General features: G+C 45.2%; 2 protein-coding genes across 2 annotated transcripts; both read left to right on the top strand.

The window, feature by feature from the left end:
- Positions 1-308: 308 nt before the first annotated feature.
- Positions 309-6621, top strand: LOC146356636 (uncharacterized). Its single transcript, XM_084830230.1, has 3 exons — positions 309-1835; positions 2139-4970; positions 6526-6621. The coding sequence occupies exons 1-3, from the start codon at positions 309-311 to the stop codon at positions 6619-6621; spliced, it is 4455 nt and encodes a 1484-aa protein (XP_084686356.1).
- A 31415-nt stretch (positions 6622-38036) lies between these two features.
- Positions 38037-61704, top strand: LOC146356635 (vomeronasal type-2 receptor 26-like). Its single transcript, XM_084830229.1, has 7 exons — positions 38037-38121; positions 39614-39873; positions 43498-43788; positions 46525-47340; positions 55408-55638; positions 56964-57090; positions 59296-61704. Exons 1-7 carry the CDS (start codon positions 38037-38039, stop codon positions 60204-60206), a joined length of 2721 nt encoding a protein of 906 aa, XP_084686355.1. The 3' UTR covers positions 60207-61704.
- Positions 61705-72089: the final 10385 nt, after the last annotated feature.

Here is a 72089-nt window from a genome sequence, read left to right as displayed (position 1 = left end):
GTGGGTGGCAGGGACATATGGATGTAGTGGAGAGAATGATGACTGTGTGAGTGGCTACTGCGGTTTCTGAAGCATACCGTTGACCGTCCGGGTGCCCAGGCCAGTAGCAAAGTGCGTGGTGTATAAAATCCTCTTGTGTCGGCCAGTGAGACCCCTTACTCACTGACCAATCCCTATTCCCTAATTGTGTCTGTTTTCAATTTAAGAGGGAAGATATGGGTGGAGGGGGAAGCAAACCTTGCACCCCCTTGGGATGTATGTTAAAGAATTTTAAGAAGGGTTTCAGTGGAGATTATGGTGACCCCCCCATGACTCCACAACGGTTGCGAACCTTGTGTGAAGTAGAGTGGCCGTCTTTTGGTGTGGGATGGCCCACTGAAGGCTCTTTAGATCTTAGCTCAATTAGTCGTGTATATGCCATTGTGGTAGGGGAGCCTGGGCATCCAGACCAATTTCCCTACATTGACTCATGGGATTCTGTGGTCCGCACCTCTCCCCCCTGGCTTAAGAAATGCTTAGAAACCCAGGCCAAAATTTTAGTGCTTAGAAAGGAAAAGATAGCCAATAAAATGCAACCAGTGTTAGACGCCCCAAATGAAGACTTAACAGAGCTAACGGCGTTGCCACCCGCCTATGCCCCACTCCCACCGCGGGCCCATGTCACCGTGAGGCCGCCGCGTCAAAACACAGGAGTTCCTGAGCCTATGTCGTCTCCCCGGCCTCCCCGCAGAAACCGTACCATAGCCCCACGTTTCGATTTGGAACTGTCACCATCGGCTTCAAGCCTAGCAGGCAATAATTCGCCGCTTTCAACTACTGCCCCCAACTCCCCCATGATGCCTGCAGAGACGTCTATTTCTGTAGGGTCTGGAGGTTCTCTTTTATCGCCTCAAACAGCGTTAAGTAAGGAAACTGAAGAACTGGAAAGTTTAAGGAATTGGGCTGCAGATTTAGTAAAATCAGCAAATGCCCTTAAGAAAAGATGTTTGTTCCAACAAAGTGACGAAGAGAGCTCACCTACTGTTCGTCAGTCGGAAAACGAAGCTCAACTTTTATTTCCCCTGAGGCAAGTAACCCAGATGGTGCATAACCCGGACCCAGAGGCAGAGGCGCATTATATTCCAGTTCAAGCTTATACCTATGCGCCTTTTACAACCTCAGACTTATTAAATTGGAAAACCCATTATGCCTCCTATACTACAAAACCTCATGAGTTAGTAGAGCTATGCTCTAGTATTATGGCCTCGCATATGCCCAATTGGCAAGATTGCCAACAGCTTCTATTGACATTATTCACCACAGAAGAAAGGCGACGAATCCATCAACAGGTAGAGCGTATCGCCTTAGAAAGGGCTCCTGAAAACCATGTAAACCCCCAAGGATGGATGAGAGAAAGAGTGCCCTTAGAGAATCCCCATTGGGATCCAAATACCCCTGCGGGATTAGAGCGTCTTACCCAGTATCAAACCCTGCTGTTGCAGGCTATGAGGGCGGGTATGAAGAAGTCTATAAATATGACCAAAGTCTCCGAAGTGCTGCAAGGCGCAACCGAAGCCCCTGGAGAGTATTTAGAACGCCTCTTAGATGCATATCGCCAGTATACCCCCCTCGACCCCGAAGCCCCAGAAAACCTGAAGGTAGTCAACATGGCTTTCGTAGCCCAAAGTTACAAGGACATCCGGAAAAAGCTTCAAAAGTTGACTGGGTTTGCAGGAAAAAAATTGACAGAACTCTTAGAAGTTGCTCAGAAAGTGTATGTGAATCGAGACCAAGAAGAAAAGAAAGAGAAAGAGAAGAGAATGGTTAAAAAGGCAGAACTACTAGCTGCAGCACTAGTAGGGCCACAAACTGGAGAAAGAGGCAGGGGAAGAGGCAGAGGGCAAAGAGGACGTGGAAGAGGAAGAAGAGAACTTTTGAGGAGAAATCAGTGTGCACAGTGTGGAAAAGATGGACATTGGTGGCGTGAGTGTCAAGGTGGACCATCAATGTACCAAGAAGGGAATCAAGGAGAATACCAAGGGCGAGCAGGGGGGCAGCCAAGCTGGCAGCCTAATAACTGGCAGAGGCAAGGAGAGTCCACAGAGAGATATGAGATGAATCCTTTCACGGGGATGGCCGTGACAGAAAGTCTCGAATAGGACAGACCGGGCCCCCTTCATCTTGGCCCCGGGGAGCCCTTGGTCACCGCCACTGTTGGGGGCCGAAATATTAATTTTATGATAGACACCGGAGCGGCCTCCTCTGTAATAACCTACCCAGTGGCACCCCTCACCCATCAAAAGGTACGAGTAGTAGGGGCGACTGGAGTAGTAGAGGAAAGGCATTTGTTACAACAAAGGACTTGTCAGCTTGGGAGCCATATAGTAAAGCATCAGTTTTTATATCTGCCCGAGTGTCCAATGCCATTATTAGGACGAGATTTGTTATCAAAATTAAGGGCCCAAATATCCTTTGAAGAAGACGGAACAGCGACTGTAGCCTTTCGGCAGCCTCAGAAGGGCAAGCTTTTGACACTCACTTATCCGCAAGAGGAAGAGTGGAGACTACATTGGACCATGCCAGTTCTTGATGAAGAGCCATGGCAAGCCTTTCAGGTGCCTGGAGTATGGGCGGAAGATAACCCTCCAGGAATGGCCAGATGTGTGCCTCCAGTTGTAGTTGAGTTAAAACCAGGAGCAATACCAGTACATGTGCGACAGTATCCACTGCCACGCCAGGCGATACTAGGAATACAGAAGCACCTAGATCGTCTACTAAAATATGGGATACTCCGAGAATGTCAGTCACCGTGGAATACACCCCTTCTGCCAGTGAAGAAGCCCGGCACTGAAGAATACCGTCCAGTGCAAGACCTGAGGATGGTCAACCAAGCAACCGTGACAATACATCCAGTCGTCCCAAATCCCTATGTCTTGCTAGGATTAATTCCATCCGAAGCTACTCATTTTACTATTTTAGACCTGAAAGATGCTTTCTTCTGCATCCGACTGGCCCCCACAAGTCAAGCTATCTTTGCATTTCAGTGGGAAGATCAACTGACAGGGAGAAAAACCCAATTAACTTGGTGTCGTTTACCACAAGGTTTTAAAAACTCCCCTACGTTGTTTGGGACTGCCCTAAGTCAAGACCTTCAAAATTTCCATTCGGAACCGGGAAAAAGAGTTCTGTTGCAGTACGTAGATGATTTGCTTCTTGCAGCATCATCGGAACTTGAGTGTTGGCAAGGGACACGAGAATTGTTACACCTTTTGTGGGAACGGGGATACAAAGTGTCCCGGAAAAAGGCGCAGCTATGTAAAACCCAGGTGCGATATCTAGGGTTTATAGTGTCTCAACATCAGCGAGAATTGGGCCCCGAACGAAAAGAGACTGTGTGTGCCTTGCCTGAGCCGGCCACTAGAAAACAAGTGCGAGAGTTTCTGGGGGCCGCTGGATTCTGTAGAATTTGGATTCCTAACTTCGCTGTCATGTGCAAGCCCTTGTATGAAGCTACTAAAGGCCCCGAGACGGCACCGTTTCAGTGGGAAGAGTCCCAGAAAAAAGCTTTCAAAAATATTAAAACAGCACTACTCCAAGCGCCAGCTCTAGGACTGCCTGATGTGACTAAGCCTTTTCTACTGTATGTGCACGAGCGAGACAATGTAGCTGTAGGAGTACTAACACAGCAGCTAGGCTCCTGGCAGCGACCTGTTGCATATTTATCTAAGCAATTAGACCCGGTCGCAAAAGGCTGGCCAGCATGTTTAAAGGCCATTGCAGCAACAGCCCTCTTAGTCCAAGAAGCAGATAAATTATCAATGGGACAAAAATTAACTGTTCGAGTTCCACATGCAGTACTCACTCTGATGGAATACAAGGGGAATTATTGGTTCACCAATGAGCGCATGACCAAATACCAAGCCATGCTCTGTGAGAACCCGCGTATCAAGTTAGAAGTGTCATCCAACTTAAATCCAGCTACGTTACTACCAATAGCGCCAGGAAGTCAGCCCGAACACGACTGCATCAAAACTATGGATGAAGTTTACTCCAGCCATCCAGACTTGCGTGATAGTCCTTGGCCACACCCAGATGTCACTTATTTTACCGATGGAAGCAGTTTTGTCCAAAATGGAAAAAGGTATGCCGGCTATGCAATAGTAACAAACGACAAAGTCATTGAGGCCAATCCCTTGCCTGTAGGAACCTCAGCCCAAAGAGCAGAATTAATTGCTCTTATTCGAGCTCTCACATTAGCCGCTAGACTTACCGTCAATATTTACACGGACTCCAAGTATGCCTTCACTACCCTCCACGCCCATGGAGCATTGTATCGTGAAAAAGGATTAATAAATTCAGTTGGCCAAGGTCTCAAAAACGTTGCAGAAATATCTGCTTTATTAGATGCTGTATGGCACCCTAAACAAGTAGCGGTAATGCATTGCCGCGGACATCAAAAAGGGACCAGCGATGTAGCAAAAGGAAATAGATGGGCAGATCAAGTAGCGAAACAGGCTGCCCTCCAAAAGGGACAAAATATAGAAAGAGAAGAAGTAACAGTCATAGCAACTCCGCTGTTCCAAGTCAACTTGGCGGATATGTGTCCAGCATATACTCCAGAAGAAGATCAGATGGCTGTTAATTCCCTCCAAGCTAAAAAAACAGCCAAAAAGTGGTGGGAGTTGCCAGATGGACGAATCTATGTACCTCATCGGCTCGCTTGGAGTATTGTACAAATGGCACACAAAGCTACTCATCTAGGAAAAACTGCCCTGGCAGCCTTGCTACAGAAGCAAGTTTACATCAATGGCATGCACGGCCTTGCCAATTCAGCGTCTGCGCGATGTGTAGAATGTTCCAAAAATAATCCAAGACAAGGAAAAGGGCCTCCACCAGGAATTCAGCAATATGGTTCTCTCCCTTTTGAAGCCCTAGTGGTCGATTTCACCGACATGCCCAAAGCAGGACATTATCGCCACTTATTAGTTTTTGTATGTACTTATACCAAATGGGTAGAAGCCTATCCCACCCGGACTGAAAAAGCTAGAGAAGTTATAAGGGCCTTAATGAGGGACATTATCCCTAGACATGGCCTACCTCTATTCATTGGATCTGATAATGGTCCTGCTTTTATTGACAAAATATTACAAGAAATTAACTCGTTACTTGGCATTCAATGGAAACTCCATTGTGCTTACCGTCCGCAAAGTTCTGGACAAGTAGAGAGGATGAATCGAACCCTTAAGACCCACTTAGCCAAGTTATGTCAAGAAACTAAGAGAAAATGGACAGAAATGTTGCCCTTAGCTCTGTTTAGAATTCGCTGTACCCCTCACAAAATTACTGGTTTGTCCCCTTTTGAGTTAATGTACGGCAGGCCTCCTCAAATATTAGTTGGGTTAAGAGGAGACCTACAAGAACTAGCGAATGTCAGTCTAAGGCAAGAAATTCAAGCACTGGGCAAAGTTCTCCAGGATCAACGCCGGTTTGTCTTGGAGAACCGACCCCCAATTCCCATTACAGAAATTCATCCCTTCCAACCAGGGGACGAGGTGTGGATCAAAGAATGGAGAGATGACCCTCTGATTCCCAAATGGAAAGGACCAAATACTGTTATACTTTCCACCCCTACAGCTGTAAAAGTAGCTGGAATTAAGCCCTGGATACACTGGACGCGAGTCAAGAGGGCAAGGGAGGGGGAATGGACTATAAACAGGAATCCTGAAAATCCTTTAAAGATCACTTTGAAAAAACAGTAAGAAGATTCAGACTAGACCCTACTGTGGACACACCGGGAGACTGTCCACCCAGCGTACGGTCAGATCTGCAACTGGAGAATTGAAAAAGGGGACTAGGCCTTACTGCAGCTAACCAGGGAATTAGCTGTCCAGCGTACGGTCAGATCCCAAGAAGATCAAGTATGGGTGCTGCTAAGCTAGTAATATTAGTAGTAGTAAATTATGTTTCTCTAACAGCATGTAAAAAAGGGGGACCTGGTGTAGATAAAAAAGAGGTTCTAGAAAGTGATGTCCCAAATTTCTTGCCTGATATAAAAGAGAAAAAGAAATTCCCACAAGGCGGTGTCTTTAAAGAAGAAGGTCTGCCCCAAAAATTAGCTGAAAACTATTGGCTACACTTAGCTAACATCACTGGAATCACCCACTTCTGCCTCCCAAAGAACCTACCCACCAGTAAGCTCATTAGCACATGTCTAATACCTGTCTGTAGACAACCTGATAAAATAGAAATTAGGGGTTATACTACAGATTTGTCTTATTCTCATAATCCTTCATGGGGTACTGTCTCAAAAACTCTACCCCCTGCAGAGTTCTATTTAAACACCCCTATTGTCGCCGCTACAAATGCTACGTGTGCACGAATGATTAATTGTAAAAAAAGATGTAAAATTGTCCCTGGTCCATCCATAAATTGCAAAACAGTTCAGGATATTCCCTTTAATTTTGCACATGTACTTTTACCTGATGGATGGTTTTGGACCTGTGGTTCCCGTACGTGGTCATTTATTCCAGCCAACTTGTCCGACAGCCAACCATGTTGCCTCAGTCGCCTAGCCCCTTTTCTTCCCCCGTGGCCGATAAAGAAAGCCCATCACCGACAACGTCGAGCTTTAAAGCTGACTGAAGATTGTAATAGCCATTTGCGACTTTACTCCGATTCAGAAAAGCTGGCATTAGCAGTATCATTAGTTGGGATTGGGGGGCTAGCCTTAGAAAATGGTCTAGAGGTTAACCGGTTAGCCTGTGCCATGGCAAAAAGTATAAACGCCACCTCACAAGCTCTGTCCTTGCTCAATAAAGAATTCCATGACCTAAGAGGTGCCGTGCTAGAAAACAGGGCTGGTATAGATTACCTCTACCTCCTTCATCATTTGTGAAACCCATCAGAACCTCTGTTGTTTCAATTTATCTGACAATAGCAATGCTATAGATAAACAAATCAACAGACTGCACCAAATTGTGGCCGATATCACAATAGGGAAAAATGATTGGCTTGATTGGCTGACCTCTTGGATTCCAAATCTTAATTGGCTCAAGGCGGCATTTGTTCTAATTCTGCCTGTAGTGTTAATGGGAATACTGTTATGTCTCTGTACCCCCTGGTTTATACGTTGCCTAAAAAATATGCTGAATGCCTTAACCTCAAAGACTGCTGCCCGCTATACGCTGTTAGCACTGCAAGATATAAAATAACCTAGGTTGCTGAGAAATGTTATAATTGTAAGGAAAATTATGCATTTAAGGGGGGAATGTAGTAGCCATATTTAAGGCCAGACTGAGGGGTCTTATATTTCTGCAACGTTAGTATAGTTTAGCAACAGATCAGCAATGAAGAAACTGCCCTTTGTCAGCAAGCTTGATTGCACAACCTAGTCATGCCTGTAACATTTTGCTTACTGCAGGCTGTAACCATGTCTTAAGATAGAACATCCTGTGGCCCACTTCCTGTACTGTAAACAACTGTGCTAACTGCAAAACCACGAAAGAGGGGACGGGAGAAAGGGTCGCATGTATGTCATCATTACTATAAAAGAAATGTGTAACCATAGTTCAGGGCTTCTGGCTCTTTGGAAACGATTCCAGCCTTAAGCCCGCGTGTTAAATAAAGAAACTCTCATTTTCCTTCACTCCGTGGTCTCTCTGACTTTGATTTCTGCTACACCAACAGCACAAGAGGCGACTCTACACATGGACGTCACCAGATGGTCAATATCGAAATCAGATTGATTATGTCCTTTGCAGCCAAAGATGGAGAAGCTCCATACAGTCAGTAAAAACAAGACCTGGAGCTGACTGTGGCTCAGATCATGAGCTGCTTCTTGCAAAATTTCAACTTAAATTGAAGAACGTTGGGAAAACCACTAAACCGTTCAGGTATGACCTCAGTCATATCCCTTCTGAATATACAGTGGAGGTGAGGAATAGATTTCAGGGATTAGACCTGATAGACAGAGTGCCTGAGGAACTATGGACGGAGGTCCGTCACATTGTTCAGGAGGCAGCAACGAAATCCGTCCCAAAGAAAAAGAAATGCAAGAAAGCCAAGTGGCTATCTGATGAGGCTTTACAAGTAGCTCACAAAAGAAGGGAAGTGAAAAGCAAGGGAGAAAGGGGAAGATATACCCAACTGAATGCAGAGTTCCAGAGAATAGCAAGGAGAGACAAGAAGGCCTTCTTAAATGAACAATGCAAAGAAATCGAGGAAAACAACAGAATGGGGAAGACTAGAGATCTCTTCAAGAAAATTGGAGATCTCAAGGGAACGTTTTGTGCAAAGACGGGCATGATAAAGGACAAAGAAGGCAGGGACCTAACAGAAGCAGATGAGATTAAGAAGAGGTGGCAAGAATACACAGAAGAACTCTACAGGAAAGATCTGAATGTCCCTGATAGCCATGATAGTGCGGTCACTGAACTTGAGCCGGACATCCTAGAGAGTGAAGTCAAGTGGGCCTTAGAAAGCATTAGTAACAACAAAGCTAGCGGAGATTACAGTATTCCAGCCGAGCTATTTAAAATCCTAAAAGATGATGCTGTTAAAGTGCTGCATTCAATATGCCAACAAATCTGGAACACTCAACAGTGGCCACAAGACTGGAAAAGGTCAGTTTACATTCCAGTTCCAAAGAAGGGCAACGCCAAAGAGTGTTCAAACTACCGCACAATTGCGCTGATTTCACATGCCAGCAAGGTGATGCTCAAAATCCTACAAGCTAGGCTTCAGCAGTATGCGAACCGAGAACTACCGGAAGTACAAGCTGGGTTTAGAAGAGGCAGAGGAACTAGAGATCAAATCGCCAACATTCTCTGCATCATGGAGAAAGCAAGAGAATTCCAGAAAAACGTCTATTTCTGCTTCATTGACTACGCTAAAGCCTTTGATTGTGTGGATCACAACAAACTCTGGCAAATTCTGAAAGTGATGGGAATACCAGACCACCTTACCCGTCTCCTGAGAAACCTGTACGAGGGTCAAGAAGCAACAGTAAGAACCAGACATGCAACAACCGATTGGTTCAAAATTGGGAAAGGAGTACGACAAGGCTGCATATTGTCACCCTGCTTATTTAACTTATATGCAGAGTACATCATGAGAAATGCCGGGTTGGATGAATCACAGGTCGGAATTAAGATTGCCGGGAGAATTATCAACAACCTCCGATATGCAGACGATACCACCCTAAGGGCAGAAAGCGAAGAGGATCTCAAGAGCCTCTTGTTGAGGGTGAAAGAGGAGAGTGCAAAAGCTGGTTTGAAACTCAACATTAAAAAAACTAAGATCATGTCATCTGGCCCTATCACTTCCTGGCATATAGAAGGGGAAGAAATGGCAGCAGTGACAGATTTTACTTTCTTGGGCTCCAAGATCACTGCAGACGGTGACTGTAGCCATGAAATTAAAAGACGCTTGCTCCTTGGGAGGAAAGCTATGGCAAACCTAGACAGCATAGTAAGAAGCAGAGACATCACCTTGCCGACAAAGGTCCGTGTAATCAAAGCTATGGTTTTCCCAGTAGTAATGTATGGCTGTGAGAGCTGGACTATAAGGAAGGCTGAGCGCCGAAGAATTGATGCTTTCGAACTGTGGTGCTGGAGAAGACTCTTACGAGTCCCCTGGCCTGCAAGGAGGTCAAATCAGTCCATCCTAAAGGAAATCAACCCTGAGTGCTCATTGGAAGGACAGATAATGAAGCTGAAGCTCCAATATTTTGGCCACCTAATGCGAAGAGAAAACTCCCTGGAAAAGACCCTGATGCTGGGAAAGACTGAAGGCAAAAGGAGAAGGGGACGGCAGAGTTTGAGATGGCTAGATAGCATCACGGATGCAATGAATATGAACTTGAGCACGCTCCGGGAGAGAGCGCAGGACAGGAAGGCCTGGCGTGCTATGGTCCATGGGGTCACGAAGAGTCGGACACGACTGAACGACTGAACAACAACAACAACAACAAAGCCATAAATGGCTGCATTTAGGTCAGTATAGCAGCTTTAGGGCCGCAAATGACACCCACTAAGCCATCTGCATCCCTGTTTTTTCACGTGATAGGCTACGCAATTATCTACATAAATATAAATGTGTAGCCTATGGCATGAAAAAACAGGGACACAAATGGCGTAACTGATACCATTTGCGTCCAGATCCCTTCCTGCAGTGAGTGCTCAGCAATACGGCAAGGCAATGGCGGCCATATCACTTGCTGTACCGAGCCAGCCAGTGGCTCTGTGGGGTCGCTGCGGAGCGGACCCGGCCGGCGAGTATTCTAGGGGGTGGAATGGATTGCAGACCCCCCCTCCACAGACCACCCCCCACAGACTGGCATGTAGGGGATTCGTACATCCCTAACGTAGATGGAGATATCGGGACAGATGTGCTGGAAGATACGGGGAATAGGGATGGCAGAGAATTCCACCACGGATCACGGTGAGGCCGAATGCCAGTGCATTCGGCCCCCCAAACTCTGTGGCGGAACGGCCTGCCACCCCCCCGCCCACTCGCGGATCCCCCTCAGGACGAGACTCACCTGGGGCGGATCTTCTGGGTGGTGGTGGCTCCAACGGCAGCTTCGGGGGCAGCGGCTGTGGTAGCTGGTCTTCCGACCGGCTGCTGCTGCCGCCACTTCCACTTTTGTAAAAAAGAAAAGAAAGACGTGATAGGCTACGTAAAGGTTTATGTAGCCTATCATGGCTGGGTGGGTTAAAAAAAAAACGTGTATGCAAATGGTGGCGGCTATGGCCGCCGCCATTTGCTTTCCTTATTTTTGCCCTCTTAATCTACATAAAGATTTACGTAGACTATGATGGTGAAAATAAAGGGGAACGCAAATAGCGTAGCAGGCGCTATTTGCGTCCCTTTTTGATTTGCCATTTTAGCCTACGTAAAAATTTACGTAGGCTAAAACAGGGAATCATAAAGGGACACAAATAGCGCCCGCTATGCTATTTGTGTTCCCCTTTATTTTCGCTGTCATAGTCTATGTAAATATTTACGTAGATTAAGAGGGCAAAAATAAGGAATGCAAATGATGGCGGCCGTAGATGCTACCATTTGCGTATGCAGTTGTTGTTTTTTTTACCCAGAGCCCTCCGTGGCCGGAAATCCAGCTGCGGACAGCTCTGGTCTGGCTGGGCCTGGCCGGCTGCTCCGTGGAGCTGTCACGGAGCACAGCCGGCCATGGAGGATTCCAGGGGGGAGGAACGGAGTGCCTCCCCCTGGCGAGGATTCCAGGGGGAGGGACGGAACACCTCCCCCCCACCATCAACATAATCTGCAAACAGGTAAGTGACTTTCGTACATCCCTAAAAGTGACAGCAGATCGGATTCCAGAACCACCTTTCAGCCGCTCATCACAACCCAAGAAAGGCATGCCAGGTCAATGCCTGTCCTACCGCACAAGGTCAGTACCACCTGATGAACCGTCAACGTGGGACGAAACTGAACAAACGTTGAAGACTGAGGCCAGCCGATGGGGAGAGGCAGCCCAAGAGGAAATAGAAGCCCTGCACAAGAAGAAGACATGGATCCTAACCAAACTTGCACCAGGCAAGAAAGCCGTAAAATGCAAATGTGCCTTCAAGATAAAGCAAGGGGCAGAAGGCAAAGTAGAACACTACAAGTCAAGATGAGGGGCCAAAGTTTTTCTGTAGAAGTATGGAAATGACGTCGATGAAACCTTTGCCGATGTTGTGAAATACAGCACCATCAGAATATGCCTGAGTCTAGGAGTGTCCAGAAAGATGCATGTAAGGCACCTACTGTTTCTCTACATGGAGAGATAACAGTAGGGATGTTAGAGAAATCCACCGCGGATTCAAATGAGGCTGGATTCTTTGGAATCCAACCTCATGAATCTGCTGAGGATTGGCCTCATTTACCTCCTCTCCTGGAGGATTCCATGCAGGACGGCACAGCTGCTTGTTGCACAGGGAGCCGTTCACCTCCGCGCCGACCGCAATTAAAAAAAAAAAAAAGTGATCGGCAGGATGTCCCCATAGACTTATACACAAAATAGAGCCATGAGTCTTGCACATCAGTCTATGTAGACTTATACGCAAGATTCATGGATCTATTTTGCATAAAATAGAGACTTGAATCTTGCGTATAAGTCTACGTAGACTTATACACAAGATTCACGGCTCTATTTTGCATATAAGTCTATAGGGACATCCTGCCGATCACCATTTTTAAAAAAAAAAATAGAGCCGTGAATCATTTTTGTAAAAAATAGAGCTGTGAATCTTGTGTATAAGTCTACATAGACTTATACACAAGATTCATGGTTCTATTTTACGTAAAATAGAGCCATGAATCTTGCGTATAAGTCTACGTAGACTTATACACAAGATTCATGGCTCTATTTTCCATATAAGTCTATGGGGACATCCTGCCAATCGCCATTAAAAAAAAAAAAAATAGAGCCATGAATCATTTTTGTAAAAAATAGCATCTTGCGTATAAGTCTACACAGACTTATAGACAAGATTCATGGTTCTATTTAACATAAAATAGAGCCATGAATCTTGCATATAAGTCTACATAGACTTATATGCAACATTGACAGCTCTGTTTTGTGTAGGGATGTACGAAAGGGACATACCTTGTCCCGCAGCTTTTTTCACGGTGGGGGGGAGGCGCTTCGCTTCTCCCTCCGAAGTTCAGGCGAGGGGGGGGGAGACGCCCTGCCTCGCCTGGCCGAAATTCAGGCCGGGGAGAAGCGCCCCATCTCCCTGGCCACGAAAGAAAAAGTAAAACAAACAAACAAACAAAAACAACCCGTGATAGGCTACGTAACGATTAACGTAGCCTATCACGGCTAGATTTCCAAAGTCAGCCGTGATAGGCTACGTTAATCGTGACGTAGCCTATCACGGGTGACTTTGGAAAAAAAAAAGAAAAAAGCGCGTACGCAAATGGCGGCGGCCCATGGGCGCCACCATTTGTGTTCCTTATTTTGGCACATCTAGTCTACGTAAAGATTTATGTAGACTACAGTGAAAATAAGGGAATGCTATTTGCGTTGCCCTTATTTTCGCCGTAGTCTACGTAAATCTTTACGTAGACTAGACGTGCCAAACTAAGGAACGCAAATGGCGGCGCCCATGGGCCACCGACATTTGCGTACGCGCTTTTTTTTTCCCCCAAAGTCACCCATGATAGGCTATGTGACGATTAACATAGCCTATCATGGCTGACTTTGGAAATCTAGCGATGATAGGCTACGTAAATCATCACGTAGCCTATCACGGGTGTGTGTTTTTTGTTTTTGTTTTACTTTTTTATTTTGTAATGGGGGCAGCGGCAGCCAGTCGGGAGACTGGCCGCCGTCCCCACCCCCGACGAAATGCCACCGAAACGCTGCCTGGACCCGCCGCCGAGAGGGACATTCGCTGAAGGTAAGTCCCATCCGGGGGGGGGGGGCGGGGGGCCAGCGGAGAATTTCCCCAACACTTTCGGGGGGCCGAATGCCTCGGCGCTCGGCCTCCCGAAGATCCGTGGAGAAATTCTCCGCCATCCCTAGTTTTGTGTATAAGTCTATGGGGACATCCTGCTGATCACTTTTTTTTTTTAATGGTGATCGGTGTGGAGGTGAAGGGCTCTGGTTAATTCAGGAAAGTGAACCCTTGGCTCTGCAGAACCCTCACGGAGCGGAGCTGCTCTGCGAGGGTTCAGGGGAGGAGGAATGGATTGCTTCCCCCCCCACAGATTCCCCACTGGAACGGATGGTGGGGGAGCTGTGCATCCTGAGATAACAGAAGAACTGTATATGGAACAACTTCCAGGTTTCACCATCTGCAAGCAAGCAAATCTTGTGTGCAAATTCTAGGGATGTACGAATTGTGTACCTTCCGTGCCGCTTGACTTCCGCAGTTTGCGGCCAGTACTCCATACCATTGTTCACAAGCCCCTGGAATTCTCTTCTTTTTTCCGCGCTCCAAGGATTATGAAGATAAATCTGCATCGACAGCCATAATTCCAGTGCCCAGCCATCTCCATGAGTCTGCATAACTTCCATAAGAAAGGCTATTTTTTGTAGATATTTACGTATTTTTTCCCCTGCCCTGAGATGTGCAGTAATTACTTTCAGCCAAAACACTTCCTCCTCCTCGGGGCTTCCCAAAACAAGGCTGCCCTAGGTGTGGCTAGGTGATGCACTCTTGATTTAAAGCAACACTGTTTGAAAGAAAGGAAAAACCTTTTAAAATGACCGTGCCGGTCTGGAGCCCTGCACGAGAATTATTCCCCCTGCTAGGCTAGTCACACTTGTACAAATGCAGCATGAAGGGAAAGATCAGCAACCTTCTCTTTGTTTGAATAAAAAGCACACTCTGCACATGCTCAGGGAATGGACAAAATGAGGAATAAACATACCAGGGAATATGAAGAACTATATTCTTCCATTATGTGTGTGTGTGTGTGGGGGGGGGGGGAAATCTCCCTCCATCCAGCTGTTCCCTGGGGAAAAAAAAAACATTCACTCAAGGGTCTTCTGAGATAAGTAACAGGAGGTTTGCTAATGAGCTGGATGTGGAAATACAAAGCTGAGCTGGGGGCAAGTGGGGTGCTGACATGTGTAGGAGTAAGTTGCATTGAACTCAATAAGACTTACTTCTGAGTAGACATGCACAGAGTTGGTTCTCCTCTCCATTTTAGCCTCACAACATCACCGACAAGGCTGGATGTGAAAATAGAAAGCCTAGCAGGGGGGGAAATACTCGTGCAGGGCTCCAGACCGGCATGGTCATTTTAAAAGTTTTTTTCTTTCTTTCAAACAGCGTTGCTTTCAACACAGAGTGCATCACTCAGGCACACCTAGGGCAGCCTTGTTTTGGGAAGCCCCTAGGAACAGGAAGTGTTTTGGCTGAAAGTAATTACTGCACGTCTCAGGGCAGGGGAAAAAAATACGTAAATATCTACAAATATAGCGTTTCTTACGGAAGTTATGCAGACTAACGGAGATGGCTGGGCACCAGAATTATGGCCGTCAGTATGGATTTATCTTCGTAATTCTTGGAGCGTTGCTTTAAACCAAGAGTGCATCGCTTAGGCACACCTAGGGCACCTTGTTTTGGGAAGCCCAGAGGAGGAGGAAGTGTTTTGGCTGAAAGTAAATGGAGATGGAGGATTTCAATTGAGAAGAACACTCACAAACAAGGCGGTGAGCACAATTCATTTAAAAAAAAACCTCACAAATTTATCATCGGAATATACTACCTTGCGTTTTTATTCACGAAAATTTCGCGACTCTGTGCGGATGACAAAAAAAGCGCCGCATGACAGTTGGCTCCGCAGGACTTCGTGGTGCCGTTCCACAGAGGATTCCATGGCATGGACTGAAGGGAATTCGATCCCATTTCAGTCCGTGGCAGAATTCTCTGACATCCCTAGCAAATTCAAGAAAGGAATTCAAGAGATGGCAAGAGCCTGGAATGATAAACCAAATAAATTGCTCACAGAGCAAGGCTTCAAACAAGGTGAAGCAAATCCATGTCTGTATACCAGAAACAGATATAGACATTTAACTTTGACTATCACTTCTGTGGATGATCTCATTGTGATTACACAAAGAGATGAGGACTACACAGGAATTGTACGAAACCTCTACAAGGAAGTAGAAATAAAAGAATTGGGAAATTCAACTTCCCCCCACCTTGTTGAGCCATTTGGACCACACAAGAGCATCCTGGTCAATGGTCAACTTGTGGCCTGTGGATCCCCACCTTGCTAGACGCCCAAATTTCACTTTAATGACAGATGTATTGGGAAATACCACCCAGTTCACAATGTCCAAGTCAGATGCCAGGTCTCCATTCTCATTCAAATGCATTCCTTCCATGATGGAAATGTTATAAAACTGGGGGTTTCTCAGGAAATGGTCAAGCTAGAATGACAGAAGGAACACCAGCACTTAACAAATAGGAAACCACATTCAATATCTCCATTGTGCCTATTTGTACTTGAATCTCCATTGACTCAGGGCTCTGTTTCCTAAGTGAACAGTTTCAGACAGCAACCTTGACACAACGGATGGGTGACAATTGGAATTCCCTTCTGTTCAAGCCCGACAAAACTCTGCAGCATTTCCATTCCAGTATGCAGTGGTGGACTGTGGCAGTGGATGGTATCAGATCCCCCCCCCCACTGTTAACGATTTGCACATTTTGGGGAGCGGGGGCATCCCGTGAATTGTGCAAATGCTAGTTAGTGCAAATTGGATCTTTTTTAAATCTTTAAATTTGCACAAATGGGTCCATTTTTTGTATATTGTTTTTATTGGTGTTCTTATGCAAGTGCAAATGATCACAAGTCTGGCTGTTCGCTACATAACCCCGCAGAGGGATATGCCACTCTTGTAAATATTCTTGTCGACTTCATCCTCTCAACACACTACTTCATTTATTTATTTATTATTTATTTATCCATTTATCCATCCATCCATCCATCCATCCATCCATCCATCCATTCATTTATTTATTTACAGTTTTTATATACTGCTCCACATCAAAGATTTCAGAGTGGTGAATAACAAGATAAAATAATATAACCCCATAATTAAAACAATTAAAACTTTTTAAAAGAACAGATTCTGAACCTAATAAACCACAGCTGGTCACTTGAGGAGTGACCTGAACAATGTCTTCAGGAGGCACCGAAAGCAACACAACGTTGGTGCCTCCCTGAATTCCAAAGGTAGGGAATTCCACAGGAAGGGGGCTACCACACTGAAGGCTCTTTTCCTGGTGGACTCCAACCGGGCCATGGGTCCATGTAGAACCACCATGAGCAAGCCCTCCGATGACCTCAGTGACGGGGCAGGTTGGCAAAGAAGAAGGCTCCCTTTCAGGTATCCTGGTCTGAAGTTGGTTAGGGCTTTGTACACTAGTACTCATACCTTAAAACTGGCTTGTTAGCGAATAGGCAGCCGGTGCAGTTCCTGCAGCAAAGGAGTTACATGCTGAAAGGGAGCAGCTCCCGACAACAGCTGAGCTGCGGCATTCTGCACTAGCTCAAACTTCCGGACCAGCCTAAAGGGCAGTCCCACATAGAGCGCATTGCAGAATGCTTCATTTAGCCCAGCACATACTCCGCTTAGCATAGCAGAGCCATATTCCAGACTTGTCAAAGAACTTGCCAATTTCATCCACAACTTTGACACTTCCTATTTGGGGGTGGGGGGATTGACAAGATGTTGGAGGCTATGACCACATTGGTTGAGTGCTCTGTGGCTGGTGAACCTGGCTGAAAGAGGGACCGACACAGGGAGATTTGCAACAGGGCAGAGGCTGTAGCTCAGTGGTTGAGCACATGCTTTGCTTGCACAAGATCCAAAGTTCAATCCCAGGATCTTTCCAGTAGGGCTAAGAAAGAGTCCTGCTTGCAACCCTGGAGGACCACTGCTGCCAGTCAGTGTGGACAATACTGGTGTAGATGGTCCAATGTTTGATTCAGTAAAAGGCAGCTTTCTTGTTTCCTAACTGGGTTTGCCCCATAAATACACAACATTTCATGACATTACTACTTTTGATATTTTTTCACATTCAAAATCCAAGCTGATGATTTCACATTGTACACTTGATCATCATATTTGGAAGGGATAGCTGTGATGAGAAAGGGAATACCTGCCATAGCTGTTGCCTTTGAATGTCCAGCCTGCCTCCACCCTCCCCCATCCTGTTCTTGGATCTGGGAGAATAAGCAGCATGCAAGGCACGGGCCACAGCCTGGACGGTGTTGTAAAGGACATAGCTGTCTACAGACAGGATCCGCTCCATGTCCTCTTGGGGCAAGGCCTCCAGTTTCTCATTCTCCGTGCATCTTTCCCAGCCTTTCACAGACAATGGATGCTTTGAATAGGTACAACTAAATGCTTCATTCCCAAATGTCTTGATAAGAAAGTAAAAGTCCCAAACAGCACCATATTCTATCCTCTTCGGGGGCTGGATAAGGAAGGAAAATATATGGGTGGGCTAGGAAGGTATTGTATGTCTCCCCAAGTCCACAGTGAAGTCCCATACAGCTGTTGTGATCCAGACGTTCCCTGCAGCATGGTTTCTATAGTGTTCACCATAATGTTGCGTAGTGTATAATCCAGTAATGAAGGACCTATTCTCTTCACCATAAACAAAAGCATTGACATCTCCCGACTTTTGAAAGGAAGCCTGATGGATCTGCACTCGGTATGAAAACACTCTTGAGATTCTTTGTGTCAAAACAACACAAATTCCATTCCTAGTAAGGATAGGCGCCAAGGTTCTCATGAACCTCTCTCCACTGTCAGTGTGTGGAGCCACAAGGCCAACCAATGTCCATCTGAAATGCAGGAGCAGTTTGACTATCCTTGGGTATGGATTTTTTTCTTTGGGAACCATTGGATAGAGAAAGGGGAACTGAGCTTTCTTATTCCAAACCTGAGAAGCAAAAGCATAGCTGAGCTGGAAAGGAAAGGAAGAGATAAATGTTGCAGTTTGTTTCTGATCAAAGCTCAAATGTTTGTTACCTCCATATTATTAACAATGACTGGTGTGACAGGTTTGACCTTGCCTTTTAAGAACTGTGTGACATGGGATATCTATATTCAGCTTGATCATGGATCAACAGCTCATGAATCTCACTCGATATTCCAGAACAGAGTGTCACCAAGGAATTGTAAACAAAATGGTATGAAATCGTGCTGGTATTAAATTGACACAGAGGGGCTTTGGATAGGTGGCTTTAGGAGTCTTTTCATTTTTTTTTACTTCAGATCTTAAGCTGTTTCTACATTTTATGCTATAACAGTGATGAATATTCAAAGATACACAATGGTTGCAAGAAAAACACAATTTAAAAATGTTTGAAGCATAGTTCGAGGAGCATTGCCTGTAAAGTAGTAAAATGTCTCAGCCAGCTAATATTTCTGGTCTTGAAGCAAAACTGAGCAGAGAAGATGTCAATGTCAACTTTGTCTTTCTGAGGACAGACGTTGTGTCCTTCAATAAGGGACAGATAGTATGTGAGGGCAGATAGTGTGTCTTAGAATTTGTGTATTTTCCCTCTCCTGTTTATATGATGTGTTTCGAACTGCTAGTATATGTTTCCCACAGACAATTAGCTATTATTTTTTTCGAAGTCCCCAACTATGATTTGGAGTGATATATTTACTTCATAACTTGTCTGCTTTGCTGAGCTAAATATTTTTGTAAGAACAGGATGCCACCAGCTTCTCTTTCATAGCTGCTCTTTACTGCCTACAGTATTTTATGTCCATTTAATTGTGTCGTGAGCAGAACGTTGGCAGGTGTCTAGTAAGTAGTTGTCTTTTCCCAGCTTTCTTCTCTGATGCACATTTTTCCTGACTTAAGTGACAAACTTGCTTTAGCTGGGAAAATATTCTCCCTTGCTCTTCTCATGTTCCTCTAAAAATAACAGTCTCGGAGCTCATTGAATACTCAGAACATGTCAGCACAAATGCTTCTGCTAGAATCAAACTGATTCCATTTCCTATGATAATACATTTTAATATATCATTTGTTTCTCTCTGAAAAATTATACACTGATGAGAGAAATAGCTCATGTGGAAGACCAATAACCTTTCTTCTGAATAAATGTTTGCAAGGTAGGTTTCAAAGGCAGGTTGGTGCAGGAGTCTTGTCAAGTGTGTCCTGCAAAAGCTTCTGGGGCAAGTATACATCACACTGAGGACATGATGGTCCTTGTGAGGGAGGGAGGGAGGCTTCCCACCTGTGGATGTGTGAGAACTTGATTTTTGCTCACCAAACATGTGTGCATGCCCTGCTTGGAGCCCTGAAAGTGAGTGTGAGCAGATGTCTGCAGAAAACATGTGCACACTGCTGAACGTGGGCTCCTGTTCCCGATTGCCTGTTCGATTTGCGTAAATTTCCTAATTTCCACTAATTTCCTTAGTTGGCGGAAGCAGCACCACTTTATGGATGAAATTTGTGCAAAGTAGGAGATTTGTGCAAATCTGGGGAGATTTCCACAAATCTCCCATTTGATCGCTGCTCCATTAGTGAATGAATGTCTCCCATTCATGCAAAGCGAGCAGCAGACATAATCACAAACAGGAATCAGGCACAGGATGAGATGATGCTTGGAGAATCCTAGCAAAATCCAACATCACTCATTCACCCTTCCCTAGGGAAGTGCCAATTGTGTGAAATCTGTCCCGTCTGTGTTTTGCGAATAGTCAGGTGCCTTTCGTTCTGTCATTTACAATGCTGATAAAATTTGCAGATGACACAAAATTGGGTGGGATAGCTAATACTTTGGAAGACAGAAACAAAATTCAAAGTGATCTGGATAGACTGGAGCGCTGGGCAGAAAACAACAGAATGACATTTGATAGGGACAAATGCCAAGTTCTGCACCTAGGAAAAAGAAACCAAATGCACAGTTACAAGATGGGGGATATGTGGCTCAACAACACTACAAGCGAGAAGGACCTTGGAATTGTTGTCCATCACAGGCTGAATATGAGCCAACAATGTGATGTGGCTGCAAAAAAGGCCAATGCTCTTTTGGGCTGCATTAATAGAAGTATAGCTTCCAAATCCCAGGGAGTACTAGTTCCCCTCTACTCAGCACTGGTTAGGCCTCATTTGGAGTACTGTGTACTGTGTACTGTGTACTCATTTGGAGTACTGGGCACCACACCTGAAGAAGGATGCAGACAAACTGGAGAGGGTTCAGAGGAGGGCAACCAAGATGATCAGGGGACTGGAAACAAAGCCCTATCGGGAGAGACTGAAAAAACTGGGCATGTTCATCCTTGAGAAGAGAAGACTGAGGGGAGATATGATAGCGCTCTTCAAATACTTGAAAGGTTGTCACAGAGAGGAAGGCCAGGATCTCTTCTTGATCATCCCAGAGTGCAGGGCACAGAATAATGGGCTCAAGTGACAGGAAGCCAGATTCCGGCTGAACATCAGGAGAAACGTCCTGACTGTTCGAGCAATATGACAATGGAACCCATTCCCTAGGGTGGTGGTGGGCTCTCCCACATTGGAGGCATTCAAGAGACGAGGCTGGACAGCCACCTGCCAAGGATGGTCTGACTTGGATTCCTGCATTGAGCAGGGGGTTGGACTCGATGGCTTTGTAGGCCCCTTCCAACCCTACAATTCTGTGATTCTATGATGCTATGATCCAATCATCAATGCAATCAGATTTTCCCCCACTTTTGCATAGGGAAGTACAAAAGTCACTTACCTTTTCATGGATTGTGTTCATGGTGGGGGGGAGGTGCTCCATCCCTCCCCCCAGAATCCTCGACCTCTGGCTCTGCTGCATGGTGGCTCCGCAGAGCAGCCAGCCAGGGCTGTCCGCAGCCAGATTTCCGGCTGGTACGGATGCAAATGGTGGCCGCCGTAGCAGCCGCCGTTTGTGTCCAGCCAGGGAGCTGTGATAGGCTATGTAAGCCTTCACGTAGCCTATCACAGCTGGGTAACCCCCCCCCAAAAAAAACAGCATATGCAAATGGCGGCAGCTACGGTGGCCGCCATTTGCATTCCTTATTTTTTGCCGTTTTAGTCTATGTAAATATTTATGTAGACTATTATGATGAAAAAAAGGGGAACGCATATAGCGTAGTGGGCGCTATTTGAGTTCCTTTATTATTCGCCATTTTATCCTACATCAATATTTACGTAGGCTAAAACGGCGAATAATAAAGGAACACAAATAGCGCCCACTACACTATTTGCGTTCCCCCTTTTTTTTTTGTCGTAATAGTCTAGGTAAATATTTGCGTAGACTAAAACATTGAAAAATAAGGAATGCAAATGGCAGCCGCTGTAGCCGCTGCTATTTGCATACGCTTTTTTTTTTTTTTTACTTGGCTTGCTGTGATGGGCTACATAAAGACTTGCATAGCCTATCATGGCAAAGCCCAGAATGCAAATGGCAGCTGCGGCATTCAGTCGAAAGACCAGCCACCGCCGCCGCCTCTGGAGCTGCCGCCGTCTGGAACATCCACCCCAGGTAAGTCTCATCCCGGGGGTAATCCATGGGGGGGGGCAGGCCGTTCTGCCATGGGTGTCTGGGGAATCACTGAAATCCATGGTGGAATTCTCCGTCATCGCTACTTTTGCATAAGGATGTTAGAGAATTCTGCCATGGATCCCAGGGGGGCCAAATTCCAGTGAATTCGGCCCCCCAGAATCCATGGTGGAACGGAGCCCCCCACCCCCACCCACAAAAGCCCCGCGAAGTGGAGCCTACCTGGCTGCAGCTCCGTCTCCGGTGGCGGTGGCTCCGGCCGCTGCCGGGCTGCTGTGACCGCAAATGGCGGCCGTCATAGCGGCCGCCATTTGTGTCCCTACGCCGGCCCATGATAGCCTACGTATATATTTACGTAGCCTATCATGGCTAAAGCAGGGACGCAAATGGCGTCCTCTATGCCATTTGCATTCCTGCTTTAGCCATGATAGGCTGCGTAAATATTTATGTAGCCTATCATGGGCTTGCTTAGGGACGCAAATGGCGTCCCCTACGCAGGATGCCATTTGTGTCCACAGCAGCCCGGCAGCGGCTGGAGGCCCCGATGCAGGTTAGCCTAGCTGGTGGCTCTGCGGCCTGGCCAGGGAGTGGAGCCGGCCGGGCAGGATTCCGGGTGGGGGGAGGAACGGATCTCCTCCCCCCCCCGTCGAGGATTCTGGTGGGAGGAATGGATTGCCTCCCCGCACCTGCGAAACCTGGCGGAGCCAGGTAAGTGGGGTTTCGTACACCCCTACTTTTGTGCAAATTTGCTTTGGCAGAAATGAGCAAAATCCTCAGAAATGCGCATTTTCACTCTTTAGCCTTTGAGGATATGCAATTTTTGGTGGGTTTTTTATTGTGTATATTTCTCTATGACCAAATTTGGGCAAAATTCAGGAAAGTCAGAAAAACCGTCCACACATCTGTGGAATCTGCCCAACAAAGGAAAAGCTGGTCTGCTGCAGAATCCACCATGGACTGTTTTGGATGAAACATAAGAATCCCCAGGCTAGATCTGCGTTTTGTTCACACAGTGGCCAACCAGATGCCCTGAAGCATACAAACAGAACCCGAATTCAACAGCACCCTTTTGTTCATGGTTCCCAGAAACCGGTGCACATAGCCATACTGCCTCTGATACTGGAGGTAATATGTAGCCACCATGGCTTGTAGCCACTGATAGCTTTGTCCTCCTTGAATTTGTCTTCCCTTTTCAAAAACCCATCTGAGTTGGTGGTTGTCACTGCATGTTGTGGCAGCGAGTTCCATTATGTGCTTTGTGTTGAAGTATCTTCCCTTGAAAGGCTGGCTGTGCTGCTTAATGTTCCAGCCATCCTCCTTGCTCACCCCTCCCCTCTGGCTTTTAAAAATAAAAACGAAGGGAAGATGCCGAAGGTGCAATCTCAAACACTTGCTAAGCCATATTGAATGCTAGAGGATTTTGTACTGAGTAAATGTGGACACGAATACAGTGCACAAGTTCTCTAAAGGTCAGAACAGGGGGCAGAGTCCAAGGCTGTTTAAACCTCGGTTTAAACCAGATCACTTTCAACACTCTTCAAAACTAGGTTTCCAGTAGGGATGTACAAATTGTGAACCTTCCGTGCCACTTGACTTCTGCAGTTTGCCGCCAGTGCTCCGTACCGTCGTTCGCAAGCCCCCAGAATTCTCCTCCTTTTGTTCCGCTCCAAGAATTACGAAGATAGATCCGTTCCGACAGCCATAATTCTGCATAACTTCCATAAGAAAGGCTATCTTTCATAGATATTTACGTATCTTTTCCCCTGCCCTGAGACGTGCAGTGATTACTTTCAGCCAAAACACTTCCTCCTCCTCAGGGCTTCCCAAAACAAGGCTGCCCTAGGTGTGCCTGAGCGATGCACTCTTGGTTTAAAGCAATGCTGTTGAAAGAAAGAAAGAAAGAAAGAAAGAAAGAAAGAAAGAAAGAAAGAAAGAAAGAAAGAAAGAACCTTTTTAAATGGCCATGCCGGTGTGGAGCCCTGCACAAGTGTTATTCCCCCTGCTAGGCTTTCTATTTCCACATCCAGCCTTGTTGGTGACATGGTGAGGCTAAAATGGAGAGGAGAACCAACTCTGTGCATGTCTACTCAGAAGTAAGTCTTATCGAGTTCAATGTGACTTACTCCTACACATGTCAGCACCCCACTTGCCCCCAGCTCTGCTTTGTATTTCCACATCCAGCTCATTAGCAAACCTCCTGTTACTTATCTCACTGGGTGACTTTGGGCTGGACTGTAACCACTAGATCATACTTCTTTTATGAAACTCATGAAGAAAAAGAGACAGTATAATGGAAAGTTCTTTCTGAAGCAGTCACACTTCACTTGTACAAATGCAGCATGAAGGGAAAGATCTTCAACCTTCTCTTTGTTTGAATAAAAATCACACTCCGCACATGCTCAGGGAAGGGACAAAATGAGGAATAAACATACCAGGGAATATGAAGAACTATATTCTTCCATTATGTGTGTGTGTGTGTGGGGGGGGAATCTCCCTCCATCCAACTGTTCCCTGGAACCCCCCCCCCCATTCACCCAAGGGCCTTCTGAGATAACTAACAGGAGTATCGATAATGAGCTGGATGTGGAAATACAAAGCTGAGCTGGGGGCAAGTGGGGTGCTGACATGTGTAGGAGTAAGTCACATTGAACTCGATAAGACTTACTTCTGAGTAGACATGCACAGAGTTGGTTCTCCTCTCCATTTTAGCCTCACAATGTCACCGACAAGGCTGGATATGGAAATAGAAAGCCTAGCGGGGGGGGGGGGGGGATACTCATGCAGGGCTGCAGACCGGCATGGTCATTTTAAAAGGTTTTTTCTTTCTTTAAAACAGCGTTGCTTTCAACACAGAGTGCATCACTCAGGCACACCTAGGGCAGCCTTGTTTTGGGAAGCCCTGAGGAGGAGGAAGTGTTCTGGCTGAAAGTAAATGGAGACGGAGGATTTCAATTGAAAAAGAACACCCACAAACAAGGCGGTGAGCAGAATTCGTGTTTTTTTTTTTAAAAAAGTACGTATTTATTATCGGAATATACTACCTTGTGTTTTTATTTACAAAAATTTCGCGACTGTGTGCGGATGACAAAAAAAAGCCGCATGAATGCTGGTTCCGCGGGACCTCGTGGTACGGTTCCACAGAGGATTCCGTGGCATGGACTGAAGGGAATTCGATCCCATTTCATTCCGTTGCGGAATTCTCTGACATTCCTAGTTTCCAGTATCAGTGTGGATGGCCACTGCCCACTTTTTTCCATATCCTGGAGAAATTGCAAACTGGATATAGATGCAAACCACCTACCCCTCTCCATCCTCACCTGTGGGATTTTGTAGATGCCCAGAATGTTTGAAATCTGCATGGAGAAATCAGAGTCACATCCTTCAAGAACAGCCAATGGTTCATTCCTTTGTCTACAGTTGTAGTTGGGAACATTTGCCTGCCCAGTAGAGAGCAGGTCTAATAAGGAATCAGAAGTCATTCTGCCATCGTAATAGCTCTCATAGATGCTGTAACCCAGGGTGATGTTGGGTAACAGGCTGGGATTATGGTTGATCTTCTGAATGGCATACTGGATGGACAGAAGTTCCCAAAACACTCCATTATTTTTCCTGCAAAATCATACCAAAGAAAGAACACATTCAGATGGTGCTTCTGTGACTCCACAAACCACTCCAGGCAATAGAGTGCTCTGGATTCTATTTCCAGAACGTTACTCATGCTATCATCAAAAACAAGATGTCCTCTTCATCATAGGGGATTGGAATGCGAAAGTAGGAAGTCAAGAAATCACCAGGATAGGCATGGCCTTGGTGTACCAAATGAAGGAGGACAAAGGCTAATAGAGTTTTGACAAGAGAACATGCTGATCATAGCAAACACACTTTTCCAACAGCACAAGAGGCGACTCTACACATGGACATCACCAGAAGGTCAATATTGAAATCAGATTGATTATGTCCTTTGCAGCCAAAGATGGAGAAGCGCCATACAGTCAGTAAAAACAAGACCTGGAGCTGACTGTGGCTCAGATCATGAGCTTCTTGTTGCAAAATTTCGGCTTAAATTGAAGAACGTAGGGAAAACCACTAAACCATTCAGGTATGACCTCAATCATATCCCTTCTGAATATACAGTGGAGGTGAGGAATAGATTTCAGGGATTAGACCTGATAGACAGAGTGCCTGAGGAACTATGGACGGAGGTCCGTAACATTGTTCAGGAGGCAGCAACTCGTTGTTGTTGTTGTTCAGTCGTTCAGTCGTGTCCGACTCTTCGTGACCCCATGGACCATAGCACGCCAGGCCTTCCTGTCCTCCGCTCTCTCCCAGAGCGTGCTCAAGTTCATATTCATTGCATCCGTGATGCTATCTAGCCATCTCATCCTCTGCCGTCCCCTTCTCCTTTTGCCTTCAGTCTTTCCCAGCATCAGGGTCTTTTCCAGAGAGTTTTCTCTTTGCATTAGGTGGCCAAAATATTGGAGCTTCAGCTTCATTATCTGTCCTTCCAATGAGCACTCAGGGTTGATTTCCTTTAGGATGGACTGATTTGACCTCCTTGCAGTCCAGGGGACTCGTAAGAGTCTTCTCCAGCACCACAGTTCAAAAGCATCAATTCTTCGGCGCTCAGCCTTCCTTATAGTCCAGCTCTCACAGCCATACATTACTACTGGGAAAACCATAGCTTTGATTAGACGGACCTTTGTCGGCAAGGTGATGTCTCTGCTTCTTACTATGCTGTCTAGGTTGGCCATAGCTTTCCTCCCAAGGAGCAAGCGTCTTTTAATTTCATGGCTACAGTCACCGTCTGCGGTGATCTTGGAGCCCAAGAAAGTAAAATCTGTCACTGCTGCCATTTCTTCCCCTTCCATATGCCAGGAAGTGATGGGGCCAGATGCCATGATCTCCGTTTTTTTAATGTTGAGTTTCAAGCCAGCTTTTGCACTCTCCTCTTTCACCCTCAACAAGAGGCTCTTGAGATCCTCTTCGCTTTCTGCCATTAGGGTGGTATCGTCTGCATATCGGAAGTTGTTGATAATTCTCCCAGCAATCTTAATTCCGACCTGTGATTCATCCAACCCGGCATTTCTCATGATGTACTCTGCATATAAGTTAAATAAGCAGGGTGACAATATGCAGCCTTGTCGTACTCCTTTCCCAATTTGGAACCAATCGGTTGTTCCATGTCTGGTTCTTAATGTTGCTTCCTGACCCTCGTACAGGTTTCTCAGGAGACAGGTAAGGTGGTCTGGTACTCCCATCACTTTAAGAATTTGCCACAGTTTGTTGTGATCCACACAATCAAAGGCTTTAGCGTAGTCAATGAAGCAGAAATAGACGTTTTTCTGGAATTCTCTTGCTTTCTCCATGATGCAGCGAATGTTGGCGATTTGATCTCTAGTTCCTCTGCCTCTTCTAAACCCAGCTTGTACTTCCGGTAGTTCTCGGTTCACATACTGCTGAAGCCTAGCTTGTAGGATTTTGAGCATCACCTTGCTGGCATGTGAAATGAGCGCAATTGTGCGGTAGTTTGAACACTCTTTGGCGTTGCCCTTCTTTGGAATTGGAATGTAAACTGACCTTTTCCAGTCTTGTGGCCACTGTTGAGTGTTCCACATTTGTTGGCATATTGAATGCAGCACTTTAACAGCATCATCTTTTAGGATTTTAAATAGCTCAGCTGGAATACTGTAATGTCCGCTAGCTTTGTTGTTACTAATGCTTCCTAAGGCCCACTTGACTTCATTCTCGAGGATGTCCGGCTCAAGTTCAGTGACCGCACTATCATGGCTATCAGGGACATTCAGATCTTTCCTGTATAGTTCTTCTGTGTATTCTTGCCACCTCTTCTTAATCTCATCTGCTTCTGTGAGGTCCCTGCCTTCTTTGTCCTTTATCATGCCCATCTGTGCACAAAACGTTCCCTTGAGATCTCCAATTTTCTTGAAGAGATCTGTAGTCTTTCCCATTCTGTTGTTTTCCTCGATTTCTTTGCATTGTTCATTTAAGCAGGCCCTCTTGTCTCTCCTTGCTATTCTCTGGAACTCTGCATTCAGTTGGGTATATCTTCCCCTTTCTCCTTTGCTTTTCGCTTCCCTTCTTTCGTGAGCTACTTGTAAAGCCTCATCAGACAGCCACTTGGCTTTCTTGCATTTCTTTTTCTTTGGGATGGATTTCGTTGCTGCCTCCTGAACAATGTGACGGACCTCCGTCCATAGTTCCTCAGGCACTCTGTCTATCAGGTCTAATCCCTGAAATCTATTCCTCACCTCCACTGTATATTCATCAGGGATATGATTTAGGTCATACCTGAACGGTTTAGTGGTTTTCCCGACGTTCTTCAATTTAAGCCGAAATTTTGCAAGAAGCAGCTCATGATCTGAGCCACAGTCAGCTCCAGGTCTTGTTTTGACTGACTGTATGGAGCTTCTCCATCTTTGGCTGCAAAGGACATAATCCATCTGATTTCGATATTGACCATCTGGTGACGTCCATGTGTAGAGTCGCCTCTTGTGCTGTTGGAAAAAAGTGTTTGCTATGATCAGCATGTTCTCTTGGCAAAACTCTATTAGCTTTTGTCCTGCTTCATTTTGTACACCAAGGCCATGCCTGCCTGTTATCCCGGTGATTTCTTGACTTCCTACTTTAGCATTCCAATCCCCTATGATGAAGTGGACATCTTTTTTTGGTGTTAGTTCTAGAAGGTGTTGTAGGTCTTCATAGAACTGATCAACCTCAGCTTCTTCGGCCTCAGTGGTTGGGGCATAGGCTTGAATTACTGTGATGTTGAATGGTTTGCCTTGGATTCGTACTGAGATCATTCTATCATTTTTAAGATTGTACCCCAGTACTGCTTTTCCCACCCTTTTGTTGACTATGAGTGCTACTCCATTTCTTCTAAGGGATTCTTGCCCACAATAGTAGATATGATGGTCACCTGAATATATGATGGCCACCTGAATATATGATGGTCACCTGAATGGCAGCAACTCAATCCATCCCAAAGAAGAAGAAATGCAAGAAAGCCAAGTGGCTGTCTGATGAGGCTTTACAAGTAGCTGAGGAAAGAAGGGAAGCGAAAAGCAAGGGAGAAAGGGGAAGATATATCCAACTGAATGCAGAGTTCCAGAGAATAGCAAGGAGAGACAAGAAGGCCTTCTTAAATGAACAATGCAAATAAATTGAGGAAAACAATAGAATGGGAAAGACTAGAGATCTCTTCAAGAAAATTGGAGATCTCAAGGGAACGTTTTGTGCACAGATGGGCATGATAAAGGACAAAGAATTTAAAATCCTAAAAGATGATGCTGTTAAAGTGCTGCACTCAATATGCCAACACATTTGGAACACTCAACAGTGGCCACAAGACTGGAAATGTCAGTTTACATTCCAATTCCAAAGAAGGGCAATGCCAAAGAGTGTTCATACTACTGTACAATTATGCTCATTTCACATGCCAGCAAGCTCATGCTCGAAATCCTACAAGCTAGGCTTCAGCAGTATGCGAACTGAGAACTACTGGAAGTACAAGCTGGGTTTCGAAGAGGCAGAGGAACTAGAGATCAAATCGCCAACATTCACTGGATCATGGAGAAAGCAAGAGAATTCCAGAAAAATGTCTATTTCTGCTTCATTGACTATGCTAAAGCCTTGGATTGTGTGGATCACAACAAACTGTGGCAAATTCTTAAAGAGATGGGAGTACCAGACCACCTTACCTGTCTCCTGAGAAACCTGTATGAGGGACAAGAAGCAACATTAAGAACCAGACATGGAACAACCGATTGGTTCCAAATTGGGAAAGGAATATGACAAGGCTGTATATTGTCACCGTGCTTATTTAATTTACATGCAGAGTACATCATGAGAAACGCCAGGTTGGATGAATCACAGGTCAGAATTAAGATTGCCGGGAGAATTATCAACAGCCTCCGATATGCAGACGATACCACCCTAAAGGCAGAAAGCGAAGAGGATCTAAAGAGCCTCTTGTTGAAGGTGAAAGTGGAGAGTGCAAAAGCTGGCTTGAAACTCAACATTAAAAAAACTCAGATCATAGCATCTGGCCCCATCACTTCCTGGCATATGGAAGGGGAAGAAATGGAAGCAGTGACAGATGCTATTTTCTTGGGCTCCAAGATCACCACAGATGGTGACTGTATCCATGAAATTAAAAGACTCTTGCTCCCTGGGAGGAAAGCTATGGCCAACCTAGACAGCATAGTAAGAAGCAGAGACATCACCTTGCCAACAAAGGTTCGTATAATCAAAGCTATGGTTTTCCCAGTAGCAACATATGGCTGTTAGAGCTGGACTATAAGGAAGGCTGAGCACTGAAGAATCGATGCCTTCAAACTGTGGTGCTGGAGAAAACTCTTATGATTCCCCTGGACTGCAAGGAGGTCAAATCAGTCAATCCTAAAGGAAATCAACCCTGACTGCTCATTGGAAGGACAGATACTAAAGCTGAAGCTCAAATATTTTGGCCACCTAATGCAAAGAGAATACTCCCTGGAAAAGACCCTGATGCTGGGAAAGATTGAAGGCAAAAGGAGAAGGGGATGGCAGAGAATGAGATGGCCAAATAGCATCACCAATGCAATTAATATGAATTTGAGCATACTCCAGGAGAGAGCGGAGGACAGGAAGGCCTGGCGTGCTATGGTCCATGGGGTCACCAAGTGACGGACACACTTAACGACTGAACATCAACAACAACAACAACTCATGCTATCACTCATCAGAAATGCAAGCCAGGAGCACAATAGCCAATCACACTTAGTGGTTTCTGTCTTTTGGAGCAGTATGTCTGTGTGTGCTGAATATCCTTGTCCTAGGGCTAAATGCCATAATCCATTTATTGAAGGGTGAGGGGGTGTCAAAAGGAACATCAAACCCTCCAGCCTCTTCTGCCTCCATTAGTAATGGACAGAAATGATGCTTTACTTCATCCTTAAGAAAATGATGCAATATTTATCTGGTTAATTCAACAGCAAGGCACACTATAATATTTTCCAGATCTCACAGCAGAGAGGGCCACCTGGAGAGACATTGTTTTGGTAGAAAGGACGAATACAAATCAAACCAAATCAATCAATAAACAAGGCCTCCTTCCTTCCTGCAAGTGAGAAGGATTCTCTGCCACAGGGATTATTTCTCTCCTGAGGCACGGGAGTCCACTGAGGATCTGAGCCCTCTCGAAATGTAGACAGGTAAGTTTTCAGGGGAACAGAGTGCAAACCCTTCTGCAGGTGATCTTCTCTGGTCTGTTCTCCAAGCTCTCTTGCCCTCCCCTGCCTCCTATTTCTCTTCCCAAGGAAGAAAGGATTAAAAGTGCCCTGAAAGCAGTTGAGGATATTTGACCACATTCAGGAAAACCCTCAGGTCTCCTCCCTGGTGGTTCTGGAGGCCTCTCTTTCCTTGTCTCCATGTTACCTCAAGATGATTGTATTCCTCATAGAGCTTGAGCTCTGTGGCTTTCCAGGTCCTCTGTATCACTTCTCAAGAACTACCCTCCCTTTCCCCTAGTTTGCTGACTTTGCATTTTTAAATGCAGTCCATGAGTTCTCACACCCACCTTCCTACCATCACCATCCAGCTGAGGTACATTCCGCCTACACCCAGGTCAAGCTGCCTTCAGCTTCTCCACATACGTCTGTTACACCTCAGGAGACCCCCTAGATGCTGCTGCCACTCTGTGCTTGGTCCCTCACCAGCTAGCAGATGTGGAAAGGATGAGGAGAGACTGGAGAGGGGATGACACCATTTCAAAACAAAGCCAGGGCATACGTACATTCCAGTGCTGCAATGAAGCACACACAACCTACCAAAGAATAATCAGAGATATGGTGCACAACTTGATGAAAATAATGACATGATGACATTTCATGTTGGGCATAATTAGAAAAGGGATTGGAAATAAAACTGTCAAGACCATAATCCCCTTATACTAATCTTTGGTGTGACCACACTTGGAATACTGTGGATAGTTCTGGTCACCACACCTCAAAGAGAACATTGTAGAGTTGCATAAAAATGCAGAAAGGGGCAACCAAAATGATCAAGGAGCTGGAGTATCTCCCCTATGAGGGAAGGTTACAACTTTTAGAGAAAAGGCAGATCAGGGGAGACATGATAGTGTTTTAGAAAACTATGCTTGTGTGGAGAAAGTGTATAGGGAGACATTTTTCTCCCTCTCTCATCATATGAGAACAAAGGGGCATCCCATGAAGCTGAATGGTGGGAGATTCAGGACAGATCAACGGAAGGGTTTCTTCACACAGCCCAGAGTTGAACTGTGGAATTTGCTACCACAAGGTGTTGTGATGACCACCTGTTAAGTTATTGGTGACTGACCAAGAAAGAGATCTTAGAGTTGAGCTGGACAGTGTGCAACTGCTGTGAAAGTGCAAGTATTATGTTGTGCATCACTGGAAAAAGAGACTATATGAAATGATATTTATAATAATTTCAGATAGATTAATTCAATATAAATCTTGTATATATTTAGAGGTTGCATTCAATAGGCCAAGTGGTCTATAATTTCCAAGTCCAGTTTCTTTTCCTTTCTTATATATGGAATGACTTCACTAGAGTCTCACCCATTAGGACAAATATCTGCGATATTCATACATGCAAATAATTTTGCAGGGAAATAATTTGCCATGTAGCACTGTTCCTACACTTCAACAGGACAGGTGAAGAGGCAGAAAAGGCAAGGAGGAGGAGGAAGGTCATAGGAAGAGGAAGGGGAACATGGGCAAAGGGCTTGGGCGATCAGGAGGGGACCATCTCCTGGATTTCACTGTGTTACTTACCACAGGCTGCAGGTCAAGTGAAGTCATAGGGGTCCACATCCTACTGTTGGCATCTCTATCACACACACACACACTCACACACACACACACACACACACACACAGTACGTCATATACAAATCCATTCAGCAGCTAAAAAACACCCACCCTCCCATTTTTAATAGTTGAAAATAATTCTGGCCCCTGTTCCTAGTCTCCACCAAAGGTCTCCGCCTCGCTGTACGGCCTCCCCTCCCAGGCTTAACCTTTGCTGATTGTTCTGCTCTGCCCGCCTCGCTGTGCTGGATTCGTTTCCTCTACAACAGCCTGCCCTCCTCTGGCAACACAGGGATGTGTATAAAACAAAGGACACAGTCAGCTTCATTCACCCTCTTAGCCAGAGGCCTCCAGCATCGGTTCCCGGGCTTACAACAACAATGGATGTCTCTTCTGAACATCAAAGTTATGGCACAAAGACCTCATTGTCCTCCAATGTGTTGCTACAGTTTTCAGAAGGAATCTGGCTAACTGCAGCACATGATATGGCAGGCTGTGCGTTGGTGGGGCTTTACCTTGAAGGAGCCCTGAAGCCTTTCCCCCAAGGCAATGTAGGATGAACTCTTTGCCTGGGGCAGGCACGAGAGAATGGGGAAAGTCCCTGGAAATACAGGGATAATTGGACCTCATGAAATCAGTAGGAATTGAAATAGCAAAAAACTCTGTGACTACATTACTTGCCTTGGTAGAAGGTTGCTAGTGGGAGGCGTGTTGAAAGTGTTGTCAACTGAAAAAGATGGATATGCTGCAGAAATGAACCCATTAATGAGGATGTCTCCTGGCCTGTAATAACTCCATGGCTCGATTTTGTCCCTTTCCAGAGTCAAGGGGCATTTGGCTGTAAGCATCCCACAGGTTCCCTGGGGGAGCACCAGCAACAGCAAGAGCAGAATCATTCTCAGTATGCCTAGTGCAGCCTTTGCCTCGAACCTCTCATCTAATTGGAAGAATGCTTGGAAGAAGCCAGAGCCCCCTTGCCGGACCGAGGCTTCTGTGGCTTTCAAAGTTGAGATGCAGCCCAGCCAGCCAAGGCTTCAAATCTGAAGGGGATGATAGGAAGAAAAACCCACACCCACACAGTCTTCCTGCCTCAAACTTCCTCCCCACCTCTCATTGGCCAGGAGGCATTTTTGTGCCAGTCCTAGATGCAAGATGTCATCTTGTGCTGTTCTCGAATCTGATGTTTATGTCAGGGGACTCAAACGTGAGCTCTGGAAATAAATCCCTTGAGCTTTAATCAGAAGAAGAAAATACATCACCATGGTTTTGATAATTGCAAGGAGAAGGAGCACCTGCTCTGCAACTTTCCAAACTCTCTGTTCATGCACAGCTGGTGACAGCCTGTGTGTACAAATTCCCAGGCGTGGCTCCCTCCTCTGGCTGAGAGTACTGAGGGGACAGTCGGCTTTGGCCAGCCTTCTGTGAAATATCACATCCACAAGAGACAGGAGCAAGACCTCATGTGAGGATATATGGTGTTACGAGTGTGAGGTGTCTGGACAGGAGTGAGCTAAGGAGGCCAGAGTGAACGGAAGCATCTCTGAATACACCTGGGAATCCTTCCCCAACCTTGTGCTCTCCAGATGTGCTGGACCACATTCCCCATCCATAATGCTGCACTGGGGAGTTGCAGCCCCACACATCTGGAATCTCCACTTTGGGGACACCTGAGATAGGGATTCTCTTGGTGTAGTGCCCAACCCACTGCCCAACCATCTGCCTGTTGGAGCTTGCCAAAGGTTGTCTCGGTCAGAGGCTGTGTTAGTTTTCCCTGAACCAACTTGAACATTCATGCTGAAACTCCCTCACCTGGTACGGCTCAAATTTCCATAATTCCAGGACATCCATGGGCCTCTCTCACTTCATATCTGGCCCTACACATATGGCAGGATATACACTTGAGTGTGTCTTTCCTAGTCAGGATGAAAGAGATCTGTGGGTTCTTGGAGTGTTCCAAAGAATTCTGTTGTCATGGATTCATCATAACCTAAAAGGTTTTAGAGTGCGTGGGTCAGATTACTCCTGCAGGGGTGGGGAACCCATTAAACCCTTCAAGTGTCCAGGTGGCATGTCTGAAGATGCACATTCAGGAATAAATCCATGGAAAAGGGGGCACTTGCTAACCAAGGACAAGGCTGAATTTGGTTCCCAATTCCCAGTTCCAGATTCTCTGTTGCCCTGTTCTGTCATTACAGCCAAGGAGGGTAAAGGAACACATGAAAGTGGTACTGGGCAGTGTGCAGGGACAATGGCATAGTAGGAGAACAGGAGACAGTCTGCTGATGGCTAGTGCCAAATCTTGCTTGACTGAGGAGAACTGGGTCTCAAAGGGGTTGGGGTTCAGTCTTCACTTCAGTGCAGGAAATGGGGATGCCTCACAGTCTCTCTCTCCGCACTCATTTCCTTGTCGCGGTCGACAAGGAGGCATGTCTGAACAGAAGTCCAAAGTACTGGGTAGGGGGTGAGAGAGAGAGAGAGAGAGAGAGAGAGATTTCTGATTATTTAATTTCACAGGTTTCTTTAATGGACAAATTGGCTTACAGATATTATTCTGTTGGTAACAAAGTCACTTGCAGCCAGGATCATATGCCATGTCAACATCTAGTATCAAATGAATGTGAGGGCTATGAGTTCAAAGACATTTTCAGATTAACACATGCGCCTTGAGAAGTTATGCTCTGTTTGATAATAATATACCCCGAGAGAAGTCTTATGCTTATAGGACTTGTTCCTGAGTTGACACAGATATGTTTGCAATGTAAATGAAAAGAAAGTCCACTATTGTCAATGGTGATTTCAAAAAAAAAAATCATTGGTGTAGGGATTGTTGTTGTTGTTCAGTCATTAAGTCGTGTCCGACTCTTCGTGACCCCATGGACCATAGCACGCCAGGCCTTCCTGTCCTGCGCTCTCTCCCGGAGTGTGCTCAATAGGGATGTACGAAAGTCACTTACCTTTTCGAAGGGTGACATTCGCGGTGGGGGGGAGGTGCTCCTTCCCTCCCCCCGAAATTCTGGCCGGGGGGGAGGCGCTCCGTCCCTCCCCCCCGAATCCTCCCTGGCCAGCTCTGCTCCATGGTGCCTCTGCAGAGCTGCCGGCCAGGACCATCTGCAGCTGGAGTTCCAGCCGCTGACGGGCTGCTGCGGACGCAAATGGCAGCCACTGTAGCAGCCACCATTTGCGTCCTGTGAGGCTGCCGTGATAGGTTGTGTAAATATTTACATAGCCTATCATAGCAAAGCGCAGGGACGCAAATGGCAGCCGCTATGCCATTTGTGCTGCTGCTCTTTCCGTGATAGGCTACATAAGTATTTACATAGCCTATCACGGTAAAGGCAGCCACACAAATGGGGTAGTGGCCGCCATTTGCGTCCCTGCTCTTTGCCATGAAACGCTATGTAAATACTTACATAGCCTGTCACGGCAGCCTCGCTGGATGCAAATGGCGGCCGCGGCAGCCGGTCAAAGACCAGCCACCACCGGAGCCCCAAGCAAGTTTCATTCTGGGGCTATTCCACGAGGTGGTGGGGGGTGGGAGGCCGTTCCGCCATGAGTTTCGTGGGGCCAAATGCCAGTGCATTCGGCATCACTGAAATCTGTGGTGGAGTTCTCTGCCATCCCTATCAAAAACAGCTCTGTCAACTGGGCTCAGAAACACACTGGTAAGCAGTTCAGCTGGTGCATCATAGGCATTATGTGATCTGACTGTCTCACCCCACAACAGTCGGGGGACGACATTCTGTACCGAGTGTAGATTCTCCACTGTTTCCAAAGGCAGCCCCATGTACAATGCACTACACAGTTGCCCTGCCTGGACGTCAGTAGTGAGTGCATAACTGAGGCAACATCCACCCTCTCCAGATAGGGCTGCAGCTGGTAAAATGCACTCCTGGACACTGCAGCCAGCTGAGCGTCTTCAGTTAGCACAGCATCTAGGAGGACTCCCAGACTTTGCAAAAGACTCTGGTCTTTTCGGAGGAGTGCAACCCTATCTAAGACCACTTTAAACCTCCATCCAGGGTAGTCTCCGGCAAGTGTCATAGCAATAAGTGCACATGCCAGAGGGACACAGTTTATAGGTGTTGCTAGAAGCCTCTGAGCCAAAATGGGACAGCTGGAGTCCTTGGTTTTAAAGGAGAACCTGGATATAGTGGGAATTTCAGAAACCTGTTGGAATGGAGAAAACCAACACCACATCCGAGACAACCTCCAGCAGCTCTGCTATGTAGATGGTGGGGCAGCAGGCTGGGAGGAACATGGACAAAACCTCAATTTCAGCCTCTCCAAACCTGGTGCTCTCCAGAAGTGTTGGACCACAGTTCCTATTGACACAGTGTGCTTTTCTTTTTCCCATTTTTCATGTTGTCTTCCCTACATTTCCTTATTTCAACATATAAGGTAATATTCCTTATTACCCTTACATAGTTAAGTTTATCTCACCACTTTTATTAATCTCTCTCTCTCTCTCTCTCTCTCTCTCTCTCTCTCTCTCTCATTTCCTAAATCCATGCTTATTTGATATTTGTCAATAAAGGTTGCTTCCTTCTATATCTTCTCTCTTGCTCCTCTTCTTGCCACTGTTCCTCTTTTCATGGAGGGAACTCAAGAGGAACACAACGGGGTAATTGGATCGCTCATTATCTGCAATCTATTTAAAAATGGAACAAAGGGTATTTAGAACAGGAGATGCCCTGGAGGTTCATGGCATCTTGTAAAGAGCCCGCAAACTTCCATGACAGAGCCATTTCAATCACAGGATAAAAGCTCTGTGTGAAGAAAGCCTTGATCTCATGCTGAAATGTAACAAGTGCAGTTTGAAGCTAAACAGATGTATGCAAAGCTTGACCCTGAATGCAACGTGAATTGTAAATATTCTGAGTGAATCCTTTTAGCCAAAACATTTAAGTGTCAACGGAAACATTCTATCCTGGTCCAGGGAAGGAGGGGTGGGGGAAGAGTGTGAATGGCGAGTGGATGGTTTTATCGAGGAAGGCCTAATGGGAGTGCTTTGGTATGTGCTGAAGATTGCCAAAGTATCAGTTTCAAAAGATGGAGATGAGCCAATGAAGAGGGGCACCAGCAGATAATACCAAAGGACAGTACTTTATGAGCAGGGAAACAACCCTGAGAGGTGTTGGAGAATCAGAAGAATGTGTCAGTCTATCAGGAAACAACCATCGATCTTGGAATTTGAGACATGGTCAACGGAGAACACATCGAACCCCTCTGTGATGCCTTAGGCCCCAAGGAAAGAAAAGAGGATAAAACCCCTGAGTCTGCTGGTGTTCAGGGGGGCATGGTTGCATCTGGATCATTGCATGTGCACAAACAACAATACCCTCGATCCACGGGTCATGGGCAAGTGCTCTGGCCAAGTGCTTGGCAGTTGTGGTGAGTATGTGTTGGGTGGAATTCATGGAATAGGTTTTCACCTTTCAGGGCACAGATAAGGCACAGTTATCTTTGCACTCTCACACTCACTTTTTGGAGGTTTTCATACAGACAGCAGGTTATGGCTTGAGCTGGGTGCAGGGAAGCTGTGTAACGAACAGGGAATAACTGTATATTTAGTCATTTAAGGCACCATCTGTGGGTAACTAGGTTGTGATCAAGGAGTGTGTAGTTCTTTGAAGTCCTGGCAACCATGTTTGGGTAACTAAGTTGTGACCAAGAAGTATATCGTTATGTGAGGTACTGGTAACTAAGTTTGGGTAACTAAGTCGTAACCAAGGAGCATATAGTTCGACTGGTAACTAAGTTTGTAACTATGAGGGGCACTGCCTCTTAAGCTTCAGATAGTTTGCAACTCTCTGGGGAGGCTCAGCTATTGTTTGTTTCTTGATTGTCAATAAATCAATCTCCTTTTCCTTTCACCTACATTGGTTGTGTGTGTCCTATCTCCACCTCAAAAGATCCCAAGCTCCTCAGCCTGATCAACTGAGGGGTCCTGGGTATAAACTGAAATTCAAACCTCACACCATCAGTCCAAGCCAGCATGACCATTACCCATGCTGGCTGGGAATGATGGGAGTTGTAGTCCAACACATCTGGAGAGCACCAGGTTGGGGAAGGCAGCCCTTTCTAATTTATTAAGGAAGGTTTGTAGTCATATTGGCCCCATTAGTCCTGTCCAGAGCCCTCAAATACATCCTAAAAAGAAATCCTGATTCTGGCTCTTCTGTCAGTGTTTTCGCTTTTTGTTTTGTTTTTAATGGAAGATTATACAGGTTTGACTGCCTCCTCGATAATCCATGTCAGAGCAGGGAGCTACACTGGAGAGTCTTTGCAAACATGTTTTCTCCAGCTGTGCACGAAGCTGCGTGGAGACAGTTCAAGATGTGGCAGTGTTGATGTCCCTTCTTGTTATAATTAACAAAACAATTATGATTTCTTCTTCCTGCCAAAGCCCCAGGGTGTTTTCTTTCTTTCTTTCTTTCTTTCTTTCTTTCTTTCTTTCTTTCTTTTTTCTTTCTTTTTTTCCTTCCTTCCAAGATTGCCTTTGAGGAAAATATCAGAAGCATGAGCAACATGAAGTTATGTCTTGCACCCAGGGGCCAAAACACTGGCACATAAATATCTCCTGTGCCACTGAGAGCCTGCTGGGAGGAAGTTCATTGCAGGTGAGGGGGATGGTGTGGGTGTGAGGTTGACTTCTTACCCTCCCCTTCAGAGGTGCAGCCCGGGCTGGTTGGGCTCCATCTGTACTGGGAAAGCCACGGAAGCCTCCGTCTTGCAAGGGTGGGGGGTCTGGCTTCTTCTAATTCCTCTTATTAGTTGAGAGCAGCAAGGTGGGGGCTGTGCCAGGCATAGCACAAATGATTCTGGCCTCGTTGCTGCTGTTGCTCGCACAGGCAATGGGAGGGGGGCTCAAGGCCAAATGCACCTTGACTTTTAAGAGGCATACGTTTGACCCATGGAGCTTTTACAGGCCAGGAGACCACCTCATCAGCGGGGTCATCCCTACAACACTTCCAGTTTTTTCAAAGGCAGACATTTTTGACCAGCCTCCCCTTAGAAGCCTCCTTGATGGGCAAGTAAGTAAGTGGTGCCGGAGTTCCTGGTACTTCACTCGATACTGATTCCATGAGCCCAGTGTAATATGAACAGTGTAGTAATGTACCGTTACATGCATGTGCCAGACATTTTTGAGTGGTAGGAAGGTTCAGGGGTTCCAGCTCTTCCTCGGGGTCAGAGTGGGTTCCTTTGAGGGAAGTCATTGCAGACCGATACCCATTCTGTGGCATTAAGGTTTATCCACACCCATATACACGATGAGCATACGTGGAGGGCCCACAGCATCAGTATTGCAACAGATTCCTCCTCCACACCAGATAACTCAGAGAACACCCTAGTCCTGCAGGATTCCTGCAGAAAGCTCTGCACAGGCACAGTTAGCTTGCTTCTATTCATCTCACCTCAGACTCAGTTAGCACATTTCTCAGGGAGTGGGGGAGAGAAGTGAGCCCCACTCCAGACAAACCTTTCTAGGGCCACCTCCAACCGAGGACAGCCACCATTCAGCCAATCTCCATCACGGTAGGGAATCTGCCAGGCTAAACTTCTCCATTCGGTTTGCCACATTCTAACAATCTCTTTTCACAGTCAGTCTCACAGAGTTGGGGAGATCCTTGAGAGATCATTCAGACAAAGTATTACAAACTAGAGGATGTGTGACTTTGGCTTCTGCCTGTGATGGGCTGGTGTGTGTGTGTGTGTGTGTGTGTGTAAGAGAGAGAGAGAGAGAGAGAGAGAGAGTGCTGGGAGGAGGTGGGCGTTGTTATCACTTCTCTTAAGAACATAAGAACATAAGAAGAGCCCTGCTGAATCAGACCAAGGGTCCATCTAGTCCAGGATTCTGTTCACATAGTGGCCAGACAGCTGCTGACCAGGAACCCACAAGCAAGACACGAGTGCAACAGCACACTCCCACCCATGTTCCCCAGCAACTGGTGTACTTAGGCTCACTGCCTCTAGTACTGGAGGTAGCATGTAGCCATCAGGACTAGTAGCCATTGATAGCCTTGTCCTCCAGGAGTTTCTCTAACCCCCTTTTACAGCCATCCGAATTGGTGGCCATCACTACATCCTGTGGTAACGACTTGATCTGCACTTGATCTGCAGCCTGTGGTAAGTAACCCCAGTAGTTGGCCACTGTCGGTCCTCAAAGCCCACTTGTCCTCTTCCTCTTCCCCCTTGTCTTTGCTTTTTCTGCCTCTTCACTTACGCCATCCAAGTGCAAGAGCATGGTAAGAGAGGAACATTAAGAAATATGATTTAACTTACACAGATGCGTACAGATTACATACATGTAAACCAACCACATACATCAGGGACCTGTGGGCGTTGACCTCTGCTTAGGAAAACCTGATGCCCCAAATGCTGAGAGAGTCAAAGGGTCTTTGAAAGCAATTCTTTGTTTTATTAAAGGAGAATTTAAAATGAATTAAAATCAGACCTCAGAGGAAATAGAATCATGCATCAGAAGGACATTGACAGGAAGATTAAAAGATAAGCATTTAAAAATCAATAGTAAGGGTGCAATGGGACACTAATAGTGTGTGTGTGTGTGTGTGTGTGTGTTCAAAGAGGGTTGATGGAAATGTGGCACTTTAAAGATCACAGATTTAATTCAAGAAGAACATCTAAATGAAAAGTTGCCTGTGAATGGGGAGGGAAATGCCAGCCCAAAAATGGTGTTTGTGGGTGCCTTTCTAGAAAAGAATTTGTCTATAGCTGAACATGGAGAAGAAGGCTTCTTCCTTTCTGGAGGGAAGATTTGACAATACCCCAGTCCATCAGAGACTCTGTATCTGCGGGTCTGGGGAGGTTGAGGATGTCTCTCATTACTTACTACGATGTCCTCTCTATGGCCATCCTAGGCATAAATTTCTTGCCATTATTTCCCAGAGCCTCCTAAATAGAACACCTTTAGAACAGAGATGTGTCCTTCTTTCTGGCACTGATGCTTTCACCACTGCCCAGTCTAGGTAGCAAAATTTGCCTTGGCAGCAAGGAAAATACGTGCCAAAGCCCAAACAGCCTAGTGGGGATGATTCTGTTGGATGTGTGAATTTATGTATATACAAATATGTGACTGTACTGTACTGTTGTTGTTGTTTCCCTCTCTCTCTCTCTTTTAAATGTACATTGTGGTGGCCTATGGCCTTAAGCAATAAAGTATATATCTTATCAAGGAGGGAAGAGTGGGGGCGGGAGGAAGAGAGAAAAGCTGGAGAAAGGAAAGCCGTTTCAGCTTGGGATGATTTGAACCATGGAGAAACTGGGGATTTGGAAATGTGAGAGTGCTGGATGGGTGGGTGGAGTAGAGCAAATGCAGTGGTGTTGGAAGGAAGTGCGTAGATGGGGAGGCTTGAAAGATCAACAGGGAGCTCCAAGGCCAGAGTGTTTTGGTGTTGACATTAGTGAAAAAGGAGAAGAGCACATCGTTGTCTGGACCAATTAGAAGGAAAATGGGGGGCAACAGAATCTGGGCACAGAGGAAGAAGGCAAACTATGGGCAGTGGTGAAAGTAGTGAGGAGGTGGGACACTTAGGGCTTCTTGCCCTAAGGCCCCTCAAAGTCTGGTGCTGCCACTGCAGTGGACTAAATTCCAGGGTTGTGGAAAGTGATTCCCCCAGAACTGTTGAAGTCCTACCCATCTTGGTGGGCCCCTATCCTTGCAAAAGTATTTACATACATAAATAAAACAGGGATGTTTCCCAAAGGGTGGGACTCAAGTGTAGTCATTCCCATACATTAAAAAATGATGTAAATACCAAGGCCAGCTATTATAAACCAATTAGCCTAGTTGATGTTGTTGTTGTTCAGTCGTTCAGTCGTGTCCGACTCTTCGTGACCCCATGGACCATAGCACGCCAGGCCTTCCTGTCCTGCGCTCTCTCCCGGAGCGTGCTCAAGTTCATATTCATTGCATCCGTGATGCTATCTAGCCATCTCATCCTCTGCCGTCCCCTTCTCCTTTTGCCTTCAGTCTTTCCCAGCATCAGGGTCTTTTCCAGAGAGTTTTCTCTTCGCATTAGGTGGCCAAAATATTGGAGCTTCAGCTTCAGTATCTGTCCTTCCAGTGAGCAGTCAGGGTTGATTTCCTTTAGGATTGACTGATTTGACCTCCTTGCAGTCCAGGGGACTCGTAAGAGTCTTCTCCAGCACCACAGTTCGAAAGCATCAATTCTTCGGCGCTCAGCCTTCCTTATAGTTAATTAAATATATATGACGAATGGGGAGTTGATGCCCAGGTGACTGCTACAGGGCAGACCGGTTTTCAGAAAGGGAAAAGCACAACTGACCAGTGTTTCGCTCTGTGCCATCTCCTTACAAAATACACAGCAGAGTCTAATTGTTGTGTCCTTGAAGCCTCATATTTGTTGTAGGATGCCTAGAGAAAGGTTCTTGTCCAGTTTTCTTTCTTCCCCAGAGAGGTCAGATTTTGAGGAAACTTTTCTATGCCTTTGGCTGATCAGAACAAATATGTAACATACCTAGTTTCATAATTTGCAGTGTCTGCTTTTAAAATTAGTCAGAATGTGGTATAATTAGATTTATTAGTGGTGGAGATGTGGATTTGTTTTTGCTTTTTCTTCTTTGGGGCCAAAGAAGCAAGATCTGAATATGTTACTTCCATTGAATATTTTCCCAAGCATTTTGCCAGAAAGTCCTGGAAGATCCTGTCCTTCTTGTTTGCCATTCATGAGATCAACCAGAATCCCAGGCTCTTACCCAACATCACGCTGGGCTACAACCTCTATGACACCTATTTTGATGCAAGAATGACTGCTGATTCCTTATTAAGCCTGCTCTCTACTGGGCATGCAGATGTTCCAAACTACAAGTGTGGAAGACACAATCACCCGTTGCTTGTTCTCGAAGAATCTGCTTTTGACATCTCCATGCAGATCTCAACCATGTTGGGCATCTACAAGGTCCCACAGGTGAGGATAGAGATGGCTGGGCCATCTGCAGGCTGTGTCTAATTCCACTTCTGGATGTCCTCAGTGAGACTCAAGGCATAGTTTTTAAGAATGTTGCAAGTTATCTGAGAGAGGTTTAAAACAACCTCAACTCTCTGATCACCTGTGCAATGCATTCCTTTGCAGGCTTACTCAAAAGTAATTCCTATTGAGTTCAATAAGATTTACTCCTCGGTTAATGTAGGTGGAGGCTGGTAGCTCTGATTGTGTTGGGCCTTCAAATCCATGCCAGGTTTCAGTCAGAACCAGCTAGAACTCTAAAGGTGCTATCCAAGGGTCCAAACCTATTTTGGAGATAGGGTTCAGCACCTTGGAAGCTCCTTGAGGGTTCTGCCTGGTTCTGCCTGAAACCCGGAATGGATTCACAGCCCCACCAACTTTGGTGCCACCAGCACCAACATTAACATAGTAGTAAGTCCTATGGAACTCAGTAGGGATTACTTTTGAGTAAACCTGCAAAGGAATGCACTGCACAGGTTTACGTGTTTAGGATTTCAGCCTCAGGCATCTTCCTTTCATCTGACTTAAAATGTGAGAAGGGAGGGGGGGCAAGGGGGATTGCTTGGCCAATATGGAGCAGGGCTGGCCTTCGAAAGGAAAGTACTTTTTCACACAATACATGCATAGTTAAACTGTGGAACTCACTTCTACCAGATGTAGGGATGATGGCCACCAACTTAGATGGCTTTAAACTTGGAGTAGACAAATTCAAGGGGGATGCAACTGCAAGTGTCTTCTAGTCCTGATGGATATATGGCACCTTCAGTACCAGAGACAGTGAGCCTATGTACACCAGTTGCTGGGGAACATGGGTGGGAGGGTGTTTTTGCATTCATTTTCTACTTGTGGATTTCCCATTGTGGCATTTGGTTTGCCACTGTGTGGACAAAAAGCTGGACTAGATGGATCTTTGGTCTGAACTAGCATGGCTCTTCTTATGTTCCTCTATGTCTCTGTCACCAGCTTGTCATGTTAAACTGTTTTATAGTATTAACATTAATTAATTTAGTTTTGCAGGAAATGTATGTACAAGTGAGAAAAGGTTAACAAGTGAGAAAGGGTTAAACAAATAATAAAATAAATAAACTGTGGGGAGGATGGGGCTTGTTTGATTGGCTGTTTGTTTGTTTGTTCTACCTGGGGGAGAGGGGGGGAGTTAGTGAGGTCTAAGGAGAGTTATTGCGCATGTATTGTTGTTTTTATCAGTGGGTTTTGGGACATGGGTGGAGTACCATCTTAGATGGGTAGGGTGAGGATGTAGAAGGTAGTGAGGTGGGCTTAGGCTAAATAACAACATCTGTGTAAATAATAATAACACCAACAACTATGGGAAAAAAATCTTGTAAATAATAAACTTCCATTTTATTTGTAGGGGTGTACAAACCCCACTCACTGTTCTGGGTAGCAGTGTCCTCTGGTGGTGGGGGGGAGATCCGTCCCTTCCCCCAGAATCCTGCTACACCATTTGCATCCTTGCTCTTTCCATGATAGGCTACATAAATATATACATAGCCTATCACGGCTAATGCAGGGACGCAAATGGCGGCAGCTACACCAGCCGCCATTTCGTTCTGCAGACTGGCAGCAGATGGCTGCGGAATTAAGACAGTGACTCGGAGCAGCAGCTGCCGCCAGGTAGGGTCCATCCCGGGGGGATTTCAGAGGGTGGTGGGGGGGGTAGTCTGTTCCGCCACGGACTCCGGGGGGGGGGTGGATTCTAAAGAATCTAGCCTCATTGGAGTCCATGGCGGATTTCTCCGCCATCCCTATTTATTTGTCTGAGTCAAATCTATGTGCCAGCATGGTCTTCATTGACGCTCCCTTTTGCATGAGCACATAATAGCCAGCAACCACTTCCCAAGTTGGAAATAACAGTGACAGGGATAAGTTTGACATGTGTGGCATGAATTGCGGGTGGGCAAAAGGTTAGCTAAGTCAGTGGGTTCAGCTGATTTGACAGTGACGTCCCATTGCTGAGGCTTATTATCAAAGACATGGACGCACGATAGGGGAAAGCCTGGGTAAATGGAGGGGCAGACCTCACAGTAAGCACAAGAGGATTTAAAAACAAAACAAAACCTTTGGCATGGCTGGCCGGGCCACTGAATGGCTGGCATAATGCATAGGTTTCCCCCTGTAACAATGTGTACATTGCTCACACGCTGTTGCTTGCAAGGGCTGCAGTGGCCCCTCCTGTCATAGGCATGCCATATATGCTTATAGGCATATATATAAGCCATATATATGCTTATGGCTGAGAATGGAGAAAGCGGGGGACTCAGGGAGTCTTACGTGGGGATATCTTAGTTTTTGAGTGTTCTGTCATAATGAGGCCTCAAAGTTGTATCCATCATAAAATTAAGATAACCTGTTCCATCATCATGAAATGGACAAAGAATCTACCTTGAGGCATTATTTCAAAAATGTTGGATGAAGAATTGGCGAGTTATAGATACTTGCCCATTTTGCATTTGTCCACTAACATGAGGCCCCATGGAAAGAGGTACAATCATGTGTAGGCACAGCTTGAGTAGAGAAGCACTCTCCCAGGCAAAGGATCCCCCTTGCAATATATGGGACACCTCCCTCCATCATCATGGCCTGTATCTCTCCAGTCATTAATAATTTTGGGGTAACAAATATTTGAGCTTTTATCCAAAACAAAATATAATATTAATTTCTTCCTTTCCTTCCCAGATCAGTTATACTATTATTTCTCATGTTCTGAATGATAAAACTCAGCTGCCTTTTTTCTATCCGATGGTCCCCAAAGACCAAACCCAGTATTGGGGGATTGTCCAACTGCTCCTGCATTTCAGATGGACGTGGATAGGTCTCTTTGCTGCAGACACCGACAATGGAGAGAGGTTTCTGAGGACCTTGATCCCTGAGCTCATCAGGAACAGTGTTTGTGTTGTTTTCACGCAAAGCATCACAGGACTGAATACGAACCAAATGGAGTTCCATCTTGTTTCATACAGCCAGTGGAGACTAGTTAATGCATATGTTTATTGTGCAGAAACTAGGTCCTTCTCAGATGGGATATTCACTGTACAACAATACATTGACTTTGATATAGAACCCATTCCAGGAAAAGTCTGGATCACAACAGCTTTGTGGGACATCACCATGGAGTTGAAAATTAATTCTCTACCCTCAGAGCACAACCATGGTATTTTTTCCTTCTTAATTCAGACAAATAGAAGGCCCATATATTATGATGTGCCACATTTTTCCTCTTATACCTTGGATTTTCTGATGAAATTGTTTAAGGGTTCCTATACAAAGCATGCATTCTCTGTGAAAGACTGGGCAAGATTCATACAGAATGAAAACCTGGAGGCCCCGCCCCAAGAGGACATGGAGAGAATCCTGTCTCGAGACAGCTACATCATTTACAACACTGTCCAGGCTGTGGCCCGTGCCTTGGATGCTGCTTATTCATCCAGATCCAAGGGGATGGTGGGGGAGGGTGGAGGCTGGCTGGATGTTCGAAGGCTACAGCCATGGCAGGTAGTTCCTTTCCTATTACAGATATCCCTGCTGAACACAACGATCAATTGTACCATTCCAGAATAATTGTTTTAGGATTAGACTCTGAGAAAATGCCCAGCATAGTGGTGAGGTGAAATGGTGTGCATTTATGGAGCAAGCCTGTTTGGGGAACTCTCTGTGCACTTCCCCCTCTTTGCCCCCTCACACTGGCTTCAGACATCACAGCCCATCTGGTCCTAGCCCCCAGTGCCGGCCAATCTTCTCTGTGTCTGCAGTGACCCATTCCCTCCACTCCTCCACTGGAGTCGGCCATCTTGCTGGCTCTGTCTGATCCTTCCTTCCTTCTCACTTGGTTGCTCCTTTCACACCCTCCCTGACTCCACTCTGGCACCTCCATCCTCCACCAAGCTCCCTCTTGTGGGGGTCTGTATAAGCAGGAGCAGGAATCGATGGGCCTTTGCTTGAATCCACGTTTCCTTTAATACTGTGCCAACTGGCACTTTGCTCCATTTCTCTGTATTCAACTTATCTTTCTTTAAAAACAAACAAACACAAAAACACTCTATATAGCAGTGGTTCTTGTATATGTTTTTATATACAGCAGATTATTATTTTATCCTGGATACATTTTTTATCAGTTTGTACAATTTGGTGATGCCTGAGGCAAGAAATTCAAATGCCTCAGAAGCACATAGCAAAAGTATAATATTTACATTCTTCATCAGGTATTTCTGAAATCTGGCCAAATTACTCTTATTAACTTGTAATTATATTTCATGCCAATCGAACAAATAGTTTTAATTAATGGAGAATGGGAGTGCCCCTTTTAGTTAAGGTGAGTTGCAAAACAAGGTTCTCCCATGTCCTGCCCTATGAAAGCCTATGGCATTAACTGCTGGTAGTTTTTTGGGCATGCTCAGTTTCAGTCTGAAGCTAGAATGCTGCCAGTACATTCCAGTGTTTTGAGAGGAATTCCAATGTTCCTGTCAGCATTCTGACAACTGGGGAAGGGTAGAAGGAAACTGTCAACTGAGATAAGAGTGAGGTAATTTTGAAGCCTGAAAAAATCACTCTCACTAATAGCTAGATTACTGATGAACAGGGATAGGGTGTGCTGGAATTCTGCACAGGATTACTCAGAAGTAATCCTTTCTGAACATAGAGGGACATATCTATTCATTTACACATAATTACTCAGCTAATAATGTGTGTGTGTGTTTCAGAATCATTCCATAAGTTGGAAATACTGCACAGCTCTTGAAACACTATTTTGACAGTGCTAATACTTTAAAGGATCTGTAGTAAAGTGCATGAAATGGACACTGGTGAATGAAAAGTTTATATTGATAGGAGGGGCATCTGGTCTTAAAGACAGTGTGGGAAGAAGACCCTTTATGTTGTTGGCTGCTACTGTTAAGATGGTGGAAGGAGGAGTGGGGAAAAGAAACTAAATTCTCGACTGTCTAGAACGTCAGAATATCATTTCAGCCTTCATTTGGAATCTACACCCTTCATTATGAATTGTAGGAGGGGTTTCCAATGAACAGCACTAGATACTCCTTTTAACTCAGCACAAAGAAGTCTTCCGAATATTTATTTATTTATTGCATTTATATTCTGCTTTTTTTTCCTCCACTGAACTCAAGGTGGCATCCACAAACCTCCTCCTTTCCATTTTATCCTCACAGCAACAACCCTGCGAGGTGGGTTGGGCTGAGAGTCTGTGACTGGCCCAAGGTCACACAAAAAGCATCCATGGCTGAGTGGGGACTAGAACCCAGATCTCCCTACTCCCAGTCCAACACTCTAGCCACTACACCACACTGGCTCTCAATTTCTCAAAAGCTGGATTCCTAGGTTGTGACTTTTGGCTACTCGTAATAAAAGTGTTAAAGGAAGCAGATTCAAATACCTTGGGAAGAAATGCCCTTTTTTGAAAACCAGGGACATTCAATGATATGAAAACCTTCCAGTTTATGACCAGAGTTCAGGTTCTCTCACGTTTGCCCAAGCTCCACCAAGCCAGGAAAATGGAAGCTAAGGTGGACACCTGGAGCTTCACCACACCAGACCCAAGTCATCAGGGCTTCTGCTTCCTGGTTTTTCATGAGATCAGGATTGGCTCCTCACACAAGCTGACACGTGCTGCTTGTCTTTGTTGCTTTTTCTTGATAAATCCTCCGTGAGTTATATGTTTAATTTTACAGCCACTCGATGGTGCTGCTGATTTTAGCGCAATTACAGAAGTACACAGCAAGTGAAGCTCTTCATAAGTGCTTCCGAGAGAAAAGTCCAACTTTCTCCATGCTTTTCAATTGTGGGATCAACCTCATAAACTGCAGGAGGCAACCTGCTCCACAGCACTGGAAGCCAAGACTGACGCCTTCACTGGCGTGCTCTGTGATCAGTGATGATCTTGTCACAAATTGTGCTTGCTTACAACTCACCTTCCATTTATTTCTTTAGTTATTCATTTCTATACCGCCCAATAGCTGAAGTTCTCTGGGTGGTTCACAAGAATTAAAACCTCAAATTGTAACATAAAACAATATTGCGATCCTCCTGCACCCCAGTCCTGGGAGGGGAGAACTTGCAGGGGCTTCCGCTCTTATTCAGACCTCAGTTTCCAGGGAAGTGGGCAATGGAGACTTGTGGTGTTGATGGTATTGTTTAGAAGACCCACAAACGTCTGTGAGTACCCAATCTTGAGCTCACGATATCAGCTCTGTGTGAAGAAGCCCCTTAACTGATGTGCCTTGTGATCAGTGATGATGTAAGCAAACACAGTTTGTGACAACAACTTACCCTCAATGCATCCACACCTCTCCTTGGTCTTTCAAGCCCAAATCCAGATGGGGAAGATGGAGTGTCTGGGACCAGCAAAGATGTCCCACCTTGTCCTGGTCCTGTATGCAAGTTGTAAGAAAGCGCAATTTGTGACATTGCACAACATCATCCTGGACCACGGGGCACGGGCATGTCTGTTCAGGCAACAGCCTTAACTTCCCATTCCCTGGCTTTGTGGACTGTGAGACAACATGAGATAGCCTTAGCTCTGGTCTTAAACAGGCAGATTTTTAAAATAATTGAATATACTCAAAATTGGTATTTTGAGACTTACACCATTTAAAGGTGATTTCCCTATCTTTGAATTTATACAGCAGAGTCCAAAAAAAGCTGACAATGCACCTGACTAGTGAATGTCAATTGTACTCTGCCTTTATATTCTTTTGAGCCACAGGGACACAGGCAAGAGCATTTTACATCACCTTTGCCTTCCCAGACATTTCCAATTTGGGCTAATAAATCCTTCACTGCCATTTGATTTTTTAAGAGGCCAGTTATAAATAGAAATGCAAGATTCTGTACCTGAGGAAGAGACTGGAGTCCAAGAGTCCCCAAATGAACTAAATACACTTTGACTCAGTGCATCCATCTCATCTTGACAACTGGCTTCCTTTCTTACATCCCACACCACTGCAGCTTGTAATGGGAGGGTGAGCTCTCCTGTTGGATCCTCCTTTGATTCATCCAGTATAACTAAGTCTAAGTCTGCAGATGATAAATTAAGAATAGAGAAATCATATACTGGGCCATCCTCCTCCTTTAGAGGGTCCCAGGTTTCCTCAGCATGTTCCTCCCAGTCCAGAAAGGTATCTCTTAGCTGTGCCCCACTGGCCGGAATTTTGTTTGTAAAACTATTGCCAATTTCTAGATCATTATTGGATTATGGAACAGTCTCTGTAGGTGGGAAGGGATGGGGTGAAGGAACAGATATGACTGGAGAATGAGAAGTCTGCAGATCAGTTTCATTTTCTATCATGGAATATTGCAGGGTGGGCAAACAAATTGATGGGTGAAAACTTTTTCACATTCTTAAAGGGTTATGACATAATTTGTCTACATGTACTGCAGCATTTAGTGAATACCAATTTACATCTTCCAGGGTTTATCATGTATGATAAACCAGCCTCTAAATCTCAAAAAAAAAAAAAAAAAAAAGTGGGGGGAGGCAGAGGTGGTTTGATACTTCTGTTATCTCTCAGTTTGAAGGCTGTAGTGGAAGACTTGGCACTAATAACATAGTCAGTTCATCCAGACTTTGATGATCCACAACTGGAAAGGCAAAAAGATCATTTGTATAAATGTTTACATTCCTCCAGTAGAGCTGTCATTATGGAATAGACTAGGTAGTCTTCTGGAAACTATCTTATTATCCTACCCTGGCACCAGTCTTCTAATATGTGGAGATTTTAATGCTCGTATACATGTAGGATTAAATTATGAAAGCAGTCCAACTTCCACCTACATGGAGGATATTTTTCCTCTGGGCCCACTGGATGAGAACTTACATTCTCCTGGTTGGGAGCAACTAAAGATTATCTATAAACATCAGTTACTGGGTTTATGTGGAAGTTATTTTGATAAATCTAACAGATACTTTATGTTTCTCAGCTCCAAAGGTGGAAGCATGGTAGACTATTTCTTTATGTCAACTACATTATTGCCTCATGTGGTAAAGTTTCTAATTAGGGAGCGAGCTGAGAGTGATCCCATGCCATTAGTCTTGTCTCTATCAAACAAAGCATGGAACAAACCCCACCAAGAGCAGGGCATCTTGGATGGCTTGAGAATTGGACAGAGGAGACTCAAATGGTCTGAGTCTTTGGAATAAGAAATCCATCAACTTCTAAATAACCCACATCTGATCCAGCTTACAGCATTTAAAAATAAATAAATCATGGAGTCATTGGAAATGCCCATGTTAGTATTATAAGTAGCTTGAAGTCTCATTTGGTTAAAACCTTCAAATCTAGGAACAGAACAGCTATATTTCAGGAGCCTCCGGGTTCAATCATGAGTGTAGGAATGCGAGGAAAGAACTAGGTAGGTTTAAAAGGAAGGAAGGGATTCCAAAACCGAACAGGCAGTTTTAGCTATCACTGAGAAACAATGTCTATATAAAAATCTTCTAAACACAAAGAAGTTGGAATACTCTTAAGTATTTGGCAAAAAAATGGGATTGGCTTCTCTCCAGAAAAACAGCAAACACATATGTTTGGGAGATGGTTTCATCAGGTCTCAGAGAAGTATGAAGCCCACATTTCACCCCTACTGCAGGTTGATAATTTTCAACCCATCTTTGGTGAGTTAGAAGAAGAGAGGCCTTCTGCAGAGGAGAAGTTAGAGTCTTTGAAAGATACCCCAGAATGCCCCGTGTAACAGCTGAAGAAAAAAAAAAGATTTCTCAGTGGTAACTTCCCAGGTGAGAATATAATGCTGCCAGAATTATTTAAAGCAAATTCAGATAGGTGGGCACCTATTCTAGCAAGACTGTTGTCCTTTATTAACTCTTTAGGTTGGACGCCCCAAGGATGGAAAAACAGCATTGTGTTCCCTATTTTCAAAAAAGGTGGCAAAACAAACCCCAGTCAATAAACCCCTATCAGTTTATTAGAGATTATTAAAAAAGCTGGGAACTTATTGTAGAACTGGATTTCTTAAATCCAATTAGGATAAAACTAAAATCATGATGTTTGCCAAAAGACCCCAAAGACATACATGGTTCCTGGATGATAATAATTGTATTGCACAATGCTCATTATACAAGTATTTGGGTATACATTTCTCAGAGAATCTATCCTGGAAGGCACATAAACAGACTATTACCTTGGCTGCTTCTAGATTAGCGAAAGGTTGTTCTACCTTTTTAAAACTAAGGGAGGCCAGTTGGCGTTCCCAGCACTGAAAATATTTGAGCAGAAGATTTTAGCACAAATTCTGCATGGTGCAGAAATTTGGGAGGCTGGGCAAAATAACTATCTGGAGGTTATACAGAATATAATTAGAATATATTATATAATATAATATAATTACAGAATATTAGGGTATTTTTAAAAAAATGTTTATGGTAAAATTTTATTGTTTTAAATTGTTTTATAGTGGGTTGTACATCGCCCAGAGTGGCTGGGTGACCAGTCAGATGGGCGATTAATAAATTTAATAAATAAATAAATAAATAAATAAATAAATGTCTAAGAAGTATTCTAGCCCTTCCTCCTTGCACCTCAGCTGCTCTCCTTTGTGCTAAAGTGGGGCTACCATCGATGTCCATTAGAATGAACAAGGCCATTTTCTATCTGAAAAGACTGATTAACATGCCTGAACACCGTTTGGCTAAACTGTGCTATCTAGAACAGAAGAACGGGGGGGGGGGGGGCTGGACTTCATCTCCTTTAGGAAAATGGACCCATTTTTTTCTCTTTCATTGGCTTCCTTTCAGCCGAGTTAGGCTAAGGTTAAAGTCAGAGATGGCTTATACTTGCAGGATGCTAATAAAGATCTGGAACCATTCAGCAAACAGGATTTAGCAGGTGATACAATCCTAACAAGCGTGAATGATCCTTCTCTAATTATCTTAATTCCTTGACTCACTCAGAGTCAAGGCATTTATGGAATTACGCTTCCAGACTATGCCTTCGGCATACCTGGATGGGAGGAATAAAAATGTTCCTACATCCCAATGCCTTTGTATATGTGGGGCTCCACAAATAGCAGATATTATTCTCTCTCTCTCTCTCTCTCTCTCTCTGTGTGTGTGTGTGTGTGTGTGTAGCAAATTGTATGCCAGTCTTAGGAAAAGATTTGCTTGGTTGGAATGCCAGATAGAACTTTGGTTGAGTGCATGTGCAGACTACTTGTACCTATGAACCGTTATGTAACTAATCAAGTAGCTTTATTTGCAGTGGTTGCTAAACAGATTACAGCAAGAGTCCTAAAAACCGTTGCTGTAGATTGTGCACACGATGCACTGATTTGAGTAGCTTGTTCAACATTTTTTTCCCCTGTGATTGTCTCTTTTTTTTTGTTGCTGCTGTTGTCGCAAAATTGTAAGAACCTATGGTTATATACCATAAAAACTGAACGGACTGCTCTTGTTGGCTGTTATAGCCGTCGTTTCTCTTGCCGGTTTTATTCTTGGCTTTTATTGTTGTTTTTATGGCTACTTTATTGTGTTTATGTTTGTTATCACTTTCAGTATTTTAACTCTTTATGTATTGTATTGCTGTAAGCCACCTTGGGAGGGCTTCTGCCCTGAAAGGCGGCCAAGGAATGTTTTAAACAAACAAATACGTCCTGCAGGCCTAATCTGGCACAAGGAGGTTCCAAATCTGGCCTGTGAAGCCATCATGCCTTCTTCCAGGTTGCAAGCCTTGGAATTCAAGCACTACCCTATGGAGGAATACCTGCTGTGAACTCCAATCTCTTCTTACGTTTTGATGATCATTTGTGAATAAACTCGGATATTACAAAAATGACATTAAGCCTCTGCTGACCTCCTTTCAAAGGAAACCAAACCTTGGTAAGCACTCCATCCCTAGAGCTGTTCATCATGCAGTGACATGGGGTGAATGTACATATCACCATTAACCATGGAGGATGCTCATGCAACTTGAAGTGCAGACAACCCCTGTAGGAGGTTAATGCTGATCCCCCCCCCCATCCAGGGCCTCCCAGTCCCCTGTGTTTTTAGAAAGGATAATAATAATAATAGTAATAGTAATAATGATGATGATGTCTAATAGAATAGAAAATAGAAGTTTAGCTTTAGCTTCTCAAACTAAACTAAAACTAAAGATTCTGCTCGACACAATTTACTTACTTGAGTGAAAATGCACACAGCTCCAATTCAGATTGGGGCCATGGAGATTTTGGAGGGAGGGAATTTAAGCTTCTCTCTCTCCAATTTTCATCCCCAAATCCCCCCACCCCAGGCTGGTGTTAAAAAAAGAACAAATTGTCCCTAATAAAGAATTCTCCTAAAAACAGAGGTTTGCACCTAATGTTTATGTCAAATACAAGAGAAAATAGTAGTTTAGCTTTAGCTCATCAACATTAAGCAGGTAAAGGGGAGATCCAGGAATGAAACCAGGTCCCTTGAGAATGTTAAGAAGACATGCACAGACACTTTGGACTGGAGCCAGATCTGAGTTACTGGAAATTCAAGGATTAAATGGGAGGAAATAAGATATCAAATGTCTTTTACTCTTTATTAAATGCTGGTCTTTTTTTTTTTTCCCCTAGCTCGACTCTTTCCTGAGGAACCCCCAGGTTTACAACATTTCCATCATGGATGGAACCTATTTAGATGAGAACGGAGATTTGGCAGCTGACTTTGATATTGTGAACTGGCTGGTGCTTCCCAATATGTCCATCCTTAGAGAGAAATTTGGTAACCTAAAAAAACAGGGTTCTGCAGACCTCAAGTTCGCCATCAACCAGGATGCCATGGTGTGGCCCCAACGGCTCAACAAGGTGGGGAAAATAATTTAGCAGCAGCAGCAGCACTATTACTATTACCATTACTATTACTATCACCATTACCATTTATTACATTTCTATACCACCCCATAGCCAAAGCTCTCTAGGTGGTGTACAGAGGTTAAAACATGAAAAACAACATAAAAGTTTAAAAGCCATTTACATAAAAGCACACAGGAAATATACACAACAACATATAACTATGAGCAAATTGGGAGACAAAATGGACCCTGTGCAACCCCATATTGGAGAATCCATGGGGCTGAGCAGTGTTCCCCAAGCACCACATTCTGGAGCCAACCCTCCAAGTAGGAGTGAAACCACTGCAATGCAGTGCCTCCCACTCCCAACTCAGACAGCCATCCCAGAAGGTTACCATGATCAATGGCATCAAAAGCCACCAAGAGATCAAGGAGAATCAACAGAGTGACACTCCTCCTGTGTTTCTCTGGACAAAGGTCATCATACAGGGTGACCAAGGCTGTTTCTGTGCCAAAACCAGGCCTGAACCCCAATTGAAATGGATCCAGATAATCGGTCTCCTCCAAGAGCATCTGGAGCTGGTTGGCAACCACTCGCTCAAGGACCTTGATCAGGAATTGAACACTTTCAACCAGTCTATGATGATTATTAAGGTTTTCCAGGTCTAGGAATGGTTTCTTTAGGAGCCGTCTCACCACCACCTCTTTCAGGTAGCCTGGGACCACCCCTCTCACAAGGAGGCATTAATCACCTCCCTAGCTCAGCTGGCTGTTCCCTCCCTGCTAGTTTTTAAATTTTTATTAGCCAGGAGGGGCAAGAATCTGATATGGAAGTGGTTGCACAAACCTGTGCATAAAACCATTTGTTTTATTTCTTGTACTCACCATCTGTTAAAGTTTCATAACTAATGTGCTCTAAATGGGACTGCCTTTCAAGATTGGTTGGAAATTTCAAATGGTTCAGAGGAACATAGGAAACTGTCTTATACTGTGGTACATGCACAGCAAAGCTAGACTTCTCAGGATGCTGGAAACACAAATATTTATTCCAAGCCCAATGCCTTTCTGTTCACTTTTATTTCAGGGTCTCCTTCAGAGGCCAATATATATATATATATATATTAAATCAGACATTTACAGAGAACAACCAAAAAGAGCAGAAGTCATAAATAAATTCAGCAGCCCAATATTATTAATATATTACTATATTATTATTATTATTATTATTATTATAGACATCTTTCTCTAATAAATACTCAAGGTGTCACACACAAGTGGTTAAAAAAACATGAGTTAAGGTAATTTAAAAGAGCTAAAAACTATTATCTTTATGCTTAGCCCCTGCCCCGTTCAAGGTGCGTGGAAAGCTGCCACCCTGGATTCATGAAGGTGGTCCAGAAAGGAAAGCCAGCTTGCTGCTATGACTGTATTCCCTGTGCAGAAGGGACCATCTCCACTCAGGAAGGTGGGTGACTGCAGAGAAGAAGGCAGCCCATGGGAAAGAGGACAAAGATTCATCCAGCTATTTTCTGTGAAGGATTTTTAAAGACATTTTAATAGGGATGTACGAAAATTCTGCCACGGATCTCAGGGAGGCCGAATGCCAGCGCATTCGGCCCCCTGAAATCGGTGGCGGAACGGCCTGCCCCCCCGACCCCACCCCAGGATGAGACTTACCTTGGGCGGATCTTCCTGGCGGCGGTGGCTCCGGCAGCGGCGGTGCGGCGGTGGCAGGTCTTCCGACCGGCTGCCACCGCTGCCATTTCCAGTTAAAAAAAACAAACAAACCATGATAGGCTACGTAAAGATTTACGTAGCCTATCACGGCTAGGTTTAAAAAAAAAAAAACGTGATAGGCTACGTAAATGTTTACGTAGCCTATCATGTCTGACTTTTTTTAAAAAAACAACAATGCGCGTACGCAAATGGCGGCGGCCATGGCCGCTGCCATTTGCGTACGCGCGTTGTTTTTTGTTTTGTTTTTTATGTCAGCCGTGATAGGCTACATAAACATTTACGTAGCCTATTACGGCTGACTGCAGGGACGCAAACGGCGGTGGCTATGGCCGCCGCCATTTGCGTCCCTACTAGCCAGCGGCCAGATGTCCGGCTGCTGGCGGAGCTGGCCGGTGGCTCTGCAGAATCCCTGCAGAGCACAGCTGGCCGGCCAGGATTCCGGGGGGGGAGGAATGGAGCGCCTCCCCCCCTGTCCAGGATTCCAGGGGGAGGGACGGAGTGCCTCCCCCCCATCAACATAATCCGTGAAAGGTAAGTGCCTTTCGTACATCCCTACAGAGCGGGAGAAGTGCGGAGGCAAAGACTGCCTCCAGTACTCCTCCCGCTCTGCATAGGATGCCGTCAGCCTCCAAGTTCAGAGGTAGGAATGTTGCAGAATTCTTCCATGGACTCCAGTGAGTCCCCAGAGTCCATGGTGGAATGGGGCAATCTCCCTCGCTATCCCATGGAATCCCCTGGGATGGAGCCTACCTGGCGGCAGCTCCAGCTCTGGTGGTGGCTCTGGCAGTGGCTCCGGTGGCTCTGGGTCATCTTCTGGCCACTGCCAGGCTGCAGCCGCAAATGGTGGCTGCTACCCTGGCTGCCATTTGCGTCCCTGCCAAGCCATGATAGGCTACCTAAATATCTACGTAGCCTATCACGGCAAAAGGTAGGGACACAAATGGCGTAGCCTTGCCGTGGAATGGATGTGGCAGGGCAGGTTTCTGGGGGGAGGGACGGATCGCCTCCCCCCCACCATGGATGCTCCTGAGTGGAGCAAGGTAAGGGATTCGTACATCTCTATTCAGAGGCTGATGAGCATCCGGATAGGACCACACCCTCAGTTAATGGATTACATGGGAACAGAAGGAAAAAAGACAGCGACAGAAATGTTTTATAATATTTTTGTCTATGTTCAGAATCTAGTGATTTCCTCATTACTAGGTTTTTGATTTCTAATGAAACATAACTTAATTTAGGGGAACTTTTTGCTTTACAAAAAGAAAAATTACAATAAATGTTATACTGTTAAAAGCCTTGCTATTATTACTACTGTTAATAATAATACACATATGTGCGCGCACACACACACACACAGTTTGGCTTTCTTTGTTTATGCTATATATATATATATATATATATATATATACACACACATACATACATATATATATATATCTGTATGTATATATCTCCAGAAAATCAACAGAAACTCCTCTGTAGGTTTCCCTGGCGCAGATGGTGATGGGAAAATGAATCACTGAAGATGACTGTCCTGAAAAACACTACCATAGGCTCACCTCACACTTACTGTTCCGATCAAAAGCAGAATACAACCCAATTCTACAGTGATTTGCTCCAGCCCAATCCTATCCTATGGCACCTGGCAGATGATCTTCAAGGTCTTGGGCAGTCGTCCGTCCCACTCTTGCTGCACCCGTTTATGTGCAGATGTGCAGGAGTGAAGCTGGGGATTCTGCAAGCCAAGCAGGAAGTCATCTTCCACTGCTCTACCACAAATGGTCAGTTCCCCATGCCTCCATCCCACCATCCCCACTTGGCTCTTCTGGCTCTTGGGTATTTCTTCTCACCTCAAAAAATAGACTTGAGGGAATGTAAAAGAACAGTGACTGTTATAAATGCATATGGGTGATATTATTATTGTCCTTTGCAGATGCAGACCATTGCAACAATTGTCCAGCAAATCAGCATCCAAACAAGGACCAAGATGAATGTATCCCAAAGGATGTCACCTTCCTGTCCTATGAAGAATATTTGGGGATCATCCTGGCTTCCTTTGCCCTATTCTTGTCATTAACAACAGGCTTCGTATTAGGAATCTTCATAAAATTCCTTGAAACCCCAATAGTCAAAGCCAACAACCGGGACCTTTCCTACATTCTCCTCATCTCCCTCCTGCTTTCCTTTCTGTCCTCCTTCCTCTTCATTGGCCTGCCAAGGAAATTGACCTGCCTCCTCCGACAAACAGCCTTCAGCATCATCTTCTCAGTTGCCATCTCTTCACTATTGGCCAAAACAATCACTGTGGTGCTGGCCTTCCTGGCCACAAAGCCAGGAAACAGGATGAGGAGATGGCTGGGGAAGAGCTTGGCCAACTCCATTGTCCTTTCTTGCTCCAGTGTCCAAATTGTTATCTGCACCATCTGGCTAGGAGTGTATCCCCCATTCCCAGACTCTGACATGCACTCACAGCCAGGACTAATCATCCTGCAATGCAACGAAGGGTCTGTCGCCATGTTCTATGCTGCCCTTGGCTACATGGGCTTCCTTGCTGCAATCTGCTTCACAGTGGCTTTCCTAGCCAGGAAGCTGCCTGGGGCCTTCAATGAAGCCAAGCTGATCACCTTCAGCATGCTGGTCTTTTGCAGTGTTTGGGTGTCCTTTGTGCCCACCTACCTGAGCACCAAGGGGAAATACATGGTAGCCGTGCAGGCCTTCTCCATCTTGGCCTCCAGTGCTGGGTTGCTGGGCTGCATCTTTCTTCCTAAGTGCTACATTATTATACTGAGGCCTGATGTGAATACAAAGGAATATCTAACAACAAAAACTAAAGATGGTATCTGATTCATATGGAAATCTTTTTTAGGGGTGCCAAGAACCTGCCTCCTCCCACCATGGTTGTTTCTGATAATATACCATTATTCTTCAGGAAATCCTACATTTCTGGGTAATTTGCTGGTTCTTGGTCTAATGATTCTCCACTTCTGATCTAAAAATTAATCCACAAGTGATCACATATGTTTTTAAAACATAGGTTTCATAAAAAATAATTGATTGGTTTTAAAATGACCACTTGGGGTAGGGGATAATTTCAAAAACATGGTTGCTTAAATGAATTGAATGACATCCTTATCTGCCCACTACTGAATGTATACACATAGATTGTACACATATAAAAATGCAATGCTTCCTGAAGTGTGGAAACTCAGTTGAAACTCCACTCTGAGTTACAAGCTCTAGCAGCCAGCCATTTGGAAGTATCATCAGTCTCCTGGTGATATGGACATGTGATCTGGATGGGTAAAAAATGTTATTTGGAGGTAGAAAATGATTGTGGGGGATGTCTAAAAGGGCATATTATATAGCACCTTGCACCCCCTTAGAATCATAGAATCATAGAATAGTAGGGTTGGAAAGTGCCTACAAGGCCATCAAGTCCAGCCCCCTGCTCAGTGCAGGAATCCAAGTCAGAGCATCTCTGACAGATGGCTGTCCAGCCTCATCTTGAATTCCTTCAGTGTGGGAGAGCCCACTACCTCCCTAGTTCACTGGTTCCATTGTTGTATTGCTCTAACAGTCAGGAAGTTTTTCCTGATGTTCAGCTGGAATCTGGCTTCCTGTCACTTGAGCCCATTATTCTGTGTCCTGTACTCTGAGATGATCGAGAAGAGATCCTGGCCTTCCTCTCTGTGACAACCTTTCAAGTATTTGAAGAGTGCTATCCTATCTCCCCTCAGTCTTCTCTTCTCAAGGCTAAACATGCCCAGTTCTTTCAGTCTCTCTTCATAGGGCTTTGTTTCCAGGAACTAAGAACTTAGGAACTAAGTAGCTGTAAATTGTAGATAGTAATCCTTGGAATGATGGGCTAAAAGAAACAGAATCAAAACACAAGTAAACATAAGTTATAACCATTTTTAATGTAGAAAAATCGAAGGAACAAGAGGTCCCTCAAAAGTAAGACAAAAGTCCTTTAAAGCTAATTCTGAAAAAACATGTTCTTGCAGAATCACAATCGGCTTTGTTAGGATAACTGTTGGATTTTATCTTTTCCCAAATGAGGTATCAAGTTTGATTTGCATTGTTGACCCCATAACTCATGGCTCAGCCTGAAGCCTGCATAACTGAGCCTACTCCTATTAATTCTGCAGTCTCTTCCTACCTCCATTTAAAGACTAGGACTAAATTGACACTTGACTTTGTGGCATCAACATGATGTCAGCTTCCTCCCCAGCCTATCACAATTTTTCTTAAAATCCAGCCTGAGGAAGAGTTCTGGACAATTCCAAAGCTTGCTCACTAGTTTGTGACATTTTTGTTCATCCTAATAAATGCCAGACTGTTGATTTTGGCTTCTTCTTTTTTGGGGGTAGTGGACCAACATGGCTCTTCTGCTGCTTTTTACTTAGCTTTGTGTTTCTAATGAATTATGTCCTGCCTGATGCAGGAAGCCCCATGAGATCTGGTAGAGGAGGCTGAGGCATTTGTGGTTGTGGAGGGCAAGGATAATTGAGGACAGGTCCTCTGAGCCACAACTGGTGCTTCCCTACACACACACACACACACACACACACACACACAGCAGTTCCCATTCACTTAATGGAGAAAGCAAAGCAAAGGAGATCTTCAGCAAAGGAGATCGTTACCTTGTCGTGGTGCTGGAGCTTGAGCACCTCAATGATGTCATGAGCTAAACCGTGAAGGGACACCCAAGACGGGAAGGTCATGGCAGAGACGTCAGACTAAATACAATCCCTGGGGAAGGAAACGGCAACCCACCCCAGTATTCTTGCCATGAAAACTCAATGGATCAGTACAACCAGAGATATGTCAGTATACCATCGGAAGATGGGACTCCCAGGTCGGAAGATGGTCAAAATGCTACTGGCAAGGAACAGAGGATAAGTTCAACTAGCCCCAAATGTGATGACACAGCTAGATCAAAGCCAAAAGGACGGCTAGCAGCTGATGGTGCTGGTGGTGAACGACAAATCCGATGATCTAAAGATCAACACACCATAGGAACCTGGAATGTAAGATCTATGAGCCAGGGCAAATTGGATGTGGTTACTGGGGAGATGTCAAGATTAAAGATAGACATTTTGGGTGTCAGTGAACTGAAATGGACTGGAATGGGCCACTTCACATCAAATGACCACCAGATCTAAGACTGTGGACAAGAGGACCACAGAAGAAATGGAGTAGCCCTCATAATTAATAATAAAGTGGCTAAAGCAGTGCTTGGATACCATGCAAAAAATGACAGAATGATCTCAATTCGAATTCAGGGTAAGCCATTTAACATCACAGTGATCCAAATATACGCCCCAGCCACAGATGCTGAAGAAGCAGAAGTAGATCAGTTCTATGAGGATCTGCAGCACCTACTGGATAGTACGCCAAACAAAGATGTGATTTTCATTACAGGAGACTGGAATGCTAAGGTGGGTAGTCAAACGACACCTGGAATTACAGGCAAGCATGGTCTGGGAGAACAAAATGAGGTGGGACATAGGCTGATAGAATTTTGCCAAGACAACTCATTGTGCATAACAAACACTTTCTTCCAACAACCTAAGAGATGACTTTATACATGGACTTCACCAGACAGTCGACACCGAAATCAGATTGACTACATCCTTTGTAGCTAAAGGTGGCAGACATCTATGCAGTCGGTAAAAACAAGACCTGGAGCTGACTGTAGTTCAGATCACGAACTTCTTATTGCACCATTCAGAATCAGACTCAAGAGAATAGGGAAGACCCACAGATCAGTTAGCTATGAGCTCACGAATATTCCTCATGAATATGCAGTGGAGGTGAAGAATAGATTGAAGGGACAAGATTTAGTAGATAGGGTTCCAGAAGAACTATGGACAGAAGTTCGCAACATTGTTCAGGAGGCGGCAACAAAAAACGTCCCAAAGAAAAAGAAAACCAAGAAGGCAAGATGGCTGTCTGCTGAGACACTGGAAGCAGCCCAAGAAAGAAGGAAAGCAAAAGGCCACAGTGATAGGGGGAGATATGCCCAATTAAATGCAAAATTCCAGAGGTTAGCCAGAAGAGAGAAGGAATTATTTTTAGACAAGCAATGCACGGAAGCAGAAGAAGATAATAGAATAGGAAGGACAAGAGACCTCTTCCAGAAAATTAGAAACATCGGAGGTAAATTCCAGGCAAAAATGGGTATGATCAAAAACAAAGATGGCAAGGACCTACCAGAAGCAGAAGAGATCAAGAAAAGTTGGCAAGAACATACGGAAGATCTGTATAGGAAGGATAATAATATTGGGGATAGATTTGACGGTGTGGTCGGTGAGCTAGAGCCAGACATCCTGAAAAGTGAGGTTGAATGGGCCTTAAGAAGCATTGCTAATAACAAGGCAGCAGGAGATGATGGTATCCCAGCTAAACTGTTTAAAATCTTGCAAGATGATGCTGTCAAGGTGATGCATGCCATATGCCAGCAAATTTGGAAAACACAAGAATGGGCAACAGATTGGAAAAGAACAACTTGTATCCCCATACCAAAAAAGGGAAGCACCAAAGAATGTTCAAACTATCGAACAGTGTCACTTATTTCACATGCCAGTAAGGTAATGCTCAAGATCTTGCAAGGTCGACTCCAGCAATTCATGGAACGAGAATTGCCAGATGTACAAGCTGGGTTTAGAAAAGGCAGAGGAACTAGAGATATATAGAGATATTGAGAACCTGAACATCGAGAGTTCACTGATAGTCAACATTTCCTGCCTGTCATGGACAAAGGAACAGAGTTCCTAAACAAGGATGTGGGTCGTCTATTAAAAAATCATGGGGTACCATTCATGGAACCATTTTGATTCCAATAGTGAGGTCAAAGCTGGGGTTGTTGGGAGGTTCAACAGGACTTTAAAAACAAAAATGTGGAGGTATTTCACAGCCAACAATACCTTCACTTATATAGGCATGCTACCACAATTCCTAAAAAGTTATAACCATAGCTTTCATAGAACCATCAAAGCTAGACCAGTGGATGTTAATCAGTCTAACTCCCTGGCCATTTGGAAAGTAGTCTATGGGAGCTCTGTAAAAAGGAAACATGAGGCACCCCATGTTTTTTGAATAGACAACCCACATCCTTGTTTAGGAACTGCGTTCCTTTGTCCATCTGTATTTTGATAGGCTGCCTTCCATCTTGTGTGAAAACTGCTTTAAAAGCTCCAGACACCTCCCTGCCCTTTTTGCCTTTTAGAGAGCAAGCCCAGGCATATTTAGACGGAATGTCTGTCACTGTTAAAATATACTTGTAACCGTTGTTGTATTGAGAAAATTGCTTCATGTTGACTAAATCGGCTTGCCATTGTGCATCCACTTCAGACACTGTGGTCCTATTTCATTTAAAATGGATCCTGGCTGCTTTATGCAGTGTGTAAGCCTCCTGATCTGAGAGCCACTTGGTAACCTCTCTTCTGACCAGTGTTTTGCTCTGTTTCTTTGCCTCCTGAAATAAAGGGTTCACTCCACCCAAACTCCCAACATCACTGGGGGTATAATAAATCTTCTTTAGGATTTCTTCATGCTCTGACATTTTGTAAGTTAACCCCTTTACTACTCACACCCCTGCACTGTGGTGAAGGTGCAAGATGAGGGCCAGCCTGGCAACACATTTGATGCTGTTGCAACCCCCCCCCCGCAAAAAAACCCCACTTACCCCCAAAGACAGAAGCTGTGCTACAAGCCCTGCCAATGGGGTGTCCTACCTGTGAGAAACTATTGAGAATGTCTCCTCCCCCTGGAGAAATTCAGTGAAATAGTCTCCCAAATGTCACCTTCCACAAATAAGGTGGTGACTTTGAAGAGGCCATTTGCACACAGCTCTAGCTTTCACACAAGGAGATGAGATATGAAATTTGTGCTCACAATAATTTACTACATTTCATGATTTCCTACCCAACCATTATTTCAAGGATCATCTTTCTCTGGATATGGCAAATAAATAAAATTCAGCATTCGAATGGACATGTAACAAAGACAACAGCACAATAATATTAGTCTCAAATCAGCAAGAATATCGACAGTATATAGTCTCCGGAAGATGCCTTTGAAAAGCAAAATGTTTTCACTTTGGGACAGAAGCTATGTAAAGAGTAATTATTAAAAACCCTAAAATTAAACTAAAGCAACAGCAACAACAACCACAACAACAACAACAACAACAACAACAACACCCCAACCTGCATACAAGCTGCAGCAGTCAGGAAAACAATTTCTAAAAGCAATACCTGAAAAAGAAGGTTGAAAGGTGATCAGCAACATAGGCAGGAGAACATCCTTTGGCAGGCCTAACACGTCTTGGAGCCACCACAGAAAAGCCCCTCTTTTTCCTGCTCACCCACTGTGGTTAAAACAGTGGGGTAACATGGAGCAGAACCTCTGAAGATGATCCCAAAGCAAATTTTATGTATTTGTTTGTTTGTTTATTTATTTATTCCTATACCGTCCAATAGCCAAAGCTCTCTGGGCAGTTCACAAAAATTAAAAGCGCAAAATGCAGCATACAACGATATAAAATATAAAAGCTTAAAGCCACAAAATAACAGTACAACCAGAATAAAATTTAGCAGCGATGCAGAGATGTGAAATATAGATTTAAAACCCCAGAGCTAAAAGACTAGGAAGCTAAAATGCTAACATACTGGGAGAATAAGAAGGTCTTCACCTGGACCCGGAAAGAGTACACTGTAGGTGCCATGCAAACGACTCTAGGGAGCTCATTCTACAGCTGGGCTGCCAGAGCAGAAGAGGCCGTCTTCCAGTTCCTGGTAGCCCCAGCCTGAGTTCTTTGGCAGGGGCTCATGGAGAAGGACCCCTGAGGATGATCTTAGGGTCCGGGCAGGCACATACAGGAGGAAGCGATCCTTCAGATAACCTGGTCCCAAGCTGTTTCAGTCTTTGAACGTTAAAGGCCCAGAAATGGCCCAGAAATGGATTGGCAGCCAGAGCATCTGGAAAAGTACTGACGTAACGTGATCTCCTTGGCCAGTCCCTGTTAACAGCCTTGCTGCCCTAGTTTGGACTAGCTGAAGTCTCCGGACAGCATCATATATTTGGAATTCTTAAGATTCAGTAGGTTCCGAAAAGGAGGAATGCAAAACAACGCTTTTCTATGGGGCGCTAATGACAGAGGAGGTAAATGTGGAAGAAAGTCATCTCCAAAGTATGCAAGTACCAAGCAGTTCAGGGCTGCATAGGAAAAAACAAAAAACACACAAAACAAAAACAAAAACAACCACCTTGAACTGGGCCAGGCAGCTCACAGAATCAAAGCTTTTCCTCACCTTTCTTCTCTCAATCACAGGCATTACGAAATAGACAGGGTGTACGCCTCAGGGGAGGCCTCCTTCATCAGAAGGGTCCTTCAACAGGTTGTAGCCCCATGCCCAAACGCTCCATTTCTATTACCCACCCTCCATGGGCAGCAAGCTTTAGCATAACCCACTGGAGGATGCGTTCCTCACACCAGCCTGTAGAATGGAATATTGGTTACTTACTGAGAAGGTTCCTTCTGGTTTGGCGTGACAAAGGCATGACACTCTACATAATGACACCCTACGTACATCAGTGGATATGAAGTAAGATATCTCGGGATGGTCTGGCTCTGATATTTGCATGTGTCAGGTCATCTCTTCAGGGTGTGTGTGTGTGTGTGGGGGGGGGGGTTCTTTATTCTTTGCATATACTCCTCCTTCTATAGGTTTTTCCTCTTTGTTCTGAGCTATAGCCGGAGACAGAACTGGCAGGGAGGAGTGCTGGATGAGTAAGAACATAAGAAGAGTCATGCTAGATCAGACCAAGGGTCCATCTAGTCCAGCAATCTGTTCACATGGTGGCCACCCCCCCCCCACAGGAAACCCATAAGTAGGATACAAGAGTGGTAGCACTCTCCCATTCATGTTCTCCAGCAACAGGTGTCCCTAGGCATACTGCCTGTGATACTGGAGGTAGCATTTAACAACCTTGGACCTCTCAGCAACTTTCAATACCATTGACCATGGTATCCTTAGGCATAGGCTATGTGAGCTGGGAATTGGAGGTACTCTGCCACAGTGGTTCTGCTTCTGCTTGGATGAGCGATTCCAGAAGGGGGTGCTGGGGGATTATTGCTCTGTCCCTTGGCAGTTATGCCATGGGGTGCCACGGGGCATTATTTTATTCCCCATGCTGTTCACCATCTGCCTGAAACTGCTGGGGAAGGTTATCTGGAAGTTTGGGCTGAGGCGCGGTCAATATGCAGATGACCTCTCTCTCTCCCTCTCTCTCTTAGCAAATCCAGGTGAGGCAGTGGGTGTTCTCAACTAGTTCCTGGGTGTGGATATGGACTGGATGAGGGCCAATAAACTGAGACTCAATCCAGACAAGATGGAGGTACTGTTAGTGGATGGTTTGTCTGCCCAGCTAAGTGATGTCCAACCTGTTCTGGAGGGGGGTGTACTTCCCCCAAAGGATTAGGTTCATTGTTTGGGGGTGCTCTGAGATCTAGAATTGTCACTAGAGGTACAGGTGCATTCCATGGCACGGATCAGCCTAAATATCAGCTTAGGCTGATATACCCACTTGGTCTTTATCTGCAAGCGATAATGGTCCAGAAACTTCAGCTAGTCCAAAATAGGGCAGTGAAATTGGTAATGAAGACTGGCCAATGTGACCATATTATGCCAGGACTTATCCACCTGCACTGGCTGCCGGTCCATTTCCAGGCCTGATTCAAGGTGCTGGTACTAGCATTTAAAGCCCTAAATTGCTTGGGGCCAGGTCACCTGAAGGATAGTCTCTCCCCATATATACCTGCCCAGACCCTAAGATTTTCCTCATCAGTACTTCCCTGGGAGCCCCCACCAAAAAGAAGTGAGGTGGGTGGCAACTAAGAAGAGGGCCTTTTCTGCTGTGGCACCCCAATTGTGGAATGAGTTTCCCAGAGAGGTTTGCCTGATTCCCACACTGTGTCCCTTTCTTTGCCAAGTGGAGACCTTTTAAAAAAAAAAAATTGCAGGCATTTCAGTTTTTCAGTTTCTGTTTTATATCTGGTATTGTATATTTTAAATCTTTGCACAGCTGCTCACTTTTATATGGTTATTATATTTCTTTTTATGCTGTAGTTAAACATGTAAAAACTTTTATATTGTATTTTATCATCTTGTATTTTATGGTTTTAATTTACATAACTCAGTGAGCTTCAGCTATTGGGTGGCATCGAAACTTAATAAAAAAAAAATAAAATAAAGCCATCAGGACTAGTAGACACTGATAGCCTTCTCTGCCAGGAATTTGCCCAATCCCCTTCTAAAGCAGCAGTAGACCACACAAAATTTGTATCAAGCTGTCCCTGCTTTTCCTGGGCAGTAGAGGGAGTTAGTCCGTTGTGGGATGCTTTCATCACACCAACCTGGAAGGAGCCTTTTTGGTAAGTAATGAATGTTCCATGTTGGTGTTAAAGTTTGTTCTATTGTCAAAAAGTTCGCCAACCCCTCATCAGAATATTCAATAATGAATTTGCACAAACATGTTTTTCTCAAGCCGTGCACCTGTGCTCGGAGCCCCAAGAGTTTTAGGATGTTGTGCAGGTGATGCTGTTCTCCCTATAATGATCAAAATCATAGTGATTCATTCATATTCTTGCCAAAGCTGAAGACTCCCCCCACCCCGGTTGTCTAGGAGTCCAGTAACTTCATCTTCAGAATCAAGAGCAGCATCATGTAAGATCTTGCACGGAGCCTGAAAAACTTGCTACAGAGTTGGTGCCTAAATTACTGCTGTGCCACTGAGAGCCTGGGCTGAGATTTAGGGCAGCTCAGAGGGGGAGGGAGGGAGAGAGAGACTTTACCAGAGTCAGGTTCACTATCATTCCCTTGGGATCTGAAGCCACGGCCGCACTCCCTCTGCGTGAGTCAAGGCCCTGCAGTTAAGGGCTTCAGGGTCAAAGCCGAGCCTGAGGTCGATTGCAATTTTGCGAGTTCCCGGTTCCTTATTCACAGTTGCCCTGTTCTGTCCTTATGCCCACATAGGTTACAGGAACACATGTAAGACATATTGGACGGTGTGCAGGGAGAGCAGAGGAGCAGGAGACCAGGAGAAATGATCTCCTCATGGCTGATACCGCCTCTCGGTTTACTGAGGAGAAGTGGGTGTCAAAGGGACCGGAGGGTGCTGCAGACAGTATTTTTTTAAATATTTATTTATTTATTTATTTGTAATACTTATATACCACCTAACATAATACAATCCCAAAGTGGTTCACATGTATATATTATTGTTGTTTGTTGTTGTTCAGTCATTAAGTCGTGTCCGACTCTTTGTGACCCCACGGACCATAGCACGCCAGGCCTTCCTGTCCTCCGCTCTCTCCTGGAGTGTGCTCAAGTAAATATTATTAAAACACATTTAAAAGGCACTATGAAAACAATCTCGCTTAGAATGCGGAAACAGAAGCCCCGGTAAATTGCAAAATAAACAGCCTTGTGTGATGAACCTGTAAGTGTAGCGACCAGCCCTTTATGTCAACCAGGCCCCTGCCCAACAGGGCGAACCCATTTGCCATGGCTTCTCATTAACTGGAATAGGTAGTCCATCCATGCTGAAACTTGGTACTTCCCCCCCACCCATCTCTCCTTTTCCATGTCTGTCTTCCTCTTGGGCAGTATTTGCAAACAGAGCTAAAACCCTCACTGCCCCTGTCTCCACCCTCACTTCCTACTGGCAACTGACAAAGATGCACGTGTGAACAGGGGAAGAAGGCCTAAGAATTTTAGGGGTGTGCGTGTGACAGACCTAGAGAGTGAGTTGGGGCACCAGATTTGATACATAGTTTGGGGAAGACTCTACACTCCCCCAACCCATGGATCAGTTGCTGGAGGACTGGATCATCCACCCCCCTACATGACTCATGTGAAGTCGCATATCACATGAGGGTGTTGTGCATTCTGCTGTACGCGTTGGCCCAGGTCGAGACCTCTTCCTCTACTTTTGAGGGGAAAACATTTGGGCCTTGATGGGTATGGTGGAGGGGCTCTTGTCCCTGCTCCTCCCCCGCCATGCAGACACAAAGGCCACCAAGGGCTGGTCCATGCACGTCCTCACTCAGCCTGTATGTTGTGCTGCATGCTGGAGAAGCAGCTGGGCTTCCTTGCTGGGCTGCCATTTTCCTGCAAAATGGAGGCTCGGTGAGGAAGCAGGCAGCTGCACTCCGCTCCTTGGGCAGTTGCAGATTGCCTACCTCGGCATGTGGCGCCGCGAATAGGCATGGGCAGCTGGTGGGGGTCTGGTGAGCGGCACGTAACCTGGACCCCAGTGAGTTCGCCCACCCATAGCCAACATAACTAAAACCCTAATGCAATCTGCAGGAGGCCCTTGCCACAGGCCATCCAGCGGTATGATAGCTGACATTCTCAGCTCAACCCACTTCCCAGAGTGGTGGCGAGTTCCAGAGGTGCAGTGCTTGGCCAGGTTTGATTTCCTTTAGAAGGAAGCTATTGCAGGCTGGCTTACTGGGGTTTTGTCATATTTGGGTTTATTTGCAAGTATGCAGCAGGGAGTCATGCAGCTTAAACACTCTGGCAGACAGCCAAATCCACTGTCCCATATCTGATCTCCAGAAAGGCATCCAGAACCCCCAAATCCTTCTTGAGCCAGGGTCAGGGAACCTTTTGGGTTTGTGGGCACATCTGGCAGTTTGAGAAACAGTCCTGGCAACACTGAAGCATGGCAGGCATGGCAGAAGACAAGTAACCTGCCCGCAGGACTGAGTATAAGGCAGAGGTGGGGTCTGTGTCCCAACACACTACACAGCTCCTTGGAACCCACAGTTTTCAGCCCCAAAAGAAGCCTATTTCACAGCAATCCCAGCTGCCAGTAATAAAATATGTACATTAAAATAATAATAATCCTATCTCCAGAGAGGCATCCGGGACCCCAAAATGACTCTAGAGCTTGCAGCTTAGCATTCTTTGTCTCTTCTCCATGCCCTTCTCCCAAAAAAGTTCAATTCCTTCCCACTCACACCTGGCTTTTCCCTCCCACTAAAGAACCAGAGTAGCATGCAAGCAAATAAAGAAACACAATTTAAGAGCGGCATTAGCATTTCTTTAGGGAGCAATCCTACGGCCGCTAGTCAGCATCTAGATGGCCATAGGATATGTGGTTTCCCGGGAACGGACATAAGAGAACCGACTTTCCCCCCCTTCCATGCTGCTTTGCAGGCAGCACAGTACGGCCCTCTGCTCCATGCATGGAAGAGGAGCGCAGAGCGGCGCAAACAGGGCATTCTGTGGGGTATTCTGGGGCAGGGAAGGAGGAAATGCTGGCACAACACCTCCTATGTGTTGTCCGGCAGCCTCCTCCCGCTCTCCACCTTCCGGCAGCTAGACAGCTGAAATCAGCTGTCTAGCTGAAAATGCAGGGCAGGAGAAACGTGCGGTGAACCATCCCCCTCGCCTAGGGATGTCAGAGGAATCTGCTGTGGATTCAAATGAGGCCAGATTCTTTGGAATTCCGGCCTCTGGAATCTGCAGCGGAATAGCCCCACTGACCTCTGCTCTAGGAGGATTCCCCGCGGAATGGCACTCGGCTTTAAGCTTAACTGGACCCATTTGCCTCCGCGCCGATCACCATGTTGCTTTAAAAAATGGTGATCGGCAGGATGTGCCCACAGACTTCTACACAAAATAGAGCCGTGAATCTTGCGTATAAGTCTTT

The sequence above is a fragment of the Heloderma suspectum genome, chromosome 2 (assembly GCF_057233095.1).
Source record: "Heloderma suspectum isolate Gila_16-S chromosome 2, 16-S_ref, whole genome shotgun sequence".
In the NCBI taxonomy this organism is placed as follows: domain Eukaryota; kingdom Metazoa; phylum Chordata; class Lepidosauria; order Squamata; family Helodermatidae; genus Heloderma; species Heloderma suspectum.
Note: the sequence above shows the minus strand (reverse complement) of the source record. Positions and strands in the feature narration are given on the sequence as shown.

Coding starts and splice junctions, on each gene's coding strand:
- LOC146356636 (XM_084830230.1), top strand. CDS start 309: ATGACTCCACAACGGTTGCGAACCTTGTGTGAAGTAGAGTGGCCGTCT. Junction 1,836..2,138: donor AACTACTAGCTGCAGCACTA/GTAGGGCCACAA, acceptor AGTCTCGAATAG/GACAGACCGGGCCCCCTTCA. Junction 4,971..6,525: donor ATCGCCACTTATTAGTTTTT/GTATGTACTTAT, acceptor CTTGTCCGACAG/CCAACCATGTTGCCTCAGTC.
- LOC146356635 (XM_084830229.1), top strand. CDS start 38,037: ATGGTCAACGGAGAACACATCGAACCCCTCTGTGATGCCTTAGGCCCC. Junction 43,789..46,524: donor GCATCTACAAGGTCCCACAG/GTGAGGATAGAG, acceptor TTTCCTTCCCAG/ATCAGTTATACTATTATTTC. Junction 57,091..59,295: donor GACCATCTCCACTCAGGAAG/GTGGGTGACTGC, acceptor TGTCCTTTGCAG/ATGCAGACCATTGCAACAAT.